This window comes from Trifolium pratense, linkage group LG7 (genome assembly GCF_020283565.1).
Source record: "Trifolium pratense cultivar HEN17-A07 linkage group LG7, ARS_RC_1.1, whole genome shotgun sequence".
Taxonomy (NCBI): Eukaryota; Viridiplantae; Streptophyta; class Magnoliopsida; order Fabales; family Fabaceae; genus Trifolium; species Trifolium pratense.
This window is the reverse complement of record NC_060065.1, coordinates 24,659,490-24,720,437: the sequence shown is the minus strand read 5'-3', so window position 1 is coordinate 24,720,437 and position 60,948 is coordinate 24,659,490. Positions and strand designations below refer to the sequence as shown.

Sequence of the window (60,948 nt, the reverse complement as noted above, 5' to 3'; positions counted from 1 at the left end):
TTTTATTGGAGTGTGTTAGAGAGTGTGACCGTAGCATTAATTAATATTTGACAACAAATTTGGTTTAGTTTTTTTTTTTATAGGCAAAATCAAAATAAGATGCAGGAAGAGGTACTTCAACCCATTACAACAAATGATTAACAATGAAGACAACTAATATGATTATTACACTATCAAGCAAAAGAATAAACACTATTAGCATCCAAATTAAGAAGTTAATTTGAGGCCCCACAAAATGTTCTCAATATTCTTGCATTCACCCATGAAAACAACTTTGTTTCTCGTGTTCCATATCTTTCTTTATGATCACATTCCTGAAAAATAGAAGAAGAGAGAATGATCAACAAAATAATAGAATAAAGAAGAAAAAGTTGAAGAAAATTATAAATACAACAAATATGATTGATAAAAGAGAGAATAAATTAAAAATTCAAGTAATTCAAGTAAATAAATAACAATGAAAATAACTAAGAGAAATAACCAAAAGAAAAGATTTGAAAAATTGTGAGTTGTAGTATTCACACAAAGACAATATATATATACAGAGAAAAAAAATGGAGATATGAATAATTTTGTCTTTAATATGAAATTAAAATCATTAATAACAAATATGACCAATTAGTCAAAATAATAAATTACATGATTCATCAACAATCAAAAACATTCATATATTATCACATATTTTTCAAAAAAGAAAATTCCATGATTCTTTTTTTTTTTTGGTCAAGCCATGATTCATTTTAAAAAAATATAAAATATTATTTTCACGTTTTTTCATTTTGTTTAAATCATTTCATCCACATAAATAAATAAATAAATAAATAAAAATTGGTTTTTAAAATTATTTGAAGTTAGTCAAAAAATAAAATATTTGAAGTTGAAATAATAATAAATGAAATATTTTTATTATTATTTTTAAATCGAATATTTTAATTAATTAGAATTATTTCATTATGAATTATTTCCTTTTTAAGTAGGCAATTTAATATAAGGCATATTTCATTCCTTTTTGAAATAAGGCATATTAGAATATTATTGTTTTAAAAAAAAGAATATAAGGCATATTCCATTTTATTATAAAAAATTGAATGTTTATGGAAAAAATTGGACAGCACGGGGGAATGTTTATGGAAAAAATTGGACAGCTATTATTTTTCAAAGTAATTATGGTCATTTTTCAAAGTAATTGGACAACTATTGAATTTGAATGTATATCAACATTAAATGTGAGGAATGAGGTTGAATGAGGAGAGGAGAGGAGAGAGAAAGACAAATAAGTCTGGCTTATTACATACTAGTATGATACCCGTGCCAAGCACGGGGGCAAACCTTTAAAAATTTACTTATTTTTGTTTACAACATAAATAAAAATTATGATGAATAGAGTAACAAAAAACGCATGATAAAAAATAATGGTCGATTTTTAGAAAATCAAATAACTCATATAATTTCTTTTCGTGATATCTAAACTAATGGTCAAATTTTAGGAAATCAAACTTACGATTTATTGACACCATTAACAAAAATATATCATCAAACGGTGAATCTCATTTAAAGTAATAACGGATTTGTGCTACATGAGCTCACACATCTCATATTAAAATTTTTGTATTTTATGAGCATAAAGTACTATTAAATTAAACTTAATATATGCTTTCATTAGATATATTAGAATGACCCATAAATAAACACATTTTCTTTTGATATAAATTTTAAAAAATAAATGTTTACCCTTGACTAACAATTAAAACACGTCTACTGCATGTTTGACAATAATACATATTATCATAAGGAATCACTTTGGTATTGCATACACAGGATAAATACCACCAATCGCAGTTAGGTTCCAAATGTTCTACTTTGCCCAATATAGCGTACACCGACCCCTGCAATATTTAATTGTGACAACTTAGGTACAACTTCATAAATCTAAAATGAAAATAGACAAACAAATCAATATCAGTAATGGTTACCATTGCACATAAACCAAGGGTTGATAGAGTATGTCTAATTGTTTTGTACACCCACTGATCCAATACATGTGCTTTTGTAGTTTCATTTATTGCATATATCGAATGAGGCTTAGAAATTGTTCTGTCCAGCATTCTATAGATATAAAAGACATATTTTATTAAGTGAACATAAAATGCATTCCAAACTACTCCGTGTATATACTGTAAATAGGAGAAAACTATAAACCTTTGCTTCAATTCTGCAGCGGCATCAATATTTGGATTGAATAACACCCTTGTATATTGTCCGAAATTCTGAACAGTAGGTATACCTGAATTATAATTTAGTTATGTTGAATTTTGTTTAAGCATCGAAGCCTTATTAAAATTACACGGTGAGGGTTATGTGATACCTTTCCAAAAATTCATCCTTCCAAAAAGCAATACAACACATGTACTGTCGGATGCATCAGACTTTAAAAAATTAATCAGCTTGTCCACATAATGGCCACGTAGAATACACTTAAATCGATAACTAAACAAAACATAAAGATTAATAAGTTACTCTCTCCATCCCAAAATATAAATAAAAATAAAAGAAAAAAACTTGATGTATTGGGTTAAAAATTTGGAGTACTTTACATTATTTATTTATTAAAAAAATAAATAAATAATTGACAAACGAAAGTCTTAGTTTTATAGACAAACGAAAGTTTATTTAATTTTATGCTAAGTATATATTATAGACAAACCTATCAAATAATCGGTATCATAGTTATCATTAAAAATCTTATGAGGTTCACTGATCATGTATATATTAGCAGGTATCAACTTGTCATCAAATTTTTTGATTTTAGTTCCAAATTGAAAATTAATTTTATAGGCATGATTGGTGGTTCTATATGATCCCACATTAGTGGCAACACTAAAGTTGCTTATGGAATACACATGGCCCTCAGTGAGTTCCTTTTCATATTTGTAAATTAATGTTCTTCGAACTGTTGCATGGATCTTTTCACCCTAGAATACACAAAAAAAAAAAAAATTAGATATGATTGCTTAAAAAATTTAAAAAATAAATTGAAAATCAAGATGTGAATAAACCTTCTTATCCATCAAAACCATTTCTAAAGAATATGGCAGCACATCTCTATTCATATCTTTAACAAACCACATGCGAACAATTCTAACCAATACATTCCATGTTTCTTTGGATGGAGAAATTTCAGAAATATAATTATATTTTGGAGGCATTTTCTTAAAAATTCAAGTAAATAAAAAACAATGAAAATAAACAAAGAGATATAACTATAACTAAAGAGAAGAGAATTGAGAAATGATGAGTTTTAGGGTTGAGATTAAGGTCCTATATATAGTGAAAAAAGGACATATGAGTAATTTGGTCAAATTAAATGTTTCCTTTTAAATTACCCTAATAAAAATTTAGGAATGTTTTATGCACATGATTTGAATCAAGACACAAACAATGACTTTATCCATACCATCCCCACATATTTGCGATCCAAAAAAAAAAGCATAAAAACTATAAGCAACAATCTTCCCCACATATTTCCTTTTTAATACTATTGTGCCACAATTTGACAGCTTTGATTGCTATGAAATAGGATCACCACATTAATATTACTTTTTATAAACATAATTACATATTTGCCGATCAATATCAATTTGTATTGAATGTAAATAATCAATTCCCTTTTTATATATTATTATTATTATATATTTGATTATTTGAATTTTTTGTGTAAAAAAAAATTATATAAATAATTAATAACAATTTCCGAAAAAAAAACTATATATTATGTCTATCAATATAATACAGATGTTGTGACAAATTTCCGGAAAAAAAAATTAAATTAAATTAAATGGACAAATATATGAATGTCAATATATAGAATAATCAATTGCCGAAAAAAAAAATTATGCCTATCAATATCAATTTGTATTGAATGTAAATAATCAATTCCTTTTTATATATTATTATATTATTATATATTTGATTATTTGAATTTTTTGTGTAAAAAAAAATTATATAAATAATTAATAACAATTTCCGGAAAAAAAAAACTACATATTATTAGTGAGCAATCTCATATATTCCTGTTTTATAGTATATCCTACAATTAGTGACAAATCTCGGTCATAATACAGATGCTGTGACAAATCTCGGAAAAAAAATTAGTTAACATATTTCCTTTTTAAAATATCTATATTCAATACAAATATTGTAGGATGATTGTGAGCAAAACATTTGAAATTGAGCAATAAATACAAATATGTGAGGATGAATGTGAGCAAAGCATTTGAAAATTTGCATTAAATGAGGCTTAGAAAATAAGCCTCAAATGTATAGTATTAAGATTAAGATTAAGATTAAGATTATAATAATTCAAAATTTAAGATGAGTCGAGTTAGTAACATGAATGAATTATTTCGAGTTTGTATATTGTACTAAAAAGTGTGGTTGTATAATTTTTGGTAGTATAGTTGTATATAGACATATATCATACTATTCTTTTGTGCTAATTCAAAACTCCAACAAATGATTTTGTGTCAACCTCAAGTTTTAAACGAAAAGTACAGATAATTCATTGTTGATTATAGACGTTGTAAAAATTAAATTATACACAAATGATTGCTACTAATTCATTGTTGATTTTTTATTTAGAATTTTTTTCTTATTGGTCTAGTAAATATCAAAAGAGATGATGGTGAGTATGCATTTAGTTTGTGATGATGTTAAAATTTCTATTTTCTATATAAAAGATTTTTTTACCGGTATTAATGAAATTTCTTTTATACAAAAAAAAATAATTTATTTAAGAAAATAACTTTGCACGGTATCTTAAGCGTGTGTAGTTGATGGTTTCCGGTAGTAAATATAAATCATATCTAAATTATAAAAAAATTGCACATAAATTATAAATGTTTCCGGTATTTCTTTAGTAATATTAATTAATATAGTACAAACTCACATAATGATGTTGGCTAGAGACTTTGAAGTGTGCCCATCTCAAAGGGCTCAGGTTTGATTCCTCTCGGAGAAAAAAAAAAAAACTCTAATTTTAAATTGACCCCCACAAGTGAACGGTAGAATTGATCCCCTTAAATAGTCGATCATTGGACGGGATACTACATTTTCAAAATAGGAAAAAAAATTAATATGGTACAATCATATTTTATTTTACCATAAAGGATTATATATATGTATATATATATATATACAACAACAACAAATAAATTCATTCATTTTATTTCCTTACTATAATAATTTTTGTTTAAAATAAAAACATATTTTAAAAAAAAGCACAAAAAATTAAACTTGTATTTTGTTAAAAAAATTCCTGCAACCAAAAATAATTAATTTATTCAAGTTTTCAAATTATTGGAAAACAAATTTGTGATAATAACAATTTGAATTATTTCTTTTTTAAGTATGCAAATTAAACGCAATGTTATGTTTGACTTTTTTTAGTGAAAGTCATACGTATGGAGCATTGAAACTTAAAATTCTTTTCTTTCTTTACCGGGTAACCGATTGCACAGGTTGACAGAAAATATTTTGTTTTTAACGTGTTGTGAACATTGTTGTCTTCTACTGCCTTTCCTCTGTGTTATATTTTGCTGCGGGATGGATCTATTCATTAAATTCAATATTCAATCTATTAAAGGAAGCCAATAATTTCGGATCAAAAAATGGAATTCAATAATTTCATGGAATCAATTTAATGTTATTTATGTATGAGAAAAATAAAAATTCATTCAATTATAAAAAAATTAACAAAGAAAACATTTAATATTATATATTTTTATAATTAAATTCGTTTATTTATTTAATTTTATTTAACATTACTTTGTTACATATATTGCACGAAAATTCATATAAAATATTTAAAATTTATTTATTTTTATAAATTAGTTTGAATTCATATAAAATATAATTTGTTTCAATTCAATATATTTTTTTTACTTTGTTACATCCTGTATGAGAATTCCTATAAAATATTTTAAATTTTATTTCGCTTATTTATTTCAATTCATTAAAAAAAAAAACAAATTCATTTTATAACATGAAAATTCATATAAAATATTTTATAGTTTATTATATATACACAACACATTTTCATGACAACATCGTTTTATAATTTTTCTTATGATATATATGTATAAGACTCTTAAAGAAAAATCATAATAAATAAAAAGATGAAAGTTAATTATACTAAAGCAATAACATAATCTTTCAAACCAAAGCAACACATTGCTTAAGCTGTAAAATAATATTTACGGTAGAAATATTACATCTTTTCTATATATAAAAAAAATACACAATACACCTTTAAAATTAATTTACATTCATACTTGTGAGAAAGATTAACAATCACTTAAAACTCATATATTATGATTAACAATCACTTAACCCTAGTTCACATATCACTTATATTCTTCTTTTGGGTTCCACATCTGCAAAAAGTGAAAAGAATGATGAATATATAGATTAAGAAGAATATCGATAATAGAAAAATTGAAAATAGAAAAATTGAAAATAATACAAAGAAAATAGCTAAAGAGAAAAGAGATGGAAAATGTGTGATTTGAATGTTCAACCAAAGACCATTTATATAGGGAAAAAACATGGGTATATAAGTAACTTTATCCATAATATGTAATTAAACCGATTAATAACAAATATATTGATTCCTTTTTTGGTGAATGTCATCTTATGATTTTTTGTAGAAAATTTAATATTTAACACACAAACATTAGAAAGAAGCAAAAAATCTCATGAAAATTAAATGCTTATAATGCAATACTAAAATTAACTTTGAAAAAATTATTATAATTTTTAAATAATTTCGTGATTATTACTTTTAATTATAAAAATAATTTAACAAATAATTTATTTATATAAAATATATAAACCGACTACAATTTTTAGAATATGTTTTTAATTTTTTTCTTTATTTTTTCAATATCAATCACTTGAAATTAAATGTTTCCTTTTAAATTACCCTAATAAAAATAAATCAACATATAATATTATATTTTAGGAATGTTCTATGCACATGATTTATACTACCTTTTATATATTGAATAAATCTGTGATACGAAATTTGAATTTGAATCAAGACACAAACAATGACTTTATTATAAGCAAAATTTGACAACAATGAAAATTTTAATTTAGGTAGTAAAATTATAACAACTTTCTAAGCAAGCCAAAAAAAGCCAAAAATCTCGAAATATTGAAGTCAATTTAATGCTATTAATGTACAAATTATTTTCAAATAATAATTTCGATTTAAAAATTATTTTCTTTTGAAATAATAATAAAATAATAATTTAAATATGAAAATTAGTATTTAAATTCGTTTTTTATTAGAAAAAAAAATCATGAAAAAAAAATTTGTGAATAAATTTTTTTCTTCCATAATCTTTCATAAATATGTACTTTATTTGAAATATAAATATATATTATTAATTTAAACTTGGTTATATTTTTATAATATTTAAACAAATTTGGTTAATTATTACTTAAATTTATTAAAAAAATAAATTGACTTTGAATATCGATTATTCACGAAATTTAATATATAATATTTTATAATATAATTTATTTATTTATGTGTTATATATTTGTGATTTATTTATTATATTTCATTTATATTATACTAATTATAATTATAATTGTATGTTTGGAATTTTATTATTTGAATTTGAAATATTTCCTTTTTAAAGTATGCTTTTAATATGGTTGTGTGAAGATGAATGTGAGCAAAGCATTTGAAAATGAACAATAAATGAGAGCTTAGAAAATAAGCCTCAAATGTATAGTACTAGTATGATAACCGTGCCAAGCACGGGGGCAAACCTTTAAAAATTTACTTATTTTTGTTTACAACATAAATAAAAATTATGATGAATAGAGTAACAAAAAACGCATGATAAAAAATAATGGTCGATTTTTAGAAAATCAAATAACTCATATAATTTCTTTTCGTGATATCTAAACTAATGGTCAAATTTTAGGAAATCAAACTTACGATTTATTGACACCATTAACAAAAATATATCATCAAACGGTGAATCTCATTTAAAGTAATAACGGATTTGTGCTACATGAGCTCACACATCTCATATTAAAATTTTTGTATTTTATGAGCATAAAGTACTATTAAATTAAACTTAATATATGCTTTCATTAGATATATTAGAATGACCCATAAATAAACACATTTTCTTTTGATATAAATTTTAAAAAATAAATGTTTACCCTTGACTAACAATTAAAACACGTCTACTGCATGTTTGACAATAATACATATTATCATAAGGAATCACTTTGGTATTGCATACACAGGATAAATACCACCAATCGCAGTTAGGTTCCAAATGTTCTACTTTGCCCAATATAGCGTACACCGACCCCTGCAATATTTAATTGTGACAACTTAGGTACAACTTCATAAATCTAAAATGAAAATAGACAAACAAATCAATATCAGTAATGGTTACCATTGCACATAAACCAAGGGTTGATAGAGTATGTCTAATTGTTTTGTACACCCACTGATCCAATACATGTGCTTTTGTAGTTTCATTTATTGCATATATCGAATGAGGCTTAGAAATTGTTCTGTCCAGCATTCTATAGATATAAAAGACATATTTTATTAAGTGAACATAAAATGCATTCCAAACTACTCCGTGTATATACTGTAAATAGGAGAAAACTATAAACCTTTGCTTCAATTCTGCAGCGGCATCAATATTTGGATTGAATAACACCCTTGTATATTGTCCGAAATTCTGAACAGTAGGTATACCTGAATTATAATTTAGTTATGTTGAATTTTGTTTAAGCATCGAAGCCTTATTAAAATTACACGGTGAGGGTTATGTGATACCTTTCCAAAAATTCATCCTTCCAAAAAGCAATACAACACATGTACTGTCGGATGCATCAGACTTTAAAAAATTAATCAGCTTGTCCACATAATGGCCACGTAGAATACACTTAAATCGATAACTAAACAAAACATAAAGATTAATAAGTTACTCTCTCCATCCCAAAATATAAATAAAAATAAAAGAAAAAAACTTGATGTATTGGGTTAAAAATTTGGAGTACTTTACATTATTTATTTATTAAAAAAATAAATAAATAATTGACAAACGAAAGTCTTAGTTTTATAGACAAACGAAAGTTTATTTAATTTTATGCTAAGTATATATTATAGACAAACCTATCAAATAATCGGTATCATAGTTATCATTAAAAATCTTATGAGGTTCACTGATCATGTATATATTAGCAGGTATCAACTTGTCATCAAATTTTTTGATTTTAGTTCCAAATTGAAAATTAATTTTATAGGCATGATTGGTGGTTCTATATGATCCCACATTAGTGGCAACACTAAAGTTGCTTATGGAATACACATGGCCCTCAGTGAGTTCCTTTTCATATTTGTAAATTAATGTTCTTCGAACTGTTGCATGGATCTTTTCACCCTAGAATACACACAAAAAAAAAAAAAAATAGATATGATTGCTTAAAAAATTTAAAAAATAAATTGAAAATCAAGATGTGAATAAACCTTCTTATCCATCAAAATCATTTCTAAAGAATATGGCAGCACATCTCTATTCATATCTTTAACAAACCACATGCGAACAATTCTAACCAATACATTCCATGTTTCTTTGGATGGAGAAATTTCAGAAATATAATTATATTTTGGAGGCATTTTCTTAAAAATTCAAGTAAATAAAAAACAATGAAAATAAACAAAGAGATATAACTATAACTAAAGAGAAGAGAATTGAGAAATGATGAGTTTTAGGGTTGAGATTAAGGTCCTATATATAGTGAAAAAAGGACATATGAGTAATTTGGTCAAATTAAATGTTTCCTTTTAAATTACCCTAATAAAAATTTAGGAATGTTTTATGCACATGATTTGAATCAAGACACAAACAATGACTTTATCCATACCATCCCCACATATTTGCGATTCAAAAAAAAAAAGCATAAAAACTATAAGCAACAATCTTCCCCACATATTTCCTTTTTAATACTATTGTGCCACAATTTGACAGCTTTGATTGCTATGAAATAGGATCACCACATTAATATTACTTTTTATAAACATAATTACATATTTGCCGATCAATATCAATTTGTATTGAATGTAAATAATCAATTCCCTTTTTATATATTATTATTATTATATATTTGATTATTTGAATTTTTTGTGTAAAAAAAAATTATATAAATAATTAATAACAATTTCCGAAAAAAAAACTATATATTATGTCTATCAATATAATACAGATGTTGTGACAAATTTCCGGAAAAAAAAAATTAAATTAAATTAAATGGACAAATATATGAATGTCAATATATAGAATAATCAATTGCCGAAAAAAAAAATTATGCCTATCAATATCAATTTGTATTGAATGTAAATAATCAATTCCTTTTTATATATTATTATATTATTATATATTTGATTATTTGAATTTTTTGTGTAAAAAAAAATTATATAAATAATTAATAACAATTTCCGGAAAAAAAAAACTACATATTATTAGTGAGCAATCTCATATATTCCTGTTTTATAGTATATCCTACAATTAGTGACAAATCTCGGTCATAATACAGATGCTGTGACAAATCTCGGAAAAAAAATTAGTTAACATATTTCCTTTTTAAAATATCTATATTCAATACAAATATTGTAGGATGATTGTGAGCAAAACATTTGAAATTGAGCAATAAATACAAATATGTGAGGATGAATGTGAGCAAAGCATTTGAAAATTTGCATTAAATGAGGCTTAGAAAATAAGCCTCAAATGTATAGTATTAAGATTAAGATTAAGATTATAATAATTCAAAATTTAAGATGAGTCGAGTTAGTAACATGAATGAATTATTTCGAGTTTGTATATTGTACTAAAAAGTGTGGTTGTATAATTTTTGGTAGTATAGTTGTATATAGACATATATCATACTATTCTTTTGTGCTAATTCAAAACTCCAACAAATGATTTTGTGTCAACCTCAAGTTTTAAACGAAAAGTACAGATAATTCATTGTTGATTATAGACGTTGTAAAAATTAAATTATACACAAATGATTGCTACTAATTCATTGTTGATTTTTTATTTAGAATTTTTTTCTTATTGGTCTAGTAAATATCAAAAGAGATGATGGTGAGTATGCATTTAGTTTGTGATGATGTTAAAATTTCTATTTTCTATATAAAAGATTTTTTTACCGGTATTAATGAAATTTCTTTTATACAAAAAAAATAATTTATTTAAGAAAATAACTTTGCACGGTATCTTAAGCGTGTGTAGTTGATGGTTTCCGGTAGTAAATATAAATCATATCTAAATTATAAAAAAATTGCACATAAATTATAAATGTTTCCGGTATTTCTTTAGTAATATTAATTAATATAGTACAAACTCACATAATGATGTTGGCTAGAGACTTTGAAGTATGCCCATCTCAAAGGGCTCAGGTTTGATTCCTCTCGGAGAAAAAAAAAAAACTCTAATTTTAAATTGACCCCCACAAGTGAACGGTAGAATTGATCCCCTTAAATAGTCGATCATTGGACGGGATACTACATTTTCAAAATAGGAAAAAAAATTAATATGGTACAATCATATTTTATTTTACCATAAAGGATTATATATATGTATATATATATATATATACAACAACAACAAATAAATTCATTCATTTTATTTCCTTACTATAATAATTTTTGTTTAAAATAAAAACATATTTTAAAAAAAAGCACAAAAAATTAAACTTGTATTTTGTTAAAAAAATTCCTGCAACCAAAAATAATTAATTTATTCAAGTTTTCAAATTATTGGAAAACAAATTTGTGATAATAACAATTTGAATTATTTCTTTTTTAAGTATGCAAATTAAACGCAATGTTATGTTTGACTTTTTTTAGTGAAAGTCATACGTATGGAGCATTGAAACTTAAAATTCTTTTCTTTCTTTACCGGGTAACCGATTGCACAGGTTGACAGAAAATATTTTGTTTTTAACGTGTTGTGAACATTGTTGTCTTCTACTGCCTTTCCTCTGTGTTATATTTTGCTGCGGGATGGATCTATTCATTAAATTCAATATTCAATCTATTAAAGGAAGCCAATAATTTCGGATCAAAAAATGGAATTCAATAATTTCATGGAATCAATTTAATGTTATTTATGTATGAGAAAAATAAAAATTCATTCAATTATAAAAAAATTAACAAAGAAAACATTTAATATTATATATTTTTATAATTAAATTCGTTTATTTATTTAATTTTATTTAACATTACTTTGTTACATATATTGCACGAAAATTCATATAAAATATTTAAAATTTATTTATTTTTATAAATTAGTTTGAATTCATATAAAATATAATTTGTTTCAATTCAATATATTTTTTTTACTTTGTTACATCCTGTATGAGAATTCCTATAAAATATTTTAAATTTTATTTCGCTTATTTATTTCAATTCATTAAAAAAAAAAACAAATTCATTTTATAACATGAAAATTCATATAAAATATTTTATAGTTTATTATATATACACAACACATTTTCATGACAACATCGTTTTATAATTTTTCTTATGATATATATGTATGAGACTCTTAAAGAAAAATCATAATAAATAAAAAGATGAAAGTTAATTATACTAAAGCAATAACATAATCTTTCAAACCAAAGCAACACATTGCTTAAGCTGTAAAATAATATTTACGGTAGAAATATTACATCTTTTCTATATATAAAAAAAATACACAATACACCTTTAAAATTAATTTACATTCATACTTGTGAGAAAGATTAACAATCACTTAAAACTCATATATTATGATTAACAATCACTTAACCCTAGTTCACATATCACTTATATTCTTCTTTTGGGTTCCACATCTGCAAAAAGTGAAAAGAATGATGAATATATAGATTAAGAAGAATATCGATAATAGAAAAATTGAAAATAGAAAAATTGAAAATAATACAAAGAAAATAGCTAAAGAGAAAAGAGATGGAAAATGTGTGATTTGAATGTTCAACCAAAGACCATTTATATAGGGAAAAACATGGGTATATAAGTAACTTTATCCATAATATGTAATTAAACCGATTAATAACAAATATATTGATTCCTTTTTTGGTGAATGTCATCTTATGATTTTTTGTAGAAAATTTAATATTTAACACACAAACATTAGAAAGAAGCAAAAAATCTCATGAAAATTAAATGCTTATAATGCAATACTAAAATTAACTTTGAAAAAATTATTATAATTTTTAAATAATTTCGTGATTATTACTTTTAATTATAAAAATAATTTAACAAATAATTTATTTATATAAAATATATAAACCGACTACAATTTTTAGAATATGTTTTTAATTTTTTTCTTTATTTTTTCAATATCAATCACTTGAAATTAAATGTTTCCTTTTAAATTACCCTAATAAAAATAAATCAACATATAATATTATATTTTAGGAATGTTCTATGCACATGATTTATACTACCTTTTATATATTGAATAAATCTGTGATACGAAATTTGAATTTGAATCAAGACACAAACAATGACTTTATTATAAGCAAAATTTGACAACAATGAAAATTTTAATTTAGGTAGTAAAATTATAACAACTTTCTAAGCAAGCCAAAAAAAGCCAAAAATCTCGAAATATTGAAGTCAATTTAATGCTATTAATGTACAAATTATTTTCAAATAATAATTTCGATTTAAAAATTATTTTCTTTTGAAATAATAATAAAATAATAATTTAAATATGAAAATTAGTATTTAAATTCGTTTTTTATTAGAAAAAAAAATCATGAAAAAAAAATTTGTGAATAAATTTTTTTCTTCCATAATCTTTCATAAATATGTACTTTATTTGAAATATAAATATATATTATTAATTTAAACTTGGTTATATTTTTATAATATTTAAACAAATTTGGTTAATTATTACTTAAATTTATTAAAAAAATAAATTGACTTTGAATATCGATTATTCACGAAATTTAATATATAATATTTTATAATATAATTTATTTATTTATGTGTTATATATTTGTGATTTATTTATTATATTTCATTTATATTATACTAATTATAATTATAATTGTATGTTTGGAATTTTATTATTTGAATTTGAAATATTTCCTTTTTAAAGTATGCTTTTAATATGGTTGTGTGAGGATGAATGTGAGCAAAGCATTTGAAAATGAACAATAAATGAGAGCTTAGAAAATAAGCCTCAAATGTATAGTATTAAGATTAAGATTATAGATAGGCAAAATTACATTGAAGGTCCTTTATCTTATTTTTTTGTAACATTTTGGTCCTTTATCTTTTTTTTGTAACACTTTGGTCCTTTATCTTTTTTTTGTAACATTTAAGTCCTTTATTTTTTATAAATAAATAAGATAAGGACCAAAGTGTTACAAAAAAAGGACTAAAGTGTTACAAATAAAAAAGATAAAGGACCAAAGTGTTACAAATAAAAGATAAAGGACCAAATTGTTACAAAAAAAAGATAAAGATGGAGGTTTAAAGGATTGTATGATAAATTTATTTGTGCACAAAATCATATTTATACACACAATGGTTAGGGATGAGAAAAGATGGAGGTTTAAAGGATTGTATGATAAATTTATTTGTCATAGTTAAGGAAGAAGAGTTAAGGAATATGAAAGAATGGTAGTTTAAAAGTTGGTGTGACAAAATTATTATTTTTTTTAAATAATAACACAATAGTAATTAATTAATAAACAATATAACTAAAGTATTTTTTTTCATAAAATTTATTTATTTATTTTGTCAAGCATGAAATTTTTTGAGGAGTAATTTTTTTATTTGGTTTATTTATTTAAAGTAAAATTTTGCAAATTAGATGGCAGCTCTTCAATAGATTCTTCATCTCTTCACAATTTATTAGTTTCTATATATATATAGCAACTTATTAATTATGTTACTCTTACATATTATGTGAAAATTTTAGACATCCTTATTTTTATTGATATAATGTTTGTTTTCTAACTTTTTTTTTATTTTTTTTTATTTCTTAACGTGGATATGACAATTTTTTCATGTGAATTAGGATAAAAGAATAAAAGAGGGACTTCTATTTTTGTCTTTGTTGCATCTTTGATGCTCAAGAGAGTCGATGAAAAGCGACAATTTATGTGAGTATATATATCTTTGAGTGCATTTCCACTATGTTATGTTATTATTCATAATACCATTTTTTTTTGTACATTTCATAATACCATATTTATATGTACTATTTTTTTTTTTTACAAACTAATTTTTTTTTGTTATTCATCTGTAGTAAAGTATCAAACAAGTTTGAAGACAATTTTTACTTACTACCCTACAACAATATCACTTATTTTTTCAAGGAAAATATTATTAAAATTATTAAAACAACAAAACCATCATTTTAATTGTAACAGAAAAAAAAAAATGAATGTCTTTTGAAGTTATTCTTTGTGATAGAGCAGTTATTTATTTATATTCAATTAAATTTGTCTTTTGAAGTAACCGTGAAAATAAAACCATAAATCCACCTTAATTCATTTGTAAATTAGTTACAATAAGAAAAATGAATGTATGAGAAGATCAAGTTTCTTATAATGATAATAAATCATTAAACAATTTGTGGTAAAAATTACTCTATAAGTATAAATTAGTCTATCAACTCTTAACATTTTATACTAATTATATATGTATTTCTTTTTATTTTGTGTGTTCATTCTCCATTGTTAAATATAACGATTTATATATTAGTAATCGATGGCTATTATTGATTTGCACTAACAATGGTGATGTTGATTGATGAAATATATATATATATATATATATATATATAGGGGGCTGCTAATTTAGACCCAGTTGGGTCTAAATTAGCAAGGTGCACCTTTTGAGTTGGACAAAAATACTCATTTTTTAATTTTTTGGAAGAATAGAGCAACAGGGGCATTTCTGTAATTTTCTGCAATTTTACACGCGCCCCCCACTTCTTTTTCCCCCCCCAGGACACGTGTCACGCGATTATAGGACAAAATTCACGCGCGTGCACCACACGCGCCGACAGGCGCGCGTGGGTGGAAGGATGGGAGGAGAGAGAAACTTTTGCTTTTGAAAAAGGCAGCCACGTGTCAGCATATGAATGAGTCTGCGTGATTTTTTTCATTTTATACTTTAAACTCGATTATTTCGTCGTAAATTAATTTTTTATTTTTTATTTTTTATACCAAAATTCATAATTTTTTTTTCTCTACAAATAGAGACTTGGTTCGTTTGATTTGGACACCGAAAAAAAAACGCAATTTTTCACTACTTTAAACTCGATTATTTCGTCGTAAATTAATTTTTTATTTTTTATTTTTTATACCAAAATTCATAATTTTTTTTTCTCTACAAATAGAGACTTGGTTCGTTTGATTTGGACACAGAAAAAAAAAACCCAATTTTTCACTACCTTACATCAACTCACTGAAACCATTCTACCAGGAAAATGGTTTCAGAGTACAAATCTCTGAAACCATTCTACAAGCTAAATGGTTTCAGAAGCAAATAACTAATAATCAACTTACTGAAACCATTCTACCAGCAAAATGGTTTCAGATTACAACTCTCTGAAACCATTGTACCAGATAAATGGTTTCAGAAGCAAACACAATTAATAAATTACTCACTGAAACCATTCTACCAGTAAAATGGTTTCAGAATACAACTATGTGCAACCATTCTACAAGCTAAATGGTTTCAGAAGCAAATAGCTAATAATCAACTTACTGAAACCATTCTACCAGCAAAATGGTTTCAGATTACAACTCTCTGAAACCATTCTACCAGATAAATGGTTTCAGAATACAACTATGTGCAATCATTCTACAAGCTAAATGGTTTCAGAAGCAAATAACTAATAATCAACTTACTGAAACCATTCTACCAGCAAAATGGTTTCAGATTACAACTCTCTGAAACCATTCTACCAGATAAATGGTTTCAGAAGCAAACACAATTAATAAATTACTCACTGAAACCATTCTACCAGTAAAATGGTTTCAGAATACAACTATGTGCAACCATTCTACAAGCTAAATGGTTTCAGAAGCAAATAACTAATAATCAACTTACTGAAACCATTCTACCAGCAAAATGGTTTCAGATTACAACTCTCTGAAACCATTCTACCATATAAATGGTTTCAGAAGGATTTCGGTGTCCAAATCAAACGAACCAAGTCTCTATTTGTAGGGAAAAAAAATTATGAATTTTGGTATAAAAAATAAAAAATAAAAAATTAATTTACGACGAAATAATCGAGTTTAAAGTAGTGAAAAATTGCGTTTTTTTTTCGGTGTCCAAATCAAACGAACCAAGTCTCTATTTGTAGAGAAAAAAAAATTATGAATTTTGGTATAAAAAATAAAAAATAAAAAATTAATTTACGACGAAATAATCGAGTTTAAAGTATAAAATGAAAAAAATCACGCAGACCCATTCATATGCTGACACGTGGCTGCCTTTTTCAAAAGCAAAATTTTCTCTCTCCAGCTTATAATCTAGTGTGGCGCAGACAGGATGATCTGATAGATCAGGATGATCTGGGCTGTCTGATTGATCAGACAGTCTTATTGAGATCACATCTTGGCTGTCTGATGGAAATCAACGGTCTGTAACCATGGTCCTTCCGTACGCGCGCGACACTGGATCCACGTCTATTAATTGTTTAAGAAGGTGGGGCGCGTGTTGTTATGTTTTTTTTTATGTAAAATTACAGAAATGCCCCTGTTGCTCTATTCTTTCAAAAATTAAAAGAATGGGTATTTTGGTCCAATTGAAAAGGTGCACCTTGCTAACTTAGACCTAACTAGGGTCTAAGTTAGAAAACCCCTATATATATATATATATATATAACATAATAAATCACGTTAGGTGGGAATCGAATAGGGGTTAGCCGAGAAGTTGTGTTTTGCAAAGAAAAGCTACAAATATTAACTTTGCCAAAAGTTCCTTATATGTGATTTTTACACATAAAAATCAAGCAACTTTTTTTATCAAGTACTTTTAAAAAAAACTGTTAGGCCCGACTTTTCCTTTTAAGAGGAAAAAAGTCTGAATTAAGCCGGGTCAAACGGTACCCTGGTGTCAACGGATCCTAACTCATATTTATGAGATATTATTATTTGGGATAAGATCAATTGACATCAAGGTGGATAGAATCAATCGACACTGGTGTCAAAGTTATTTTGACACCAAATGTCGCCCCTCCATTTAATTTAATCTAAAAGTCCAAAAGGTCATGAGTTCGATTACCAACTCATTGTAAAAATAAAAATAAAAAAGTCTAAGGAGGGTGTATTGGATTGAGATTTCATGGGATTTTAAAAGACTTTTTTATGACAAAAAAATCTTGAGGTATTCAATCAAGACTTTTACAAAAGTTAAATAAATCTTGTGGTATTCAATTAAGACAAACATGATTTTTTTTTCAGGGCAATAAAATCCGTTGGTATTCAATTGAGATTTGGTACTACTTTTAAAATGTCTACTAGTATTCAAAAGTCTACCGATTTTGATGGATTCTTCTATGGAATGGATTTTGAAAGACTTTTTAGTTGAAAATACACTTGATAGACTTTTTCAACAATCTCACCAAAAGCCTTGAGACTTTTTTGAAATCTCCAAGACTTTTTATTTTCATCATCACTGTATCAAATTTTTGTTTTCTTTATTTTTTCATAGTTCATCATCACTGCACTCCTTCTTCTTTTCTTTGTTCACTTGTTCAAGAATCTCACCAAAAGACTTGAGACTTTTTCAAACTCTCCAAGATTTTTTACTTTCATCATCATTATATCAGTTCTTCTTCTTCTTCTTCTTCTTCTTCTTCTTCTTCTTCTTCTTCTTCTTCTTCTTCTTCTATCAAATATGTTTTTTTGCAAAAAAATATTTTAACAAATTCTACATCTTTTTTACAAACTTTTGATTCAATACAACTTTTTACGGCAAATTTTTTTTCGTTACCTTCATCTGCTTCTTTTCCCATCAATGGTGATAATGGTTTTTATTTGTGATTATAAACATATACGTGAAAAAAATGTAAGGCTTTTTTTTTGTTTAAAAATTTGGATTCCCAAAAAAATATAATTTCTTTTATTAAAATTTATTGATTCTTTTAAAATTTGCCTAATATATAAAAGTTTCTTAATATATAAAGTATTATGAAATCTTGATTGTAAAAAGTTTTTTGAAAAAAATCTCTCAAAATCCATTCAAATCATGTGTTAAAAATCTTGATTGTAAAAAAGTCTCTGTAAAAAAGTCTTTAAAATCTCACAAAATCAATATAGTCCAACAAAATCTCATAAAATCATCAAGACTTTTTTTGCCAAAATTGTCTCATGAAATCCCAATCCAATACACCCCCCTAAAACAATTTTGACAAAAGTAAATGTTTTTTTATTTGCCTCACAATCTTTCCAAATATAGCAGATTTTTCTTCATAATAAAAAAGGTATTGAATGCAATATTCAAAGGCCACCATCGAAGCTATTAAACGTGTACACCCACCATAGAAGCTACTGATGAAATATTCTTGCTCTTCTACACAAGCCATGCAATTTTAATTTTGAAATTTATTAATTATGTCAAAAACAAATTGAAATTCAGAACATCAAAGATCGGATTTAATTTCTAGCAAAATTTTCATAGTTCTTGTTTACTATTAGTACTTATATATTATATATGATTATTATAATAAAAAGGAGAAAAATAAATCATGGTATTCATGTGAATCATGTCATGAAGACAATGAAATTAATTCAAAACAAAAGGAAAAAAAATTGTAGCAAAGAAAAAAAAGGAAAAAAACCTTCTATTTAAGGAAAGATTGTTGGACAAATCATGAAATATTTAATTTTGGGAAATTCTTTAGTGATTATTTTAAACCTTTGGATTAAATAAAATGAATATAGTTAAGATCTAGTGTCGAATTAAATTTTGACACGTTGATGTCATTTGATCTTATCGTGTACTATTTATATTTTAAGGAAATATAATTGCTTTTTTTTAAAAAAAAAATCATGCACAAAGAAAATATTATTATTTTATATATATTATTATATGTAAGGTTTGTAATAGAGAGTATAATTTTGTATAGTATATTTTTTTGAAGGAAATTTTGTATAGTACGTGTATATAGATATAGAACAAGAGAATCCGTTAAAAAAAAAAATATATTGTAAGAGAATAAAACAAGATGATAAGAACAAAATCAAAATAAGGTGTAATCGAGTTGTAACTTAGAATTATCCCTTCAAAGACAGAGAGCTAGAATTTATTTTAGCAACAGATTTTTAGGACGTGATTCTCCCTAATTTAATTTGTAGTAGGGTTTTCTTTTCACTCACTCAAACTCAGGTTTGTATACATAAATAAATATCGACTTATTTCTAACCTTTGCAGCCGCAGAATTCATTCTCATTCGAAAGTTGTATGTAATTAAGACAATGAAGTTAGCAAGAAAAAACCAAGAAGATAGACTTAGTGGCTTACCTGTTTCCGTTATCGTTCACATTCTTTCCTTCTTGAATACCAAAGAAGCTCTTCAAACTTTCATACTCTCTAAGAGATGGAAGGATATCCCAAAGTATCTTCCAATCCTTAGGTTAAGTTCCTTACACTTCAAATCTCCCCACAGTTTGGAAAATTTGGTCTCTCAACTTTTATCTCTTTGTCGTTACGATCATTCAAGTGCACTCCACACGGTTGATTTTATTGAATCACATGATTTCGTCGAGCCTGACATACTCAAAGGTATCGTAGGACATGCTGTTTCACGTAATGTCCAAACATTACGTATTTCCATCACTTGTGATATTCAACAATTTCCTTCTTGCTTTTTTTCTTCTCAAACTTTAACATCTCTTGATCTTTCAGTTCATCATAGTATTCAACATAGGTTGAAAATAGTATTTCCTAGTTCTTTGAATTTACCCTCATTAACTCGATTGTTTCTAAGAAACTTCTACTTTTACTCGAGTGATGATGATGGTTGCGTTGAACCCTTTTCGGTCTTGAACAAGTTGGATACATTGATCATTGAACATTGTAGAGTTCTAACTCCACAAATTCTATGTATATCAAGTACAACGCTTGTTAATTTAAATATGCAGGGATATCGATACAATTACAAATTTCAGTTATCTACTCCGAGTCTTCGTAACTTTGCTTTTGGTGGCAGTCCAAATCAAAAACTATGTGTGAGTCATCCTTATTCTATTAAGCACTTACACATTGATGTAACTGATACCAGAAACAATGTCAGAGATGATGCTGCATTCCTACTCAGCTGGCTCCACGAGCTTGATAATATCGAATCATTGACAGTCTCTTCTAATACTCTTCAGGTTTTGAGGCCGCTTATATATTTTTACTTTGTTCTTTAATTGTTTGTATATTGTATTATGACTGTCGATATTTCATTCAATATAGGTTCTCTCCTTTGCTCCTGATTTGTTCAAGGTTAATTTCACTTCCTTGCGTCACTTGGAGTCACTACAAGTAGAAATGAAACCGCTTACACATGAATTAAACTCAGAATTGAGTAGTGAACTTCATAACTTTATTCGAAATTCATATTCGAAGGAAGATACTTTCATACCTAAAAGAGTAGTGTACTTTTTGATTCAAAATTCACTGTCAGCAACAGTTAACATCATACCATATGATGATTAAGAAGGTTAAATGTGCTCTCAACTTTTTAAATACATTTTGTTTTTAGTTTCGTTTTTTGCCTCTTTTGTTTTTGGATTGGCTTCCATTTTTAAATAGAAAGTTAATGTTATAGATGTTGGGTTTTGCAGAAAAGGCACATTGGAGGAATTTTATATGCAGAAGTTTTTGCAAGAAATTGAAATCAAGGGAGTCCTTGAAGTGTGTGGAGACCCTATAACAAGAACACTTTTTTAAGCGAAATCTTTCTACTATCTTGATAAAACATTCAACTATATTATATTTTCTATTTTATTTTATGTATTCGACTTTCAAGGGTATTTATATATTGGAATTTCTTTATATCGTTGTCAATTGAATGAGATAAAATTATTTGTTATACAACTATTCTAATGTTTAGATGCATTATATAGCTTCAAGATCCCTTGACTTGTATGATTCTATTCGACCATCAAAAGTTTACATCTTTTTATTTGATTTTACTTTTTATAACCAAGGTACATAAGTGACGCACCTTAAAAATATATATGGTCGGTGTTTAAAAAATTGATGAACATGTTATTTGTAGTTTGATTCACAGTTTGGTTCAATTAACTGTATTTTTAAACATTCATACACTACAAAACCGGTTTTAAGTGTTGCCAAACTGAAGTGGAGATTGGGAAGCATATGACCAAACTTACAGCAGATATTATTTAATTTCTAGTACTGAGTTTGGTACCAAAAGGGAAAGAAACTATTCCATCTACTCGCAGTTCTGCAGAGTGAGAGTCATCACTTGCACTGTTATTTTTTCTTTACCTTGATTCATAGGTTGTTATGTATGGTAAATACTCCTGAAGGAGTCGTCACTTTTCATTTGTTACGATGAAAACCGCTGAGGTTGCAAATGCAATAGATGAGAAACTCACGTCGCTAGTTTCATTCAACAGTTTAAGTTTCCTAATGAACTTATGTATTTTATGTTTTTATGACGCAAATTGGGCTGCAGAATTTAATTGCTTACCAAGGATTAAAGTGAATCATGGTGGCTTGGAAAAGCGCAGTGCCATCCAAAGTTAGTGCATTAATTAGCGTGGCAACTGAAACTGTCTGTCACCTTTTTTTGCACTGTGACTTTGCTGCTGCTATCTGGTATGCTGTTTGCAGGTGGCTTGGAGTGTTGGTGGTGCTTCAGGTGTTGGTTATTAGAGGGTAATCAGTTACTTTATTCATTCACAAGAGTGCCTTATATAGGCAAGGATACAATAGCTTGTAATACAAGCAACACAGACTTTAGGCCTAGCAGGCAAGCACAAGGCCTTGCAGCGGGCGCTCATAAGCTGGCCCAGGCACAGTCTAACACGTACACAATTAACATTCATGCCTAACATCAGGCGGGTGTGATAATGTCGTATGGGCTGCTGGTAGGTTGTGGCAGAAACAAAAGAATTAGAAAAGGGTTCTCGGTGGTCTGGCTTGCGTTTATTTGGGTGGCTTGGAAAATAAGAAACGATTGGATTTTTAACAATGTACAAGGAACAGTGGAGATTGCTTTGTAGGCTCTATTGGCAATGGTATTTGAGTAAAGCGGCGAAGGGTTCTTGCTTGCTATATGAATGGACCTGGAATCCTGGAGATTGTATGATGTGATGAGTGCTGCCTGTGGGATGCGGGTATTATTTGTGCTTTTTGGTATCCTGCTTCTCTGGTTTTCTGTTTTTGCTGTGGTTTAGGCCGTGTTCTTTGCTTTCCCTGTAGTGGTTATGATGCAGTTTTTTTGTTTCCCTAGTTTTTGGTTCCATTCCTTGTATTTAGGATCTTTTTGTTTGCCCAGGTTTGTTTGGGTCTGTGTGTTTCTTGTTTATCCTGTTCTTGCTGGTTTTCCTCCAGTGGCCTCATAGTACTTCTTGTACTGTACAGAGCTTTCAATAAAAAATTTGTAGTTCAAAAAAAAAAATGGTGGCTTGAAAATGAATGGATTAAGGGCATATAATATGTCCCCTGTCGTATCATCACCTTACAAACATTGTTTATGCCTTTTCTACAATATTATGTGGAAATCTCTTTCCATATTTATTTTTATTATTATTCACAATGGAATAGATGATCGAACCGAGACCTCGTACTTGTATTTGTATATACTATCTAAATTCTTCGTCACTAGATCAAACATAGTAGCTTTACCTCTTTCCATATATTAGTGATTGTGCAGCCTCCTATGGTTTAATTCACCTGCAAGGAATATAATTATAAATAAATGCAAGATAGCAAATGGAAATTCGCTCTTGACACAAAAATAGAATTACCAATACGTACCAAATATTCTTATAGAAAATTCTTATCAGTTATTCCTAGAATACAATGATTTTTTCTAGTCATTATTTTAAGGTTTAAGTGTTTGCAGTGTTAACTTTTTTTAAACTATATATAATAAATATAGACTAAATTGTAGTTTTGGTCCCCACATTTCATAATTGTGCGATTTTAGTCTTCATAGTTTCAAACGAGTGATTTTAATCCCCACGTTTGCCCCCTTTTGCATTTCTTGGTCCCTTTGACCATTTTGACAAAAAAACTGATGACATGGAATTTTGGTGACACATGTCTTAATTTTATTAGACAACCTACAAAAAAACATTTTTAACAAAAAAAATATTATTGTTTTTTAATTTTAAATTAATATTTTAACAAAGAAAAATATCACGCGACCTTCCTTGGATTTTTTAATTTTTTTTAAAAAAATATTTTAACAATAAAATTAAGACATGTGTCACCAAAATTTCATGTCATCAATTTTTTGGTCAAAATAGTCAAAGGGACCAAGAAATGCAAAAGGGGGCAAACGTGGGGACTAAAATTGCTCGTTTGAAACGTGGGGATCAAAACTACAATTTAGCCATAAATATATGAAAGTTTTGATCTGCCAATAAATAGCTCGTCCGTAAATTTACTTGGGGCCAAAACCGCTATAATATAGTCCTACTTCTTTGATATGCCAATATGCATAGGTAATTTGAAAAATTAGGATGATGTTAGTAAAATTTGGAGATAAGTTAGTTGTATTTTTATTTTATTGTTATCAAGAAATCAAAATTCATTTAGGGTCCGTTTGGATTAGCTTATTTTTGAACTTATACAAACAACTTATTCAATATAAATTAGGTTTTATGTTATTTTATAAGTTCACACTAGTAAAAATTGTAATTTTATAAGCTATTTTATAAGTCCCCACATTTCATAATTGTGCGATTTTAGTCTTCATAGTTTCAAACGAGTGATTTTAATCCCCACGTTTGCCCCCTTTTGCATTTCTTGGTCCCTTTGACCATTTTGACAAAAAAACTGATGACATGGAATTTTGGTGACACATGTCTTAATTTTATTAGACAACCTACAAAAAAACATTTTTAACAAAAAAAATATTATTGTTTTTTAATTTTAAATTAATATTTTAACAAAGAAAAATATCACGCGACCTTCCTTGGATTTTTTAATTTTTTTTAAAAAAATATTTTAACAATAAAATTAAGACATGTGTCACCAAAATTTCATGTCATCAATTTTTTGGTCAAAATAGTCAAAGGGACCAAGAAATGCAAAAGGGGGCAAACGTGGGGACTAAAATTGCTCGTTTGAAACGTGGGGATCAAAACTACAATTTAGCCATAAATATATGAAAGTTTTGATCTGCCAATAAATAGCTCGTCCGTAAATTTACTTGGGGCCAAAACCGCTATAATATAGTCCTACTTCTTTGATATGCCAATATGCATAGGTAATTTGAAAAATTAGGATGATGTTAGTAAAATTTGGAGATAAGTTAGTTGTATTTTTATTTTATTGTTATCAAGAAATCAAAATTCATTTAGGGTCCGTTTGGATTAGCTTATTTTTGAACTTATACAAACAACTTATTCAATATAAATTAGGTTTTATGTTATTTTATAAGTTCACACTAGTAAAAATTGTAATTTTATAAGCTATTTTATAAGTCCCCACATTTCATAATTGTGCGATTTTAGTCTTCATAGTTTCAAACGAGTGATTTTAATCCCCACGTTTGCCCCCTTTTGCATTTCTTGGTCCCTTTGACCATTTTGACAAAAAAACTGATGACATGGAATTTTGGTGACACATGTCTTAATTTTATTAGACAACCTACAAAAAAACATTTTTAACAAAAAAAATATTATTGTTTTTTAATTTTAAATTAATATTTTAACAAAGAAAAATATCACGCGACCTTCCTTGGATTTTTTAATTTTTTTTAAAAAAATATTTTAACAATAAAATTAAGACATGTGTCACCAAAATTTCATGTCATCAATTTTTTGGTCAAAATAGTCAAAGGGACCAAGAAATGCAAAAGGGGGCAAACGTGGGGACTAAAATTGCTCGTTTGAAACGTGGGGATCAAAACTACAATTTAGCCATAAATATATGAAAGTTTTGATCTGCCAATAAATAGCTCGTCCGTAAATTTACTTGGGGCCAAAACCGCTATAATATAGTCCTACTTCTTTGATATGCCAATATGCATAGGTAATTTGAAAAATTAGGATGATGTTAGTAAAATTTGGAGATAAGTTAGTTGTATTTTTATTTTATTGTTATCAAGAAATCAAAATTCATTTAGGGTCCGTTTGGATTAGCTTATTTTTGAACTTATACAAACAACTTATTCAATATAAATTAGGTTTTATGTTATTTTATAAGTTCACACTAGTAAAAATTGTAATTTTATAAGCTATTTTATCATAAACTACCTTGACAAACTTATAATAATACATAAAAATTGCATAAGCTGTTTGTATAAGCTTAAAAATAAACTAATCCCAATTCAACAAGGCAATAGTGACACATATAATACACCGCAACTATCCACTATCAAATTAAAGTATGCAAACTCAAATAAATAAAATAATAAGCTCTCAAATTACTCATGACTTATGAATCCACTAAATCCTAACAATCTATACTAACCGGGAATGAATTGAAATAGAAGCCACACCACAGCCTCACGCAGCCTCACGCAATACTAGATGAAACACCTAGGGTCAGTAAAATATAAATACCGAACATAACACGACAATATAAGACAAAAAATAACACTGTAGGCCCAAATTATTTTTGAACTTATACAAATAAATAGTAAGATTTTATGTTAATTTATAAGTTTCTATTAACAAAACTGTATTTTTATAAGCTGTTTTTTTCATAAACCATCTTATAATAATATATAAAAACTTATTTATTTATAAGCTGTTTTTGATAAGCAACTTATCCAAACATGCCTCTAGTTGTATGCGAGAGCCTAAGACCATCTTCAATGGTGTAGTACCTATTAGGTACTCATGATACTTATTAGGTACTACCATTGGAGCAATAACTATTCGAGTACCTAATAGGTACTAGTTCTACAATAAGCAATAGTACCTATTTTGTTTTTGTGGGTCCCATTTATAATGATGTATAGTTATTGGTGAGATATGTTATTGGTAGGGCCTATTTAGAACTTTTTAAGAGATGTTGGGTTGGAGGAATTAAGTACTTATTAGGTACTATTACTAAAAAAATATAAATGAATAATGTGTACACGTGGGACCCATTTAGATACTAAAAAATGAATATCTCTATATGCTCTGATAAACCAATCCATTGTAATTCTCAGAGCCCAACTTATAATAGGGGACAGGACACGCATATGCGCACACAGTCTTTGTTTTCTATCTCACTATTTATTTAATTAATTAATCACTAACTTTCCATTTCCATAAACAAACAAACAAACCCAATCCCTTGATTAACTAACGCAGTTCCCTACTTGTTAGCAAAGTGTAAGAAACAAATTCAACCTCTCTAGAAAACTCCTCTCCAAAAATGCATAACCCCCATAACCCCACCGCACATGATTCCGACCCACAGCTACCACAAATCAGAATCCACCACCCTTCCTCACCTCGCCACCAGTCCGCCGCAACACCCACTCCTACCGCCGGTGCCCGCCGTAAAATCGGTGTAGCCGTTGACCTCTCCGACGAGAGCGCGTACGCTGTACGCTGGGCCGTACAACACTACATCCGTCCTGGTGATGCTGTCATCCTCCTCCACGTCAGCCCTACCAATGTTCTCTTCGGGGCTGATTGGGGTTCTATTGATCTCTCCATTAACACCGATCCAAACTCGGATGAAGAAGCAATTAACGTCGTTAACACTACCCCTACCTCCACCACCAACAACAATAACGAGATCTCTACGCCTAAGCGGAAGCTTCTTGAAGAAGATTATGATGCTTTCACTGCAACGAAGTCTGCCGATCTTGCAAAACCGCTTAAGGATGCTCAGATTCCTTATAAGATCCATATTGTGAAAGATCATGATATGAAAGAGCGTCTTTGTCTTGAGGTTGAGCGTCTTGGTCTCAGTGCTGTTATTATGGGGAGTCGTGGATTTGGTGCGGCTCGTCGTGGTAGTGATGGAAAGCTTGGAAGTGTTAGTGATTACTGTGTCCATCATTGTGTCTGTCCTGTTGTCGTTGTTCGTTATCCCGATGATGAGGCTATTGTTGCTGTCAAGGAAGATGAGGAGGGTGAGGCTGTTATCAAGCCTGTTGATGTTTCTCATCAACATAAGAAAGGTTAGGGAGGTTTTTCAGTTCTTTCTTTTGATTGTCATTATTTCAAAGGTTTTTATGTTGATACAACTATTTAATTTGATTTACTGATGTTTATGGTGGTAGCTGTATCTATCAAGCACATACACTCCTTGAATTAGGTGTGTCCACGTGTGCAATTTTCTTAAATTATCATCTGTATCGACGTATCTGTGCTGTGTCTATACTTCATAGATCACTATTTTGCTAATATTATTGTTGGAGATTTTGATTACAAGTGCAACCCTATTAGGAATGAATTTCGGTTTTGATCAAGAGTTTGTTAATGGTTGGGTTGGGATTGGTGTAATGGTTCTAGATATCTTAGATTCCATTCTTTTGTGAACCTTAGAAGAAAAGAGAAAGAAGAACTAGGTTTTACTTATGCTGGCTTGGTGATTGATTGCTTCTGGAGTTGTTGGATCAAGAGGGCTTTCCATCTTTGGTTTTTTTGGGTGGATTGATTAAGTTCATATTTGTTATTAGTTATTACTATTAGTTGTGACAAATCAATGTCCACTGTTATTCATGAACCTTCCTTGATAGCTTGTGGACTTTTGAAGTTGGATTTCACCTTATCATTTATGATTATTGTCAAATTTTATATTGGGCCTAACTCATCCTCACAAAACCGGCTTGTAAGGTGAGGGTTGCCCAGACTATATAAACGCTACACAGGCCATATCTCTAAGCAATGTGGGACTAAATCCACCCCTTCACACCCAACACAATGAAGGTGTTGGAGGCTGCAATGAAGGTAAGCCAAATGCCACAATTAGGCGGATGGGGGCGGACCGCAATGAAGGCGGAATTTCCAACACACCCCCTCACGCTCGGGCCCAATGGGCCTGAAGCGTGGACGATGCGGGGAGCCCAACAATAGATCTAGGATAGGCTCTGATACCATGTCAAATTTTATATTGGGCCTAACTCATCCTCACAAAACCGGCTTGTAAGGTGAGGGTTGCCCAGACTATATAAACGCTACACAGGCCATATCTCTAAGCAATGTGGGACTAAATCCACCCCTTCACACCCAACACAATGAAGGTGTTGGAGGCTGCAATGAAGGTAAGCCAAATGCCACAATTAGGCGGATGGGGGCGGACCGCAATGAAGGCGGAATTTCCAACATTATGAATTGGTTTTAAACTTTAATTACAATGCTAATGATATAATGGTTTGTCATTTATGACTGCTCTTTGATGACTTCTCTTTGATATATTATGTATTACGCAATACACAGCCAATACTTATAAACACATAATTGTTACAAAATTAATCAAATTACTCAATTCATTCATGAAGTATTCATAATTTAGAAACAAAAGTCAAAAGTCATAAGCCAAACATACATATAAATTCTGACAAAATTCAAGGAGTATTTTGGTGCCCCGAACATCAAAGGCTACCTTCAAAATCAACCTACAGCTCCTTTTATTCCCGTTTGATATTTTTTAACTTTAGTAATTCTTCCTAAAGTTCTTTTACCGCAGAAATCACAAGCAACCATCTTCTTATCCCTGTCTTTCAAACTATATCACTGTCATGCTGTGTCAAGGTTATCCCTGCTTGTTTAAATATTTGGGCACAAGCACCTGCTGAGCCACTGGTTAAGTTAATGATGGTTGAGAATGAGTATGAGTTGTCATGGCTGTTAGAATGAGAATAAAGAGGCTTGGATGACGATGATGGTTTACAGTAGAGGGGAAAGTGAAGAGAAAAGAGGGATCATATGTTTTTGGTCACACTGAAGAGAAGAGGTATAATAGGGTTTCCTTTTTGTGCCAAAACCCTAAAATACTCATGCAACAGTTCAATTTCAAGGGCTTTTAGGGTTTCAAACACCTCAAACAATTGCGCTCCTGTAGTTGTGGGATTAGGAATTTTAGGATGTTCCACCAATGCAAATAACAACACAAATCTCAGGCGCAAACATGGCCAGAACTTCATTCTGTTTCACATTGCTATATGTGGCGGGCGGATACCCATTGTTCCACACCTCCCTAGTGCAAAGCACTGCAATGTGCCACTATTGACAACATAGGTTAAACATGTGGCTGGATGTGCTTGTGTGGTGTAGTTTTATTTATATTTCTTGTTTGTTTTGTCATATATATGGTGTATCAACTATGGAAGATGGACCAAACTGCATAGATAGTATTCTGTTGGCATTTTGAAGCCCTGCTCATGTTGAGTTTTTTTATTCATTGAGTTATTTTTTTATTCTCGAAAGTCAATTTTATCTGTAATTCTGCTTTATTGGTTTTGTTTTGTTTTTTTGCATTTTATCTACATTGCTTGGATTGGATTTTGATTTGACTTAATTTGATATTATTCTTGCTGTCTTCTAATAGATTATCATGCATTTGACTTATCATTTTTCAATGCAATTTAGAGTTGTATCTACATGTAATTTCAATACATTGGTGAATATTTGTTCTTTTACCTGATTGATATACAATAATGTTGGTTGTGTGATTGAAAATTAACTCCCTAATTGTTGTTTGGCTTGGTGCAGAAGATTAATGGGGAGTCAATTCATCAGATCAACCCTGCCTCTACAGGTGTGCCCTTACACCTTTCGGTCCCTGCTATATGTACATTTAAATAACTTGTTTTGTAGTTTGTTAGCGGATGGGAATTATGCTTGCAGACTGATAGATATAGCCAGATGCAACAATTATGAAATATATTTCTTGTTCAAGTGTGTAGTTTGGTTCAAACTAGGTAGTGGATGGTTGTGGAGGGATTGAATGAGAAATTGTGTTTGGTTTATAGGATTGGAGTGGAGACATTTTAATGGAGAGTAATTGCTACATTGCTTTTTACACCTTTTTAATATATGATGTGAGATAATGTTAGAATATTTTAGTTAGTTAAAATTTTATAATGAAACTCCCGCCCCAAATCACCCCAATGTTTTAGGGGAGCAAAATTTAAGCTAGGAGGATATTGCTCCAAATTTACCTCCACCTCTCCCAACCAAATTTGAGATATTGAACCCGACATGAAATACTTAAAATAATCCTCCCAACACTTCCCTCTCCCCTCCATTAACCCCCTATTAATTTTTTATATTTTTTTTGTGACTAAACCTCCTGTTAATTGAACTCTATGCTTTCCATAAAATAACTTCAAAAGTTTAAAATTATGTGTTGATTTTTATTTCCTTTTTTGGGGGATTTTTCACTCCATTGCAGAATGTACCTGATCCATAAGAGATTGTTGGAAATTTTTGTAAAGTGATCTCTTTCTATTCCTGTCAGGTTGCACTTTAGAGCATTTTCCTGGATGTTAACTCTGGAAAGATTATGGATGGTTTTGTATGGCTTGATGATTTTGGTCCTTTAGGCTGTTGTAATATTGTGTTTGGTTCCAAACTGGTTATATACTCTTTAATGTAGATGTACAAATTTGGCGTTGACTGTTTTTGGGGTTATTTTCCCATTCTGTATGTGGGAGATTGGATTATCTTAATACTTTTTCATGTTATATTATTACTACTACTGCTGGATAATTATCAAGAGCTTGCTATGTTGCTGGTGATGGAATTATGACTGTTTTAGGCTCAACACATTTAATCGTTGTTAAAAAAATTAATCTAATCACTGATAACAATGTGCGATATTTAGGTGTAAATTAACAATATGCACATTTTCTATTATGACCAAAAAAATCATTAATATTTATTATTATTTTGAGAAAAACTTGTCAAATGAGGGTTAGTTTGGTAAGTTCCATTAAATTTAGCACCCATTTTGTTAATTTAAATCTATGATACACGAGTACTCCATTTTAGACAGAATACCGGGTACCGGTACGCGTACGGTAGTCACCCTGTACGTACCCTCAGAGTACCAAGTTTTTTTTTTTTTTTTCATGCAGGTTCGTGTGTGGTACTCTAAGGTACGCATGATACATATTTCATCAAAAATTGTTCCCATTCTTTTGTTTTCTTTTTTTGCAACAGTTCTCAATTCTATTCGTTTTTTATTTGTTTATTTTTAATGAAAATTCACTTTAGTTTAGAATTAGAATCGATTTAGTCTCATTCCCTTTTTATTTCTTTTAAAAGCAGAGTCACATAGTACTATTATATGTTTCGAACACGTGTTAAAAAAATAAATTGTTTTAACATATTATTTTAATTATATAACTATATTAAAAAAAATTATATGGAAACGACCCCACACAAGATAATCATTTAAAAAATTTAAAAGACCAACATCGATGTGAATCTAGGCCTAAGGTTATGAATAATATCCATAAAAGTGACTAATTGTTGGTTCTTTGGATCGTTTTGTTAAAATGAACTATCAAAGTTGTTTGAGAATTATGGCTGTTGGAGCTGATGGACTTCCTCAGTTTCGACCACATGTATCAAAAAGGGAGAGATTGTGAATAAGATTTCCTTTTTGAACTTGACTGGGTTTTTAATGATAACAAACTCACATCACAAAAGAATAAAGCTTATGAGCTTCAAGATGAGAACACAAGATGAAGACCAAAAATTAAACTTAGTATTAAAATATTTGTAAGTATGGTCTTTATCTTTGATTTATCATTTTTAATAATTATATAACTTAGAATGCTCATAAATTATTTTATAAATTAATTTACAAATAAGTTTCTAAGTTAAATATAAGAATCCATATGAAGCAAGCTCTTAAAATTATAAAAAACTGATATTTTGAAACATATCTGTCAGCCCCAATTAAATCGGTTCGGTCGTTAACCGTTTTAAAAAGATTTGTTGTTGTTTGTAATTCCAAAATAGAGCAACGTTTGAATTTTGAAATCAGACCGTTTAACATTGCCCGTCCGTAACAACCGATTTAATATGTCCTGGATAGAATCCATATTTTATGAACCATTGTGTTTTTTAAACATAACTTTTTATTATAAGATTTTTTGAAGAGTTGTCTTGCTTCATTGAAATTTTCTAAAAGTCTTTATAAATATATTTGTGATCATTACAATTGAAATAACTTTCATATTCATAAATTTTCTAAATTATCAATGTCACTTTTCTCATAAACTTTCAAACATATATCTTGTGAAACTTGACCTATATTTTCATATCTGAGCACTAAGATATATCCATTATTTAAAGTGATATTGATTTGATAACAGCCATACATAGATTTCTTCGTTCTTAACTTTGTATTGTTGGTTGTTTTCCAAGTTTGTAGAAACAAGTGTGTTTGAGGGAAAGTGGGGTGCTTTCTGTTTGTGTTGTATGAGAATTTCATCATAGAGTTTGGTGATGATTATTGTTGTTAAGATAGTGGGGTGCTATCTTGTGTTGTGTGTTAGAAAGATTGTTAGGGGGTCTTGGGGTAAGATTGCTTGTAACAAAGATTCTAACATAGTGAAATCATTCACGGGGTGTGAAGGTACTGTACGTACCCTTAGGTTAGGAGGGGAACCAGGACAAAACTTTTGTGTCCTTCTTCTCTTCTCTTCTCTCTTTTATTTTTTTGCATATTGTTCTTACCTTCATCATAATTTTCAAGAAAAATAAAAGGAATCCAAAACATCTCTAAAATAACCAAAAAGTCTTAAAACCTAATTTACCTCCCTCTTAGGTTGCACTCTTAAACTTACAATGGTTGATCTTTTCAAATGGTTATCTTCAAAGGGGTATGTGTTGGTTCGTTTTGTTAAAACGAACTATCAAAGTCGTTTGAGAATTATGTTTGTTGGAGCTGATGGACTTCCTCAGTTTCGACCGCGTGTAGAGCGCCTCATATGAAAACACGCAAGCGAAACAGACGAAGTCCATAACCTCCGGGTGAAGTGTAAAAGAGGAAAAACATTATAATTTTTTACAACATTCACAAAAGTTAGGAATTCCTTAATACGTAAAAATGTTAAAGTGACTTATATTTTTGGAACGGAAGAAATACTAGTAATAATCAATTATAGAAAAAGAATAGTAATAATCAAATACCATTGGCTTCTTTTATAAGTCCAACCTATTATGAAAACCTAAATTTTAACCTAGTAACACTAAAATAAGTGAGAATGATACAACATGAAGTAGAGAACCAACGTAAAAAAAATGAAGTAGAGAACTAGCCGTCTCCCATTGTTTCTCTCACTTTCACCTTCATCTCTTTCGTGCGTTATTGTTTCTTCTTCTCCAACTATTTTTTTTCCTACCTCCTTCTCTTGCATCTTGCTTCTATGATAACATAAACTAAATAAACTGACTATGTTATTTATCTCAAGAATGAAACAATCAAATCCATTAGTTTCACTTTAAACTAACATAAATTAAATAAACTGACTCTATTATTTATCTCAAGAAGGAAACAATCAAATCGATTAGTTTCACTTTGAACCTCTAACTAGTTTAAAGACTCGTGTATTCGCACGATCCATTGACTTTTATTAGATATTTGAGTTTGTCACTATATATATTCAAACTTATTATATAATATTGTTAAAATATAAGTGGAATTATTGTGTTAATTTTTTTTTGAAGGAATTATTGTGTTAATTATTTCTTGCAAACTTATTTATTCAATTTTTTATGTTTTGAGTGTTCCCGTGTATATATTTAATCAAAAACTATAAACTTTATTAGGAATATTTAGGGTAATTTAGTAAGTTTGATACTAATTAACTTTATTAATTTTATTATATTATTATTAATGATTAGTAGTGAACTTTGTTTCAATATTGTTTATGTTTCGTTTATAAAAAAATTGTTTACGTTTTTTTTATGAAAAATATTGTTTATGTTTTTTTTATAGGCTATTGTCTTTTTTTTTATAATTTCTATATTTTTATTTTTATGCGGTTTCTTTTTATCTTTTCTATATTTTTCCTATTATTTTTTTATTATTTTTTTCTTTCTATTTTTATGTAAAGATTGTTCTGTTTTATTCATATTTTTAAGCATATCAACTTTCTATAGTTTTTTATATATTTTTTTAGTGAAATTACAATAAATGATAATAAAACTTGCAACGTGATTAAAAAATAATAAGAATAAATTAGTAACTTTGGAGGTAATCGATTTTAATATATTAGCGTAGTAGTATATTTTTATTTTTTTTAAGAAAAAAATTAAATAGGCTAAACGCATCAGATCGAAAAATCGTCTGAACCGCCGATTTTTGTGATTTTTACCGGTTCTTGAGCGGTTTTCCGGTTTTTTATCCGGTTTTGTATGCCAACCGGACCGGTTCGGTTTTAATTACGTTGGAAATATATATATATATATAGGGTTCTGCTAACATGCCCCTAAGGGCACATTTTATGGTGCATTTAATTAACCAATATCTCATTTAATTTACTTTAAAAATAGCAGTGATTAACTTTATTAATTAAAAGATATGGTTCACTATATTTACTACCAATTTAAAAAAAATTCATAGGCAAAATATGATACTTGCCAAATACTTGATCTATATTTTTTTTTTTTTTTGCGCAAAAAATTCAAAATTTTGAAAGATATTGCCAAATATTTGATCTATGATCACGTGATTGGTCAAAATTTTTTTGCTACAAAGCTTTTTTTTTCAAACTTTTTTTTAAGATGAAAAAAAAATAAATTATAGTAAGTATTATAAAATTCTAAAACATATTAGCAATAGTACTAACAATCGTTACCATTACAACATAATACTATAATACTCAGTCTTGTTCACCGAAAAAAGCAAAAATCATAAGTTGGCATAAATCAACTATTATCAGGAGTACTATAAGTCTGATTGTTAACAAACCAAAAAAAAAATTAGATGCATATAATTATGGTCGTATTACCAATCGCGTGATCATAAATCAAATTTGGCAGCATATCATATTTTGTCTTTCCAATCTATAATCTATAATCTATAATATGTAAAAAGCCAGACTTATTTCCCTTTCTCTCTCCTCTCCTAATTCAACCTCATTCCTAACATTTAATATAATTATGAATTTTAATGCTCATTGTTTAATTGGAAATTGATTCGGAATACTTTTCGGCCTAAAATTTTGCATCCCACCGTCAATTTTTCTCCTAGAGGCAATTGAAATTCCTCATCTCTCTCACTCTTTTTTATCATCTCCCTCCTCGCACCGTCACAGTGCCGTCGTCGTCCTCACGCCGCTCCACCTTCTCCTCACGTCGCAGGGTGGTTGTCCTCTTCACGTTGTAGCATCGCCCTCCCCAGCATGTCTTCTCACATCACTCCCTGTCATTGTCTTCCTTGCGCGGTCTTAGTCCTCAAATCGCCACAGTCCCAATGTGTCGTCTTCGTTCGCTTTGTCATACGGTACAAACAAGTGAATATGTTTTCGTTTTCATTTTGATATTTTGTTCGCTCTGTGTTTTTGTTTTCAGAAGTATGGAATCATAAGAATCTCGACTTTGGTTATTGATTTGTTTGATTTCTACAATTGTTTTTTTTCTCTCCTTCAATCGGGGTGCTTTTTGTTCTGTAATTTTAACTATTCCCGTCATATAAATTGACTTAAAGGTTACATATTTGTGTTCACCATTGCTATGAAGAAAAAGATTTTGAAAGGTGTGTTTGCACTTTGCATCAAATCAATTGTATTTGTCTTCAATATCTGATTATTTGTTTCTTCGTTCCAATTTTAACGCATGTCTTTTTTTTCCCTTCCATCTTGCCCTTTCTAATTTTAATCATCAATTTAGACATGAAGGTAGATAGACATGAAATGGTACATAGACAATTAAGCATCGATTAAGCATGTTACCATGCTTTTCCAATCTCTGTTTAGTGGTGGTACATATACATGAATGGAATGCATCATGGTCCAGGGAATCAAGGCAAGTTTGTTTTCCCCTTCTTTTCTTTTTTTAAGGTTTATTAGAATTAGAATAAACGAATCTTATTTTTTATTTTTAATATATTGGTTTGTAATTTAATGATTACAAATGCAGTTTGATTTCATCTTTTATTTTAATATTCGGGTTTCTCCTTTGAAGCATAATGGTGTGGCTTTGTTTATAGGATTAATCTACATATTGTGCTTTACTATTCGGCCCGGTAACATAATTTATTGATTATTGAAAGAAGAGGTCTGTGATTATAATGGTTTATTCATTCAAATTTATGTGTATCGTCATGTCTTGGTGTATTTGGACTGTTGGTCATTGGCATATGGTAGTTCTTTTATGGTTCCTATTTTTAAATACCTCACTCTCGGTGTCCATTTTAACCATTTTGTTGATACATTTCATGGTACAATGATGTTATTTGAGGAACATGGACATTTTTAATCTATACATCTAGACTATATATTGACCGACAAAACAAATAATTGTACTTTTTCACACAATTTGAAATGATGTTCGGCCACATTCACATTTAGAAGCTTACCATGTTCTACAAGTTGAGATTAATAGTATATAGTTTAATATATGATTTTAATATAAACAAAACGAGGGACAATCTTTTTGTTTTCATTTTGCTTTTACTGCAACTTTTTTGCTTGCTTCTTGTCACTGTAATTTTGATTTATCTTTTTACAGGAATCGAGTTAAAGCGTTTTTATATAGTTTACCATTGCTACGAAGGAAAAGAGTATGAAAAGGTATGTTTGCATCATATTCTTTTGTCCCAGTTTCTTTGGATTGCAATACACAACATTTGCAAAAATAATTATTGGTATGTATATGCGGATAAATGATTTGGTTATGATTGGTATATCTCTGAAAATCACATCATATTGACATGGTCATTAGTATAGGTTTGTCGGTAATATATTTAGTAGGATTACACCACATTTTTTTATGAAATACAAATGGAAAATAGGATTCCATCTGACAAATGGGAATACTAGCCTCTATTATTTTTCATTTCTTTCATACTTTAAGTTTTATCTTTTGTGGCAGATTTGGCTTCATTTATCAAGTATAAAAGATATATGAGTAAATATTCGTTGAATCCATTATTGCATGATCCCCGTAGGATCTACCTTTGATGACTTGAGAGTGTTGACCACATGGTAAATAGTAGTTTCTTCCTCTTTTTTATTTACTATGTTTTATGGTTCTATAAATGGAATGTTAATTTGACTGTGAATGAGGAAGCCACAAACAATGATCTTTGTTTAGTTTTATATTGGATATACTCTTCAATTTTTCTTTTTTACCTTTTGTTTTGATTTCAAGTATTTTTTTTATTCTGCATTCTGTTTTGATGTTATTATATTTGCATTTATGGTTCTTTATTACTTTTTGATCAAATTATATGCATATGCTTCATAAATTAAGACTACAGTAGGTGTTGTTTTTTCTCTCAATATGAAATCAATTGGTTGATTGCACTATAGTGTAATGACATAAGAAGTTACAAACTTGATATGGAAGACTCTGAAGTCTGCAAAAGGAAGAGTCACCAACTTAGTCACCTTAGATAAGAATCTAGAAAAAATTTCTGTTAGAATATGAGTCATTGTTTTATGTCTGTTATCTTAAGAAACATTCATATCATCTCATGTACACCATATGAAAAATGGAATGAAGGGGTAAAATGTTGAAGAAATTAGTTAATGCTAGGACAAATCTTTAGTCTTTCAAGTTTCAACCACTATTTTTATGTGTCTAAGCTCAATTCTCATTCCCCTGATTTTCACTGCATTCAGTTTACATCAGATAGTTTACACCAGTTTACATCAGATAATCTTTAGATGTATTTATGCAAATTCCATTTTATTATCCCTATCTAAAATGTTGTATGTCATCGATCTACATTTTATTTTCCACAATTGCTTAACCCCCAAATTGTGGATGTTTGTCTTTGAACGAATATCTTATTAATATTAACTCATGTGGCAATGTGTCACTGCAAATGAATGAAGCAGAGAACAAGTACACAAAACTATATTAATTCACGCATGCGTATTAAGAGCTATGAACTGATATGGAAAATTCAAAGGTATGGTATTTCAAATGATAATGTTATTCATTGTCTGATGTGGCTCTTCTTTTTTCCGTTTTGAAGAATTTGCTCATATTCTGTCCATAACTCAATTTCAAATTTTCCTGTTATTATATTTAAGTTCAATGCTGAGGACTGCCTATGATATTTTCCAAACTTAAAAAGACATTTTTATTAAGTTCTATTTTTTTTTAAACATATTAAGTTCTCATTATATGCTTTGATGTTGTTGTTTCATGGTGAGGATATCCAACGAGTGTTAGTATATAGATTGATTACTATGATTGGGTCTGGTCAGTTTTCTCTCTTGCAAAGTTCAAGTGATGCACTCTCTTTCACTCATTAATTCCAATTAATATTTGCATAAGGATCTCTACACAATTTAAAGAAATTACATATGAAATATAATCTTATTAATTTATAGGATATGCCCCTGTTGTGTTGATAAAAATCCTTTTTTTTCTTTCTTTTATCCACTATGGACTTGCAAACTTGAAGATGGTGTAAATCTGAATATTTGAGTACCATTACTTTATCTTTTTCTTTCTTTTTTCTTTCCTTTTTCCAGTTTAATTATGCTTAAAAGACCATTAACTCTATTGAGTACCATTACTTTACCTTTTTTTATATCTCATTCTTTATTCATTTTAATATTCGTTATTTTTTACAGGACTTTCGGAACATATTTTTTCTGCAGTGATGTTGCTATTCAACCAACAACCACGATAAAAAAGAGCAATAACCATTCGGACCATGGATTCAAATTGCGGTCCACGTCCGCAATTGTGCCGCAATATTGCTTATGGTAGCCTTTACAGTTGCATCGCACTGCAATTGCAGCGTGATTTTCAATCCCGTGTGCGGCCACATCAACAACTGCATCAGACGATTTCAACTATATTTATTCAAATTTTCTCACAAAAATTTAAATTTTAGTACTCAAATTTCAATCAACTTTAGATCTAATGAAAAAATTTACATTTGACGGTTTCTCAACTTTGTATTTCAAGCACCTTTCAATTAGTATTTACGAAGTAAACTAAAATTGTGCTATATATGTGAGGAAATAGTGTATTGTCACAGTGGTGCTACCAGAGTAATTTGTGGAAATATAAAATTATTTCATATCTGCCATGCGCCTCACAACAACGACAATGACCACAATTGTAACTACTACATCCGCAACTTCATTTTAAAACCATAATTTCAATTATATAGTATTTTCATTGAATATATATCAAGTGTATTTATATTTAGTTTGAATAAGCATTCTTCTTATATAGTAATACTATTTTATAACTGATCAATATTTTTAGACCAGAGAAGAAAATATAATCTTGCAGTGATTAATCATCGATCATGTAATATTATTTTTAGAGCATATATATTATTAACAAGATTAACAAGGTATCTTGAATAATTGATAATTAATTAAGGAGAATGTTAACTTGTGCCCTTAAGGGCACATGTTAAGAAGATAAATGTGGAAAAAATTTATTGAACTTGTGGTATATTCAATTATCTAAATATTTAATTCTTTGTATTTAGATAGCTTAACATGTGCCCTTAGGGCACAAGTTAACATGACCCATTAATTAATATACATATCATGGAAGTCCGTATCTAAAAATAATTTTTATTTTTATAGAGATAAAAAAATTGTTTAACTCTTTTATAAATATATTTTTACCCGTGCTTGGCACGGGTCCGGATACTAGTTATCTTAAATAGATAATAAATATAGTGGACTATATCTTTTAATTAATAAAGTTAATTATTACTATTTTTAAAGTAAATTAAATGGAATATTAGTTAATTAAATGCACCTTAAAATATGTCCTTGGGCGCATGTTAGCATTTATATAGAGTAATCAGTCAATTTAGTCCCTAAACTATCACTCTCTCACCAACTTAGTTCCTAAACTATTAAAACCAACTAAAAGGTCCCTAAACTATATTCACATCCTTCAATTTAGTCCCTAAACTATTTTCCATCCATCAATTTAGTCCTCCGTTATATTTTCCGTTAACTGTTCTTTAAAACCCTAATATCCAAAAGCTACTTTTACGCTTATATCTCTCTTCTCGATCAACTCTCTCAAATCATCTCAATCTGAAAACCCTAGCGCCACCTATACGCTCCAATTCCGGTTGTCGTCGTTGTTTTAAGGTACATTTTTCACTGTTTTTCGTTCTAACTTTTATAAATTTGTAAGGGTTTATTCTCACTTGTTAATTTTCAGGAATGAAATTTGTGTTTTTTAGTGCAATGAACCATGTTGTTTTAGCTTGAACCAAATTTGTTTTAGCGTGAACCATGTTGTTGTTGCTTCCTTTTTGGCTTATTCATGTTGCTGCTATTTTGAAGCTTTTGTATCTCTTATATTATTACCATCTATATTATTGTTTATGTTGTTTTGTGGTCCTAATTTGTTTAAGTATTATAGTGGTCCTAATTTGTTTCTTTTTTATGCAATTGCCTCTCTATAGTGGTCCTATTGTGGTCCCTGTTTTGTCTCCTCAATGTTTTCTCAATTTGTGCTCCTTGTTAATACTATACATTATATTATATTAGATGGCTGAAAGTGATGATGATACAAGTGATGGAGGAAGGTTCTCTTATCACTCAGAAGAACTTAGAGGGCATATTAGTTCATCTGATGAAGAGAATGAATCAGTGAGAGTTATATATCCACAATTCAATGCTGAAGCTCAATTTGGGGAAGTTAGGTTGGCTGTAGAGATGGAGTTTGCAACTTTGGCTGAATTTAAAAAAGTTGTGAAAGACTATACCATCCATATTGGAAGACAAATCAAATGGATAAAGAATAACAAATAGCTTTCAAATCAAGACTTTTGAAAATACAACTCACTCATGTCCAGGAACATTCACGAATAGTCAGGCTGATAGAAAGTGGGTTATTGAGAAGTTGGAATTGAGATTGAGACAACAACCGTCTCTTAGCCATAATGAGGCTTATTACTTGATGAAAGAGGATTATAATCTACACATGGTAGTCAATCCCGGGCGATCCCAGTGGGATCCCGGTGGAGCAGAGCGGAGCGGAGCTCTGCCGGGACGGGATGGGATGGAGCGGCGCAGCTAAGCTTCTCGGTGGGATCCCAGCAGGTTCCCAGTGGACCGGAGCAGAGCGGGTCCCGGGTTGCCATCCCGGGTTAGGACTGAGATTTTGTTTTCATGGGTTTTAAAGGCCATTTTTGAAATCTCACTCATTTTAGTAAGGGTAAAATTGGTTTTTTACCTTTAAAACTGTTACTTACTCCTAACTAAACCCTAGCCGCAATTCATTCTTTCTCTCACGCTATCGTACTATCTTCTCTCACTCTCAAGATCCAAACTTCTTCAACCTTCATCTGCTGTTTCTTCTTCAACCTTCATCTGTTGTTTCTTCTTCAACCTCGGATGATTAGACTTAGACTTTGATGATGAACTCGAGTTTTAATTTTTAGTTACTTTATTAATCTAAGTGTTGGAGACTTGACTTTTGCTTATTTATTTTGCTTGACTTTTGTTGGTAATTTTTAGTTACTTTATGATGAAGAAGGTGTTTTTTTTTTTTGACAAAGATGAAGAAGGTGTTGTAGACTTGAGATTTGTGTTTTTAATTTTTAATTTATGAATGTTTTATGGATTTTGAGATGTTTGTTTAATTTTACATTAATTATATGTTTATAGTATTATTTATGTAATTTATAAATAAATAAAAAATAATAGCGGCATCCCGGCCATTCCGCTCCCCGGGATGCCGCTATCCCAGTTTTGGGGCTGGCCGCTCCGCTCCGGGATCCAGGATTAACTACTATGAATCTACATTTGGAGGATAGTATGATTTATAGATCACTTAAACAAGCAAAACAAAATGTCGAGGGATCTGAAATTGATCAGTATGCTAAGCTATGGGACTATTGCCATGAGTTATTATCCCAGAATCCAGGTTCGACGGTGAAAATGAGCACTATATACCACAACAAGAAGGGCCGCCAATATTTCACCGATTGTATATATGTTTTGATGCTAGTAAAAGAGGGTTCAAGGAAGGATGCAGACCTATGATTGGATTGGATGGTTGTTTTTTAAAGGGTTATTTTGGAGGACAATTGTTGACTGCTGTCGGCGGAGATGCAAACAACCACATTTTTGTCATTGCATATGCCGTAGTTGATGATTTAGGAGTGTTGTTACTATTTTGTTGTTTTTTAAGATAGTTTAGGGACTAAATTGAAGTATTTTTTATAGTTTAGGGACTACTATCAGTCACTTAACGGAAAAGTTAACCGAGGGACTAAATTGAAGGATGTGAATATAGTTTAGGGACCTTTTAGTTGGTTTTAATAGTTTAGGGACTAAATTGGAGGATGTGAATATAGTTTAGGGACCTTTTAGTTGGTTTTAATAGTTTAGGGACTAAATTGAAGGATGTAAATATAGTTTATGGACCTTTTAGTTGGTTTTAATAGTTTAGGGACTAAGTTGGTAAGAGAGTGATAGTTTAAGGACTAAATTGACTGATTACTCCATTTATATATGAAACTCTCGTCAAGTTTTATTCGTGTTTTTTCTCCCGAAATTTGTTGATCGGAATTTCTAGGGTTCTGTCCGCTTCGGCTTTGATTCTCTACGAAGAACTAGAGAGATCCGCCACTCTTAAAAAAGAATCAGAGTAACCACTCAAGCTTCACCTCTGTTTTGCTTCTTAATTTTTTTTTCCTAGTATTTTTCATTTTCCTCTCATCTGAATGTGTTTTTTTTTCTTTTCATTTTTTTTCTTGTTGAGTTTTGTTGATATGAAACTAAGATATAGCTTAGTTAATTTTGCTGTTATTAGGTTTAAGTAATGGGTGTGGAAAAGGAGTGTTAGGTTTTTTATTTTTTCTTAAGGAAAATAGTTTCTTGTTTTTCAGCGTTAGGTTTTGGATTATACAACGAGTAGAACAATGACTCGTGGTAAAAATAAAAGACATAGACAAGGGGATGATGATGGTGGAACTTCTGAAATCTGGAGGTACGACTAACTGGTGATGATATAAGTGATTGTTTTTGTTTTTGTTTTTCTTAGCTTATGAAATGGAATTTGAACTTATTGTTGGTTTATTTTTTTTTAACAAGCTTATTGTTTGTTTATTTATCGTCTTTGTGTAGGAAAATACACAAAACTGGTGTTGCAACTGATGATAATATGAATCAACTGTATATGATTACGAAGCCGGTCTGTTCAGGCTGTCGTGTTAATACTAAAGACAACCCAAATTGCTTTTGTGCATTGGTTCCGTCTCCAAGTGGAACACGGAAGTTTGGTTTATGGCAGAAGATATCTGATTTTGTTGATAGTCTTGGCTTTGACCCAAACACGGAACTTCGTGCATCTGCTAATTCACCCGCAGGACTCACAAATCTTGGTGCAACGTGTTATGCTAATAGCATACTCCAATGCTTGTATATGAATAAACATTTCCGAGAAGGATTGTTTTCAGTAGAACCAGATGTTTTACAGCAGGAACCGGTGTTGGATCAACTGGCTCGGCTTTTTGCACAGCTGCATTTAAGTAAAAAGACTTTCATAGATTCTGCTCCATTTGTAAAAACACTGGAATTAGATAATGAAGTTCAGCAGGATAGCCATGAGTTCTTGACATTGCTTCTGTCGTTGGTTGAGGGTTGCCTTAGGTGTTCCAAAATTTCCAAGGCAAGGACGATAGTTCAAGATCTTTTCCGCGGAAGTGTGTCTCATGTGACAACGTAAGAATCATTGGCTGCTAGAAACCTGCTGACTTGTGCAGCATAATTTTTTCCTGCTAATTTATTGTATTATAAATTTTTATATGTGGGGACCGGTGTGAAATATCATAGGTTTTGTCAAATATGTTATAACTATTTTTAAAATTTTCTGACCCATCTGCTGCCTCTTCAAAACACACTCATGTGTAAGAGAAAAAGACGAGAACATCTTCAGAATAATGTAACTGTTTGTAACAATGTAAAACATAAGTTATTGCCGTTGTTTGTTGGGCGTCCTTGAAGTATTTTTTTAGAAAAAATGTTTTTGATATTACCAAACGATGTTTTAATTATAGTTTTGTGCTAAATTGGCTGCTGCATCATCTTTGAGGACTGGTTAGTATTGATAATGTAATTATCCTTACTGCCTTGTTCAGACTCATTTTCTCATTATTGGCCAAAAGCTAAGGAGCATGACAACTTATATGGACACCGGACATGACACTGATGCACACATGGTGACTCAGCAATGTAGTGTATATATATCTTGTACTGTCCCATTGTGCTGTGTCTAATCGAACTGTCCGACATTTTTCCAAAACCTGCGTCTCTGTGTTTCATATGTCAGAATTGATCCGTGTATTTTATGCTCCAATGTTCTGAAATAAGTTTCTTACATTTTCTACTATCATTTAGATGTATGTGTCACTAGCATTAGTCATGTTTATGACTACTACACATTTATAATTTCTTCACTTTATTATGAAGATGTTCACAATGTGGAAAAGACTCTGAATCTTCATCCAAAATGGAAGACTTCTATGAGTTGGAGTTGAATGTCAAGGGATTGAAAAGTTTAGATGAGAGCTTAGATGACTACCTCACTGTTGAAGAGCTTAATGGAGACAATCAATATTTTTGTGCGTCATGTAAAACAAGAGTTGACGCTACTCGCAGCATCAAGCTACTAACATTACCCGAAGTGCTTAATTTTCAGCTTAAGCGCTATGTCTTTCTTCCAAAGGTATTCTGTAAAGTTTGAGTTTTATTATTAGTGTTGTTGTAAGCATTAAACAACTAAATTCCTTGTTTTTCATTGTTTATACTTAATTTGTTGGTATGATTGTATCCCTTTGCTTTAACTTTTTTATAAGATGAAACAGAAATAACTTTTGATGGTTGTACAAAAGAAGGACCACTATTTTCTTACTTGGCAAACCTGCTTGGTGTATTATTGCTAATTTCTCAAACAATTTAATTTTTTCCTTTGGGTAGTGATCACACATGAGTTTTCTGAAGAGAGAAACTATGTTAGTAGCTACATGCTTTTTCTTTCTCTGGGCAAGCTTCATGCAAGTGATTTTATATCTTTTTTGATTTTCTGCATCACTAGTCCATTTTCTGATGATGTCTTCCATTTTTTGTTGTTTCCTCTGACAGACAACAACAAAGAAGAAAGTTACTACTCCATTTTCATTTCCCGCTGAACTTAGTATGCACCACAGATTGGCTGTGCCATCTCAGTCTGAATTGATATATGACTTGTCAGCTGTACTGATACACAAGGGAACTGCAGCTAATAGTGGTCATTACATTGCTCACATCAAGGATGAAAACACTGGACAATGGTGGAAATTCGATGATGAGGTTGTTACTAACTTGGGCCATTCTCCATTTTTCAAAGAAGCTTCATCCTCTGCTTCTAAATCTGCTAAGAATGATGTAGATCATTCTAATTTATCTGAAGCAAGGGTAGCTGACAGTACATTTTCATCTAGCGATGCCTATATGTTGATGTATCATCTTAAGCAAAGCAAAATTTTTAGTGAGACCCATACTGAAAGAGATGCTGGTTCAGTTACTGCACAAGACAATGATTGTCTTCCTTCTCATTTTTGTGAAGAGATTCAAAATTTCAATGCCTCATATCTTGATGCTTGCCAGCAGTACAACCATAGGAAAGAGGTAGAATTGAGTCATATCAATGAGAGAAAAGAAGAAGTTCGATCTGTTTTAGCTGAAGCTTCTGTACGACAACTGGAACAACCATTTTTTTGGATTTATAGTGACTGGCTTCGCCAATGGGCCGAAAATGTTACTCCAAGGTTAGTGCTTATGCTTTATGTATTCCTAGCCATGAACACACCAACTGATTGTTATATTTTATTTGTGTGTGGCTAAATTATTTCCTTGCCTTAGTTTGATGCACATTTCAAGTATCATTTATTAGGGTAGGGTTATTTCACTTAATTTAGGAATACTTACTTTTTAATGTTAATGCAGTGCTATTGACAACGCGTCTATCCAATGTTCACATGGTAAAGTCCCAGTGTCAAAGGTTACCTCGGCAAAGAGATTGTCTTCTAAAGCATGGGATAGATTACTGTCTAAGGTAAATGCATTTAGTTGTTGCAGTTCCATTCTTTTGATCTGGGAGCTACTTTTAAATCAATATGAAAAATGTTGATTGAGATCTTTTATAATTGGTAATGGGGCTTGAGAAAGGGATAGATTGGAAAATGATTTCTCCTTTTTTGTTCTATTCTATATACAGTGATGGATAGTACTGGTAAGGTAGATGACTTTTTTTTTTTTTTTTTTTCTTCTTTTTCCCTTTCATCAGAGTGAGCATGTGAGATTACAACAAATAGGGTCTGAGTAGTGTACTATAGTAATCGTCCCGATGGCCGAAATTACAAAGAATATTTGTATCCAAACCCATTCCTGTGTCATCAATAACATTATGCAGTAGGTTATTTTCGGTTTGTGCTGATATGAAGAGAATGCAGCAAAATGAATTACAGTGCACATAAAAATAACATGAAGTTTGAGCTTCTATTGATAGATTTGCCTTTGATTTATTCATGTGGTTTTCCTCTTTTTCGATTGTTGCAAATAATATGTCCATTAACATTTTTCCTTTATGCTTCATAAAATTCAGTATGGTGGGGGCCCAACACTTTCTCAGGATGACTGCTGTTTGGATTGTCTGATTGACGGGGCTCGGAATGTCGTTTCAGCTGACACTTACCGGGATCGAAGAGAATCATTTAAGCAACTTGCACGGGATATTCTTGATGGAAAAAATGAAGACGGAAAGTACTATGTGTCTAGATCATGGTATAATTGCAAATCTCTTCAGCTCATTTCTGTTCCTACAGAAAGGAATAAGGGGTGGTTGCAATAAGTGTTCTATTTTCTATTTTGTTATGGAGATTGTTTTTATTTTAGCCTTTGTGGGGCCAGTATTATATATTATCTGAGAGAAGGCAAAAATGCAGAGAATTTTTTTAGATTGGACAAATAATAGATCGATTAATTAAAGCACCAGAAGTGTTTGAAAATAGTACATTTTTGTAGCACAGTAGGCTAATTACAAACGAGAGGGTAAATACATATGGATGCTCAACAGGGTTTCCAATACAAGGCAAAACTTGTACTAGTAGAGAGCTAAAAAAAATAGGATAGCATGAGGGAAGTAGATCACCTCCTGCGGCAGCAATGCTGCTAGGTGGTTTTTTGTGTGTAAGGAGAGAGAAATAAAAAAAAAATGAAGAAGTGATGATGAGAGAGATAGACACATAAAATGGGCATGATAGAGGGTAGGAGAAAAAAGGCAGCAGAGGATCCATATCCCTGACACTAAACCAACCGATAACTACTCACTAAACAAACACTATACAGCAGTAAATCACATGTGGGCACATACACTAATACCCATAGAAAATTTCTAACATAGTGATATGATTTGGATAGTGGTTATAAGTGGTTGTCATCTTTCATCTTACAAGTCAGGCTTATGGCATTGAGTTAGACGGTTAGACCTAAGCCCAATACTTAATATGGTATCATATCCTATCCTTCCTAAATCTGTTGGGTCACTTGGGTCACACTCCAGATGCTCATTCCTGAGCGTAAGGTGTGTTGAGAGTCTGTCATTCGATAGTGATAGGACCTAAGTAGTGGTCATAAGTGGTGGGAATCGTCACCTTACAGATTGGTTTTGTTTGTAAAGGGTGTTTTAGACCCAATCCAAAACCTAACTGTTTTTTTTTTGGGTATCATACTTCGCCATGTTGTTAGGGTAGTTCAGAAGCAACTATGTGAAAGCCTTTTGTGCTGAGTTTACTTTTGTAGGTTGCAGCAATGGTGGAAAAGAAAAGTCACCGATGCTCCATCCGAAGCTGATTCTGGACCGACAGCAGCTATTAGTTGTCCACATGGACAACTTATGCCTGAGCAAGCAACTGGTGCTAAGCGGGTGCTTGTTCCTGAGGGTTTTTGGCACTTCTTATATGAAGATGCTACTTCTGTGAAAAACGATGTTCTGGTCTGCCCTACTTTTCCTTCAGACTCCAGAGAGTGCTCCGAATGCAGTAGCGAATTATCTGAAGTGGCTTGCATGGAGGACTCTATGAGGTTCTTTTGTTTTTAAATTGCTATTGATACAGAGCTGATGTAGACAGATTTTAAGCTAAGTTCTTTTTTCATGATGTAGGTTATTAAAACAAAAGCAGCGTCAAAGTCATGAGAAACTGTTCAGTGGGAAAAGTACTGCACTCTCTTTAGATTGCAAGTATTTCTTAATTCCTTCCTCTTGGATTTCAAAATGGAGAAATTATGTCAACCCAACAGGCAAGAATTCTGATACACCTGAAACATTAAATGTGGTGATTGGTTCACTGATCTGTGAAAAGGTACATTGTCTCTTCATTTGCTCTTTAATCATGTTTTGCATATTGTTAATGTGGTACAAATGAGTTCCCTTTTTTTCAGTTTAGTGTACATAGTATTTGGTTAAATTTTGATTTACTTTTCAGGCTTGCACTTATTTGAAAAAGTATTCTATGCAATTTGATAAGGATTTTAGTTGCCGATGTAGATTCTTAACTCTTCAATTGTCATGTCATTTTTCTATGCTTGGTCTTCAGTTCACATATATGACAACATCAAATTTAATCTGTAGCAATTTCAGAATGGATTTTGACTTTTACCCGCTTGTTTCTCAGCACTCACGACTCATTGAAAGGCCTCCGGAACTGATTTTCAGACGTGGTGCTATATTTCCAAGAGAGCCTTCTGTAAGTTGGGGGAAAATTAATTTCCCTCTCATTTTGCTTATCATTGTAACTATAAGTGCGTTTTGTTTCCCTGTCTCTCAGTCTTCTGTCCACTTTGTGGATTCTAGGGCAGTGGCTTGACCATCATATCTGAGAATGATTGGAAATGTTTTTGCGAAGAATGGGGTGCTATTGAGACCCAAGGAGTATCTGCAAAGATTGAGAATATTAATGATTCGGTGAATGCTATAGCTGGATCTTGTGAAGAGATGGCAATATGTGAGGACCAGTTGGCCAATTGGGATAAGGTGAATAATGAAAGTGGGAATGGTCAAGTTTTAATCAAGACTTGCCCTGAGGTAATCTAAAACTCTACCAAAACTATGTTGGATATGCTATTTCAATCCCCGATCTTTATTTTCTGGTGCGTTTATTTGGAAGCCAAGTCTTTAAGAAATCAGAATTACATACATACATACATACATACATGCATATATTAGACAACTAATCCTATATAGTATTTTCTCTTAATTTATATGAAACTGTTCATGCTGATGTTCCAGTTGTACTTGAGAAGTCATATCCTTGATTTTTCTAATTTTCCTGTTTGCTTTTTTCATCACATGCATAGTAATGTTGTCTTCAAAAAGCTGCTTCCGTGTGTGTGCATGTAACTTGGTGCAAAAATTATTGCGCCACGTGATAATTTAATTGAAGTCTGAAAATTGTCTGTTCGAAAGCTTATTCTTCTGAATCTGCACTATTATCTGCTCCCTTATATTCTCCCATATCAATTCCACAAGCAACTTATCACAGTTTTTATATTTTATTTTTAAATTATTCTAAATCTTTGTTATTCTTGAACTAATTTTACTGGCAAGTTCATTTTCTCTTTATTGGATGATATATTTAATTTTCTTTTGTACTATAATTTTCCCGTTTTGAACATGTAGGTTTGTGAAAGTTGCATTGGAGAAAAAGAAAGCCGTGAGTTAGCGCATAAACTTAATTATTGCAATGAGGATATATGTGTAATTCTTGTCCGCGGAAAGGAGGTCCCTAGATCAATCTCGGAGGCTTCAAAGGGAAGAGTTTCTAAACGCTCCAGGAAGACTAAAAATGGGACTTCAATTAATCTAAAAGTGTCTGCTTCAACATCAATTTACCAGCTGAAAATGATGATATGGGAATCCTTTGGGGTAAGCCAAGTTTGTTATGTATTGATATTATTTCGTAGTTTAAATGTTGGATGACTAAGTAGTTCATGTGGTTAAAAATGGTCGGGAGTTTCTCAATAATTTAGGCATAGAAAAAGACTGACGTGCGATATATATTTTTACCAAAATGATGTGTTGCATTCTTGTTGATTCTTGGATGGGAGAGTGGCCTCTACTGCTTTATTCCATCCAACAGCCAATGAATTTTGTCGAAACTTTGGCTATTTTTTTTCTTGTGCACACAAGCATGTAAAATATATATTGCCAAATGGAGCTTATATCGATAGGTTATTGTTACTTTAGGGAGTTGTAAAAACCATCTTTGAGCCCCTAATTGTTAACTATAACTTATAAGGCTCTTAAACATAGGATCAATGCTTCTTGTCAGCTTCATGTAATATAGTAAAAGGGCAGATTGTAGGGTGGCCCACCTTTAGGGTTGATTGCTTGATAAACTGAAAATAGAGGTGGGGTTGTGTAAAATTTTGCTCTCTTTTAAAAACTCCCATGGATTAGTTTGTGACTTTTTTAACAAAAGGGTGTATTTTTTACATTATATTACCAAACTAGTGCAATTTTTTAAAAATTTACCAAAATGGTGTAAGTTGTCGTTTCAATGTACGACTTACACCCCACTGTATTTTTTTTTTTTGTTAGCTTATAAGCAAAGTCGTGGATGGCAGCCATGATTTTGAGTTTTTTCAATATTTTAATGAAAGTCGTCACTGCCATTGACGACTTTCAAGTTTTTAATTTTTTTTTATGAAAAATAGGGTAAGTCGTATATAAGAAGAACGATTTACTTTTTTTTTTTTGTTTTTTACAAACTATGTTTTAATAAAATTTAATAACAAGGATAAGTAAATATTTCACACAATTCAAATATTACACATAATTTAATTGTGGTGCTTATATTGACCCAATTTACACACTGGACTACATCTATAAAGTTTATAGGCATGAATTTCATCCTCTTGGAAGCCAAGAGTATTGGACTTCATATTTGGGTCCAACATTAAAACCTAATCCTAATATGAGAAGACATAATAGGGCAGACCAAATACAACTAGAATACATAACGAGATGGATGTAGTTATACCCAACAAAAGAAGAAAATGTGGTTTATGTGGCACTGAGGGACATAAAAGAACTAATTGTCCCAATAAAGAGTGAATGTTTAAATATAGTTTCTATGTATTAAAAATTATTAATGTTTGTATTTATATCTTTTATTGTCTTAGTTTGTATAAAAAAAAACGAAAAAAAATAAATCGTATTTCTTATATACGACTTACCCTATTTTTCATAAAAAAAAAAATTAAAAACTTGAAAGTCGTCAATGGCAGTGACGACTTTCATTAAAATATTGAAAAAATTCAAAGTCGTGGCTGTCATTCACGACTTTGCTTATAAGCTGAGAAAAAAAAATACAGTGGGGTGTAAGTCGTACATTGAAACGACGACTTACACCATTTTGGTAAATTTTTAAAAAACTGCACTAGTTTGGTAATATAAGGTAAAAAATACACTCTTTTGGTAAAAAAGTCTTGGTTTGTGCATTGCTGCAACCGACTATTCAATGCTTTGTAATGTTAACTTTTTATTCCCACATCTGGTATTTGTTCTCAGGTTGTCATAGAAAACCAGATACTACAAAAAGGTGATATAACCATTGATAACAATGACGAAAATACTACACTTGTGGACGTCAACATATTTGCTGGAGATCAGATTATTTTGAGGGACTCTGAGATCCATGAAAATCGAGACATTGCTGGTAAGCTATTTGATACATTCACTTTATCACTTTATCTTTTTCCTGTTACGTATAAAAATGGACATATTCTATCTTTTGCAGATGAGCTGTGTAACGAGGAAAAGGGTACGGGTACACGGCATACCGAGGGAGGGTTTCGTGGAACACTCTTAACTTCAAATGTTTCATCTCAGGTTGTTTAGGAACCTCTTTCATTGGTATCATCTTTTGTGACATTTTTATGTGTAAATATTCCAAAGGAAAAAAAAACAATTGAATGAGAAAAGAAATGGTATGGTGGAATGCAACCATGTAAATCTTTGTGTACCGTTGGATGTTTTGGTTTTATGCCTTAGTAACGGCAAATTTTGGAAATGCATTTGATGTTTTGATTCTATACATGAACAAAATATCAAGAATGAGTGTTTTCTTAAAATATAAAGAAAAACCTACTGCAAGTCTGTAACTAACCACGAGAAAATCTAACTAGCATTTAACTGATTAAGGTTTTAAAAAATGGCTGACGACTGTGACTATGCTCACAATTTCATGATTTTGATGCCTCAATGACTGACTGTATTGCAATTGTGATTGTGACCACATTGGTTGAATATGACTAATTTTTTCAAATACAATGACCACACAACCTTGATCGTGCTCTTGATGTCTTTAGGTCTTAAGTTTCGTTTGACCCAATTTTTTTTAGGTATAGAAATTATTTTAACCATAAAGCTAGGAATAATAGTTTTAAAACTAAAATTAAAGTTGTTTAGTAAATCTTACTTTTTAAAAAGAAAAGTTAAAAGTTTTTTTTTTTTTTTATTTATTTATTTATTATTATAATAAGGTTAAAAGATATGTTTGATAATATGTTATAATTATTCATAAAATATAGAAGCTGCTTTTTTCTTACTAGAGTTTTTAAAAATTGTTGTTTAGCTTCTTACTTCTAAGAAAAAAAGTTAGACTAAACCGTACCTTGTTTGGCCCGACTTGTTTTAGATTTTTTACTCTATTAAAGGAGAAGTTGGGCCAAACAATATTTTTAAAAGTACTTAATAAAAAAAAGTTGCTTAATTTTTATGTGTAAAATACATAAAAATTGAAAATTATTCGATATATTATTGAAAATCAAATATTATGTTATTGAGACATATCAAAGATTAACGACATTTAATAAAAATAATGAACCGTTAATTTTAATAGGTTTCAGTAACATATAAAATGATTTTCAATTTCTCTAAAAAAAATTATGGATAATTTATATGATATAAACTTTCAATCCAACGACAAATTTTGTAAAATTCATTTTGATTATAATATTATTGATCACTTGTCTACCATGGACCACTTGAAGTAGTCGTCCATATTAGAATTTGCCATTATGTTACCCTATTTCATAAGAAACTCAATTTTTATTTTTTATAAAAAACCACCTTTAAAAGAGTATTTGTATAAAGAAACAGATATGAAATGATGTTTTTCTATATTATTCACATTGTATATTGGTACAATATATAGAAGCAATTTTGATATCCTAATCATTGCTTCCTATAATTATTGCTTGATTTCCTCTAACTAATTACAATTTGATTTGATTGTTTGATCTAAAATAACTCTCATCTTAAATGGTGAATCTCATAATATCTCTTAACTTGACTGTCTTGATTCTGTAACCTTAACACGCCCCCGCAAGATAGGGGTACCGTCAGATACTCCTATCTTGAATCGAAGGTCTTGATGTCGATGCCTGGACAGGGGTTTTGTGAGGCAATCTGCAAGTTGATCTTTAGTGGAAACATGTTGAACCCGAATCTTATTATTGCGGACATGATCTCTAACAAAGTGAATGTCGATAGCAATGTGTTTCATGCGACTATGGAAGACAGGGTTGACGGTGAGGTAAGTGGCACCGAGATTGTCACAGTAAATGGTAGGAATTGTGGGTAAATTTACATGAAGTTCAGAGAGAAGTGATGACAGCCATAGAACTTCTGCGGATGCAGATGCTAGAGCTCTGTATTCGGCCTCCGTGGATGATCTTGCAACAGCTTTTTGTTTAAAAGACTTCCAAGAAATGGGGTTCCCACCAAAGAATGTAATATGTGCAGACGTGGATGTATAGTCATCCCGATTTCCAGCCCAATCGGCATCACTGAATGCGTAAAGATTGTGGGAAGAAGAATTCTTCAAATGAAGTCCATGAAAGATGGTGGCTTTGAGATACCGAAGAAGTCTTTTCAAGGCTGTGAAGTGTGTTGATGATGGATGTTGCATGAACTGTGCAAGCTTATTTACGGTGTAGGCTATGTCAGGTCTTGTCATGGACAAATATTGAAGAGCCCCTATGATGCTTCGGTATTCCGTAATATTTGCTGCACTTGTACCATCATTTGTAGTAAGAGGAGAGGATGTTGACATCGGTGAATGAACAATCTTTGCATCTTTCATCTTTGTGCGATCAAGCAAGTCATGAATATATTGGTGTTGACTTAGAAATAATCCTTGAGTAGTAGGAATGACTTCAACACCAAGAAAGAAGTGAATGGATCCTAAGTCTTTGATTGAAAACTTAGTGGCTAGTGTTGAAATGCACTTAACAATTGCTTGATCGTTGTTACCTGTAATTAAAATGTCATCAACATATACCAAGGTGTAGAGTTTGACATCACCTTTGAGGTAGATGAATAATGATGGATCAGACTTGGAGTTGACAAACCCGTAGGAGAGTAAAAAGGAATGTAAGGCGGTGAACCAAGCTCGAGGGGCCTGTTTTAGGCCATACAAGGATTTCTTTAGCTTGCAAACATGGTCAAGGTAATCTGGATGATGAAATCCTGGTGGTTGTTGCATGTATACAGTTTCTTGAAGTTTACCATGCAAGAACGCATTGTTCACATCCAACTGGCGAATGTGCCAACGTTGTTGAATGGCTAACGTAAGAACCAATCGGACTGTTGAAGGTTTAATTACAGGGCTGAATGTTTGATCATAATCTAGTCCAGGACGTTGATGAAATCCTTTTGCGACTAGTCGTGCCTTGTATCTATCAATCGAGCCGTCTGGCCGTCGTTTAACTCGAAACACCCACTTACATCCAATGATATTAGAAGCCGTGTTTTTAGGGACAAGATCCCAAGTTCCTTGTTGCATTAATGCATTGAATTCTGATGCCATGGCGGCTCGCCATTCAGCCGAAGCCATTGCTTGTGATACACATGTAGGTTCATGTGATGATGGTAAAGGATGTTTTGTGACCAATAAATATTTTTTGTTCGGTTTTTGTATGTTATTCATGGATCGTGTGATGGGTCTCAAAGATTCAGAGGATGACGTTGATATGCGTTCCAATGGTGGTGTGGTTTGTGGTGAGGAGTTATGTGTGGGTGATGGTGAATGTTGGATGTTATTTGAGTTTGAAAGTGTGGGTTCGGTTGATTGAGGTGTGGTTGTATTGGCATGGTTAATATTGGAGCTAGTTGGAGGGGATGAGCTGGAGATTTGTGGTTCTGCAATAGGAGGGATTGGTGGCATGGAAGTGTGAATTATGGTTTCGGTTGTGTTAGGTTGATGTGGGTAGGCTAGTATATTTGGGAGTGGGTGCCAAAAACTTTGTGGCAGTAATGGAGGTGAGGGTTGAGGGTTTGGCAAGGAGAAAGGGAACTCATCTTCAACAAAAACAACATGACGAGATAGATGCACCCTTTGAGTGGCTCGATCTAGACAAATGTAAGAGTGGTATTGAGTAGAATAACCAAGGAAAACACATGGTGTACTACGTGGGGATAATTTGTTTGAAGCATATGGACGTAGCCAAGGATAACAAAGACACCCAAAGACTTTGAAATTTTTATAGGATGGGAGTTTGTTGTGAAGACATTCAAAAGGTGATTTGAAACCAAGTAAAGGAGTGGGCATTCTATTAATGAGATATATAGAGGCTTGAAATGCATAACACCAATAATTTGAGGGAATAGAAGCATGACTTAATAGTGTGAGAGCGGTTTCAACAATATGTCGGTGTTTACGCTCGGCTAGTCCGATGTGCTCCGGGGTGTATGGTGGAGAGATGAAATGAGATATTCCATGTGTGGAGAAGTAGGATTTTAGTTTGATATATTCTGTCCCTCCATCAGTGTAGATGGATTTAATTTTAAAGGAAAAATAGTTTTCAATAGTTTTTTGGAATTGAGGAAAGATTGTAACAACTTCAGTTTTTTGTTTTAATGGATATAACCATGAATAGCGAGTGTAGTGATCAACAAAAATAAGGTAATAACGATAACCATTAACAGAGGTTACAGGAGAGGGGCCCCATACATCAGAAAAAATTAATTCAAATGGAATAGAAGTTTTTATTGATGATTCATGAAATGGTAATTTATGACTCTTATTCAAGAAACACGAGTTACATTTGGTACTAAAAATATTAGAACTTGAAGGTAGAAATGTCTTGAGAGCTTGGTGAAGTGTCTTGGGCGAAGGGTGGCCTAGTCGAGCATGCCAAAGGTTGTTAGTGGACCGTGATGCGTGAAGGTTGGTTGGTGGAGTAGGAAGTGAGGGCTGGAGGGTGTAGAGATCACCACTAGTTGGACCGCACATCAATGTTGCCCCTGTCTTGAGATCCTTCACAAAGAAAGAGAAAGGGTGAAACTCAACATACACATTATTTTGTTGACAGAATTTGGCAACAGAAATTAAATTGTGATTTGCTTTTGGAACACACAAAACATTTTTAAGATGAAAAGCAGTAGAAGGAGTAGAGAGATGAGTTGAACCCATGTGTGAAATGGCTAAACCTGAGCCGTCTCCAATCGTGACTGAGTCGGGGCCTTCATAGTTGGAGTGAAGACTTAAGTTGTTCAAGTCTGCAGTGATGTGATGATTGGCGCCACTGTCAAGGATCCAGTTTGCATTTGTAGTGGCATAATTAGCAGCAGGACTGGATTGCATAAACTGTGGGCAATTCTTGGCTATATGACCAGAAAAATCACATAATTGGCAGCATGAAGGTGAATGATTTGCTCGTGGGTTGAAGTGGCCTTGGTTCCTTGATGAACGATTTGAACCATGATTATTTGAGGCATTTTGGCGGCGTGGGACTGACTGCATCGGGTGGAATGAATTTTCCGGAAGATGATTCATATGTTGGTTCGACCCATGGCGACTGCCTCGACGAAAGGAGCCGCGTCCACGGAAATTCCGAGATCCATTTCGCTGATGGAAATTTGCTGTTGGAACAGCAACATCTGCAGGTGCATCTTCTTTCTGCAGGAATTCTTCATGTGCAATGAGATGGCTATGTAACTCCTCAAAGGTGAAGGAGCGCTCTCTAGTACGGATGGATGCGGCGATGTCGCGATATTCAGATCCAAGTCCGTTAAGTACATAGAGAGTGACGTCGTCATCAGATATGGCAGTATCCAAGACTGCTAGTTCATCAGCGATTCTTTTCACCTGAAATAAGAATTCAGTGACAGTTTGAGAACCTTTACGACTTCGCTGCAGTTGATTTTTCAGAGACATCACATGAGCTCGTGATGGATTTGCATACTTTGCTTCAATGGCCAGCCACAATTGACGAGCGGTGTCGCACGAGGAGAAGGCAACGCTGTCGCGCTCAGTCATGGCGGCGAGTAAAAAGCTAACAATAAGTTGATCATTAGCGAACCAATCTTCATATGCAGGATTGTTGGTTGAGATGCCATTGGTGTTAATAAACTCAGGTTGTGGTTCAATTTTTCCATTGATGTAACCGCTGCATTTCATGCCAGCAAGTAGTGAATTGACTTGGCGGCGCCAAGCGAAAAAGGTCGACGTAGAAAGTTTAATGGATAGTTGGGCACCATGTTTCAGATGTGCAAGGTCGACGGAATTTGTTTTTGTGTTTGAGGAATTGACAGGCATGGTGGGATCTGTGTTTGAGGAATTTGCAGGCATGGTGGATCGTACACTCTTTAGAGTTTAAGAGGCGTGTGATACCATATAAAGAAACAGATATGAAATGATGTTTTTCTATATTATTCACATTGTATATTGGTACAATATATAGAAGCAATTTTGATATCCTAATCATTGCTTCCTATAATTATTGCTTGATTTCCTCTAACTAATTACAATTTGATTTGATTGTTTGATCTAAAATAACTCTCATCTTAAATGGTGAATCTCATAATATCTCTTAACTTGACTGTCTTGATTCTGTAACCTTAACAATTTGAGATGGTTTTGAGAGCAAACAATTTGGTAAACTCTTCTTTAGGGTTGTTAATATTTGAGGAGGTTCTGGATTGGTCTCCCTCCATTTTTTTATATGAGTGAAATGCCAAATATCCTCCTAAAATTTCAAAATTCATCAAATATTCATATGAAATTGTAAAACGTCAATCAAATTGTCACATACTCTGTTTACTCTGTTTATTTTGATGACGTGGCTGTTAACTGCATATGTGGCAATTGCCAACGTGGCGCCACGTCACGAGGATAATTGATTAGGATACACATCACAGGGAGTAATTGACTAAAATTTGCAAAATCAGGGGGCAAATTGACTAAAATTTAATTTGCATAAAAAAAAGAGATATCCATCTCCCACTTCTTCAATTTCCTCCTTCACATGCACCACTTCAAGTTCAAACACATTATCTTTAGCTTATTCGTTTTCAAGCTCCAATTCATCATCTTTTAAGCTCTAAATAGAGATCATTCTCCAATGAGTTTCTTTGGTCATGCTACAAAGAAAATCCACACATTATAACTCGCATTAACTCGCTCGTCTAACCTAAACCTCAACCTAAAAAGATCATAAACCCTTCCCCACCAAAGCAGAATATGCCACAGAAAAGAGTTAGATCAAATTCACCAACAAACCTAATACGACAATAGAGTTCGAAAGGAAGTAGAATTACCACCAATGAGGCCTAGTATGCAGTTAACTACCACATCATCAAAATGGATGGATTAAACGTAGCGGAGGTAATTTGATTGATGTTTTATAATTTCATAGGGTATTTGCCTATTTCCAATTTTCATGAGAGTGTTTGACAAATTTTAAAATTTCATGGGATTCCGCCACCCTCTTTTTTACTAAAAAAAATATACAAAAATAATTTGACACATGAAACACATTTTAAAAAGTTTCAAGAATATTTGACAATTTTTGGAATTTCCAATATTTGGCTTTTCACCCTCTTTTTTAATATTTTTTTTCTTTCTCGAGGGCCTTACCTTATAGGAAATCGTTGATGCTATTGCTCGTTGTTCCGTGTGGAAACAACACGATGGGAGCAGAAACTGAAACGAAGGAAAAACACGGAGAAGAGACGCCAAGACCTACTCCCACTACTCTCACACAAGATCAATTTCTCTCATGGAAGCGCCACAAGGTCTTTTTCTTTCTTTTTTTTTTTTTTTTTTTTTTCTTTGTTACGTTTTTCCCCCTTCCTATGTTTATTGCATCTTGGATTGATTGCTTCCGTATTTTCATATGTTGGCATAAGATTTTACTATAATTTTCAATAAACCGTAAAAGCATATGAAATTTTCTACAATAATTTATTCAATTCTTGGTATGATTTCTTATAAATATTCAAAATTATGAGGTTTAGAATGAGTTAAAAGAAGGTTTTCATAAGTTGGGAGGTCAAGTTATTACCTTTGTAAAATTCACGTTTCCGCGGTATTGTTCCCTTTCAACTGCATGTGGTTTTCTCCTTCATAAAAGGTGCCTATGTGAGTCAAGGAGTCTGGGTGTTACCCTTAGTCACAATTTCTAAGCGATCAGAGTCTGTTAGATCATGTACCGAAACAAAGACTTCAATATCTTGTGAAGGAAATTTTTGACAGTT

General features: G+C 30.9%; 5 protein-coding genes and 1 long non-coding RNA gene across 11 annotated transcripts in view; 4 read left to right on the top strand and 2 right to left on the bottom strand.

The window, feature by feature from the left end:
* Positions 1-1,727: 1,727 nt before the first annotated feature.
* On the bottom strand, positions 1,728-2,590 carry LOC123896110. Its single transcript, XM_045946543.1, has 4 exons — positions 2,366-2,590; positions 2,200-2,284; positions 1,974-2,106; positions 1,728-1,886 (listed from the first exon to the last, which is right to left on the bottom strand). Exons 1-4 carry the CDS (start codon positions 2,379-2,381, stop codon positions 1,728-1,730), a joined length of 393 nt encoding a protein of 130 aa, XP_045802499.1. The 5' UTR covers positions 2,382-2,590.
* Positions 2,591-8,237: 5,647 nt separating this feature from the next.
* On the bottom strand, positions 8,238-9,100 carry LOC123896109. Its single transcript, XM_045946542.1, has 4 exons — positions 8,876-9,100; positions 8,710-8,794; positions 8,484-8,616; positions 8,238-8,396 (listed from the first exon to the last, which is right to left on the bottom strand). Exons 1-4 carry the CDS (start codon positions 8,889-8,891, stop codon positions 8,238-8,240), a joined length of 393 nt encoding a protein of 130 aa, XP_045802498.1. The 5' UTR covers positions 8,892-9,100.
* Positions 9,101-15,121: 6,021 nt separating this feature from the next.
* Positions 15,122-22,098, top strand: LOC123897180. The gene is made up of 4 exons (XR_006804852.1): positions 15,122-15,225; positions 21,369-21,462; positions 21,548-21,794; positions 21,919-22,098. It is a non-coding gene; the product is annotated as an uncharacterized LOC123897180 (long non-coding RNA).
* Positions 22,099-27,445: 5,347 nt separating this feature from the next.
* Positions 27,446-31,975, top strand: LOC123897510 (universal stress protein PHOS32-like). 3 transcript variants are annotated; one of them, XM_045948186.1, is made up of 3 exons: positions 27,446-28,406; positions 30,943-30,988; positions 31,691-31,975. In XM_045948186.1, exons 1-2 carry the CDS (start codon positions 27,650-27,652, stop codon positions 30,948-30,950), a joined length of 765 nt encoding a protein of 254 aa, XP_045804142.1. In that variant the 5' UTR covers positions 27,446-27,649; the 3' UTR covers positions 30,951-30,988; positions 31,691-31,975. The 3 variants fall into 3 exon arrangements, 2 of the variants coding, with proteins under 2 accessions (XP_045804142.1, XP_045804141.1); XM_045948185.1 differs by having other exon boundaries at positions 27,483-28,406; positions 31,625-31,975; XR_006805033.1 differs by having other exon boundaries at positions 27,530-29,008; positions 29,555-30,988; positions 31,625-31,975.
* Positions 31,976-43,872: 11,897 nt separating this feature from the next.
* LOC123898934 (ubiquitin carboxyl-terminal hydrolase 26-like) lies at positions 43,873-53,520 on the top strand. 2 transcript variants are annotated; one of them, XM_045949977.1, is made up of 14 exons: positions 43,873-44,013; positions 44,255-44,355; positions 44,493-45,089; positions 45,837-46,092; positions 46,509-47,173; positions 47,352-47,460; positions 48,010-48,188; positions 49,206-49,487; positions 49,567-49,765; positions 50,078-50,149; positions 50,257-50,487; positions 51,082-51,327; positions 52,975-53,122; positions 53,204-53,520. In XM_045949977.1, exons 2-14 carry the CDS (start codon positions 44,288-44,290, stop codon positions 53,302-53,304), a joined length of 3,153 nt encoding a protein of 1,050 aa, XP_045805933.1. In that variant the 5' UTR covers positions 43,873-44,013; positions 44,255-44,287; the 3' UTR covers positions 53,305-53,520. The 2 variants fall into 2 exon arrangements, with proteins under 2 accessions (XP_045805933.1, XP_045805934.1); XM_045949978.1 differs by having other exon boundaries at positions 43,903-44,013; positions 44,255-45,089.
* Positions 53,521-60,328: 6,808 nt separating this feature from the next.
* LOC123900119 (zinc finger CCCH domain-containing protein 15 homolog) overlaps positions 60,329-60,948 on the top strand; it is a 3,224-nt gene continuing 2,604 nt past the window's right edge. For all 3 annotated transcript variants that reach the window (XM_045951445.1, XM_045951444.1, XM_045951443.1), the window contains exon 1: positions 60,329-60,486. In XM_045951445.1, the coding sequence (XP_045807401.1) occupies positions 60,346-60,486 (141 nt within the window). In that variant the 5' untranslated portion in view covers positions 60,329-60,345. The remainder of the gene's footprint in view (positions 60,487-60,948) is intronic.

Excerpts from the sequence above, each read along its gene's own strand:
- LOC123896110 (XM_045946543.1), bottom strand. Across the intron at positions 2,107-2,199 it reads GCTGCAGAATTGAAGCAAAG|AATGCTGGACAGAACAATTT; the intron begins GTTTATAGTTTT and ends TTATATCTATAG. Across the intron at positions 1,887-1,973 it reads CCCTTGGTTTATGTGCAATG|GGGTCGGTGTACGCTATATT; the intron begins GTAACCATTACT and ends TAAATATTGCAG.
- LOC123897510 (XM_045948186.1), top strand. The coding sequence starts at position 27,650 with ATGCATAACCCCCATAACCCCACCGCACATGATTCCGACCCACAGCTA.
- LOC123898934 (XM_045949978.1), top strand. The coding sequence starts at position 44,413 with ATGAAATGGAATTTGAACTTATTGTTGGTTTATTTTTTTTTAACAAGC. Across the intron at positions 47,461-48,009 it reads GGGATAGATTACTGTCTAAG|TATGGTGGGGGCCCAACACT; the intron begins GTAAATGCATTT and ends CATAAAATTCAG. Across the intron at positions 49,766-50,077 it reads GTTCACTGATCTGTGAAAAG|CACTCACGACTCATTGAAAG; the intron begins GTACATTGTCTC and ends CTTGTTTCTCAG.
- LOC123896109 (XM_045946542.1), bottom strand. Across the intron at positions 8,617-8,709 it reads GCTGCAGAATTGAAGCAAAG|AATGCTGGACAGAACAATTT; the intron begins GTTTATAGTTTT and ends TTATATCTATAG. Across the intron at positions 8,397-8,483 it reads CCCTTGGTTTATGTGCAATG|GGGTCGGTGTACGCTATATT; the intron begins GTAACCATTACT and ends TAAATATTGCAG.